Below are 72,089 nucleotides of genomic sequence, written 5' to 3'. Positions count from 1 at the left end.
TGATAGTTTAAACTGATATTTGCAGTTTTGGTGCGGTTTTAGGTACGATATGAGTCGAAGAAACCGATTTTGACTGGAATCTGTTTAAAGTGACAAAGAAAAACCTATTATCAATTCAAGGAAGTGAATTTTTAAGTAGTTATCTGCAGTTTTAATGTAGATTTCAGTTCGCTAAGTTATGAAAATGCATGTTTTGGCTATAATCTTCCGTAAATCAAGGGCGAAAACCAATTATTTGTCCCAAAAGAAGGTGTTTTAGGAATATATCTGCATTTCTAAGGTAGATTTGGGTACAATAAGAGGCGAAAAAGCAGATTCTGACTAAGATTTTATCGAAATCGGCAACTATTTGACTCAGAAAGGTTGCCTTAAGTCGAAATCTAATTGTTTATTAAGGTTTTCGTTACTAAAATGCCCAAAGACGCCGATTTTGACTAGAATTTGAAAGATATTGACATGAATATATAACTGTTTGTATCAAAAAATGATAGTTTAAACTGATATTTGCAGTTTTGATGCGGTTTTAGATACGATATGAATCGAAGAAGCCGATTTTGACTGGAATCTGTTTAAAATGACAAAGAAAAACCTATTATCAATTCAAGGAAGTGAATTTTTAAGTAGTTATCTGCAGTTTTAATGTAGATTTCAGTTCGCTAAATTATGAAAATCCATGTTTTGGCTATAATCTTCCGTAAATCAAGGGCGAAAACCAATTATTTGTCCCAAAAGAAGGTCTTTTAAGTATATATCTGCATTTCTAAGGTAGATTTGGGTACAATAAGAGGCGAAAAAGCAGATTCTGACTAAGATTTTATCGAAATCGGCAACTATTTGACTCAGAAAGGTTGCCTTACGTCGAAATCTAATAGTTTATTAAGGTTTTCGTTACTAAAATGCCTAAAGATGCCGATTTTGACTAGAATTTGAAAGATATTGACATGAATATATAACTGTTTGTATCAAAAAATGATAGTTTAAACTGATATTTGCAGTTTTGATGCGGTTTTAGATACGATAAGAATCGAAGAAGCCGATTTTGACTGGAATCTGTTTAAAATGACAAAGAAAAACCTATTATCAATTCAAGGAAGTGAATTTTTAAGTAGTTATCTGCAGTTTTAATGTAGATTTCAGTTCGCTAAGTTATGAAAGTGCATGTTTTGGCTATAATCTTCCGTAAATCAAGGGCGAAAACCAATTATTTGTCCCAAAAGAAGGTGTTTTAAATATATATCTGTATTTCTAAGGTAGATTTGGGTACAATAAGAGGCAAAAAAGCAGATTCTGACTAAAATTTTATCGAAATCGGCAACTATTTGACTCAGAATGGTTGCCTTACGTCGAAATCTTAATAGTTTATTAAGGCTTTCGTTACTGAAATGCCCAAAGACGCCGATTTTGACTAGAATTTGAAAGATATTGACATGAATATATAACTGTTTGTATCAAAAAATGATAGTTTAAACTGATATTTGCAGTTTTGATGCGGTTTTAGGTACGATATGAGTCGAAGAAGCCGATTTTGACTGGAACCTGTTTAAAATGACAAAGAAAAACCTATTATCAATTCAAGGAAGTGAATTTTTAAGTAGTTATCTGCAGTTTTAAAGTAGATTTCAGTTCGCTAAGTTATGAAAATGCATGTTTTGGCTATAATCTTCCGTAAATCAAGCGCGAAAACCAATTATTTGTCCCAAAAGAAGGTGTTTTAAGTATATATCTGCATTTCTAAGGTAGATTTGGGTACAATAAGAGGCGAAAAAGCAGATTCTGACTAAGATTTTGTCGAAATCGGCAACTATTTGACTCACAATGGTTGCCTTACGTCGAAATCTAATAGTTTATTAAGGTTTTCGTTACTAAAATGCCCAAAGACGCCGATTTTGACTAGAATTTGAAAGATATTGACATGAATATATAACTGTTTGTATCAAAAAATGATAGTTTAAACTGATATTTGCAGTTTTGATGCGGTTTTAGATACGATATGAATCGAAGAAGCCGATTTTGACTGGAATCTGTTTAAAATGTCAAAGAAAAACCTATTATCAATTCAAGGAAGTGAATTTTTATGTAGTTATCTGCAGTTTTAATGTAGATTTCAGTTCGCTAAGTTATGAAAATGCATGTTTTGGCTATAATCTTCCGTAAATCAAGGGCGAAAACCAATTATTTGTCCCAAAAGAAGGTGTTTTAAGTATATATCTGCATTTCTAAGGTAGATTTGGGTACAATAAGAGGCGAAAAAGCAGATTCTGACTAAGATTTTATCGAAATCGGCAACTATTTGACTCAGAATGGTTGCCTTACGTCGAAATCTAATAGTTTATTAAGATTTTCGTTACTAAAATGACCAAAGACGCCGATTTTGACTAGAATTTAAAAGATATTGACATGAATATATAACTGTTTGTATCAAAAAATGATAGTTTAAACTGATATTTGCAGTTTTGATGCGGTTTTAGATACGATATGAATCGAAGAAGCCGATTTTGACTGGAATCTGTTTAAAATGAGAAAGAAAAACCTATTATCAATTCAAGGAAGTGAATTTTTAAGTAGTTATCTGCAGTTTTAATGTAGATTTCAGTTCGCTAAATTATGAAAATCCATGTTTTGGCTATAATCTTCCGTAAATCAAGGGCGAAAACCAATTATTTGTCCCAACAGAAGGTGTTTTAGGAATATATCTGCATTTCTAAGGTAGATTTGGGTACAATAAGAGGCGAAAAAGCAGATTCTGACTAAGATTTTGTCGAAATCGGCAACTATTTGACTCACAATGGTTGCCTTACGTCGAAATCTAATAGTTTATTAAGGTTTTCGTTACTAAAATGCCCAAAGACGCCGATTTTGACTAGAATTTGAAAGATATTGACATGAATATATAACTGTTTGTATCAAAAAATGATAGTTTAAACTGATATTTGCAGTTTTGATGCGGTTTTAGATACGATATGAATCGAAGAAGCCGATTTTGACTGGAATCTGTTTAAAATGTCAAAGAAAAACCTATTATCAATTCAAGGAAGTGAATTTTTATGTAGTTATCTGCAGTTTTAATGTAGATTTCAGTTCGCTAAGTTATGAAAATGCATGTTTTGGCTATAATCTTCCGTAAATCAAGGGCGAAAACCAATTATTTATCCCAAAAGAAGGTGTTTTAAGTATATATCTGTATTTCTAAGGTAGATTTGGGTACAATAAGAGGCGAAAAAGCAGATTCTGACTAAGATTTTGTCGAAATCGGCAACTATTTGACTCAGAATGGTTGCCTTAAGTCGAAATCTAATTGTTTATTAAGGTTTTCGTTACTAAAATGCCCAAAGACGCCGATTTTGACTAGAATTTGAAAGATATTGACATGAATATATAACTGTTTGTATCAAAAAATGATAGTTTAAACTGATATTTGCAGTTTTGATGCGGTTTTAGATACGATATGAATCGAAGAAGCCGATTTTGACTGGAATCTGTTTAAAATGACAAAGAAAAACCTATTATCAATTCAAGGAAGTGAATTTTTAAGTAGTTATCTGCAGTTTTAATGTAGATTTCAGTTCGCTAAATTATGAAAATCCATGTTTTGGCTATAATCTTCCGTAAATCAAGGGCGAAAACCAATTATTTGTCCCAAAAGAAGGTGTTTTAAGTATATATCTGCATTTCTAAGGTAGATTTGGGTACAATAAGAGGCGAAAAAGCAGATTCTGACTAAGATTTTGTCGAAATCGGCAACTATTTGACTCACAATGGTTGCCTTACGTCGAAATCTAATAGTTTATTAAGGTTTTCGTTACTAAAATGCCCAAAGACGCCGATTTTGACTAGAATTTGAAAGATATTGACATGAATATATAACTGTTTGTATCAAAAAATGATAGTTTAAACTGATATTTGCAGTTTTGGTGCGGTTTTAGGTACGATATGAGTCGAAGAAACCGATTTTGACTGGAATCTGTTTAAAGTGACAAAGAAAAACCTATTATCAATTCAAGGAAGTGAATTTTTAAGTAGTTATCTGCAGTTTTAATGTAGATTTCAGTTCGCTAAGTTATGAAAATGCATGTTTTGGCTATAATCTTCCGTAAATCAAGGGCGAAAACCAATTATTTGTCCCAAAAGAAGGTGTTTTAGGAATATATCTGCATTTCTAAGGTAGATTTGGGTACAATAAGAGGCGAAAAAGCAGATTCTGACTAAGATTTTATCGAAATCGGCAACTATTTGACTCAGAAAGGTTGCCTTAAGTCGAAATCTAATTGTTTATTAAGGTTTTCGTTACTAAAATGCCCAAAGACGCCGATTTTGACTAGAATTTGAAAGATATTGACATGAATATATAACTGTTTGTATCAAAAAATGATAGTTTAAACTGATATTTGCAGTTTTGATGCGGTTTTAGATACGATATGAATCGAAGAAGCCGATTTTGACTGGAATCTGTTTAAAATGACAAAGAAAAACCTATTATCAATTCAAGGAAGTGAATTTTTAAGTAGTTATCTGCAGTTTTAATGTAGATTTCAGTTCGCTAAATTATGAAAATCCATGTTTTGGCTATAATCTTCCGTAAATCAAGGGCGAAAACCAATTATTTGTCCCAAAAGAAGGTGTTTTAAGTATATATCTGCATTTCTAAGGTAGATTTGGGTACAATAAGAGGCGAAAAAGCAGATTCTGACTAAGATTTTATCGAAATCGGCAACTATTTGACTCAGAAAGGTTGCCTTACGTCGAAATCTAATAGTTTATTAAGGTTTTCGTTACTAAAATGCCTAAAGATGCCGATTTTGACTAGAATTTGAAAGATATTGACATGAATATATAACTGTTTGTATCAAAAAATGATAGTTTAAACTGATATTTGCAGTTTTGATGCGGTTTTAGATACGATAAGAATCGAAGAAGCCGATTTTGACTGGAATCTGTTTAAAATGACAAAGAAAAACCTATTATCAATTCAAGGAAGTGAATTTTTAAGTAGTTATCTGCAGTTTTAATGTAGATTTCAGTTCGCTAAGTTATGAAAGTGCATGTTTTGGCTATAATCTTCCGTAAATCAAGGGCGAAAACCAATTATTTGTCCCAAAAGAAGGTGTTTTAAATATATATCTGTATTTCTAAGGTAGATTTGGGTACAATAAGAGGCAAAAAAGCAGATTCTGACTAAGATTTTATCGAAATCGGCAACTATTTGACTCAGAATGGTTGCCTTACGTCGAAATCTTAATAGTTTATTAAGGTTTTCGTTACTGAAATGCCCAAAGACGCCGATTTTGACTAGAATTTGAAAGATATTGACATGAATATATAACTGTTTGTATCAAAAAATGATAGTTTAAACTGATATTTGCAGTTTTGATGCGGTTTTAGGTACGATATGAGTCGAAGAAGCCGATTTTGACTGGAACCTGTTTAAAATGACAAAGAAAAACCTATTATCAATTCAAGGAAGTGAATTTTTAAGTAGTTATCTGCAGTTTTAAAGTAGATTTCAGTTCGCTAAGTTATGAAAATGCATGTTTTGGCTATAATCTTCCGTAAATCAAGCGCGAAAACCAATTATTTGTCCCAAAAGAAGGTGTTTTAAATATATATCTGCATTTCTAAGGTAGATTTGGGTACAATAAGAGGCGAAAAAGCAGATTCTGACTAAGATTTTGTCGAAATCGGCAACTATTTGACTCACAATGGTTGCCTTACGTCGAAATCTAATAGTTTATTAAGGTTTTCGTTACTAAAATGCCCAAAGACGCCGATTTTGACTAGAATTTGAAAGATATTGACATGAATATATAACTGTTTGTATCAAAAAATGATAGTTTAAACTGATATTTGCAGTTTTGATGCGGTTTTAGATACGATATGAATCGAAGAAGCCGATTTTGACTGGAATCTGTTTAAAATGTCAAAGAAAAACCTATTATCAATTCAAGGAAGTGAATTTTTATGTAGTTATCTGCAGTTTTAATGTAGATTTCAGTTCGCTAAGTTATGAAAATGCATGTTTTGGCTATAATCTTCCGTAAATCAAGGGCGAAAACCAATTATTTGTCCCAAAAGAAGGTGTTTTAAGTATATATCTGTATTTCTAAGGTAGGTTTGGGTACAATAAGAGGCGATAAAGCAGATTCTGACTAAGATTTTGTCGAAATCGGCAACTATTTGACTCAGAATGGTTGCCTTACGTCGAAATCTTAATAGTTTATTAAGGTTTTCGTTACTAAAATGCCCAAAGACGCCGATTTTGACTAGAATTTGAAAGATATTGACATGAATATATAACTGTTTGTATCAAAAAATGATAGTTTAAAGTGATATTTGCAGTTTTGATGCGGTTTTAGGTACGATATGAGTCGAAGAAGCCGATTTTGACTGGAACCTGTTTAAAATGACAAAGAAAAACCTATTATCAATTCAAGGAAGTGAATTTTTAAGTAGTTATCTGCAGTTTTAAAGTAGATTTCAGTTCGCTAAGTTATGAAAATGCATGTTTTGGCTATAATCTTCCGTAAATCAAGGGCGAAAACCAATTATTTGTCCCAAAAGAAGGTGTTTTAGGAATATATCTGCATTTCTAAGGTAGATTTGGGTACAATAAGAGGCGAAAAAGCAGATTCTGACTAAGATTTTGTCGAAATCGGCAACTATTTGACTCACAATGGTTGCCTTACGTCGAAATCTAATAGTTTATTAAGGTTTTCGTTACTAAAATGCCCAAAGACGCCGATTTTGACTAGAATTTGAAAGATATTGACATGAATATATAACTGTTTGTATCAAAAAATGATAGTTTAAACTGATATTTCAAGGTGTTTTAGGAATATATCTGCATTTCTAAGGTAGATTTGGGTACAATAAGAGGCGAAAAAGCAGATTCTGACTAAGATTTTGTCGAAATCGGCAACTATTTGACTCACAATGGTTGCCTTACGTCGAAATCTAATAGTTTATTAAGGTTTTCGTTACTAAAATGCCCAAAGACGCCGATTTTGACTAGAATTTGAAAGATATTGACATGAATATATAACTGTTTGTATCAAAAAATGATAGTTTAAACTGATATTTGCAGTTTTGATGCGGTTTTAGATACGATATGAATCGAAGAAGCCGATTTTGACTGGAATCTGTTTAAAATGTCAAAGAAAAACCTATTATCAATTCAAGGAAGTGAATTTTTATGTAGTTATCTGCAGTTTTAATGTAGATTTCAGTTCGCTAAGTTATGAAAATGCATGTTTTGGCTATAATCTTCCGTAAATCAAGGGCGAAAACCAATTATTTGTCCCAAAAGAAGGTGTTTTAAGTATATATCTGTATTTCTAAGGTAGATTTGGGTACAATAAGAGGCGAAAAAGCAGATTCTGACTAAGATTTTGTCGAAATCGGCAACTATTTGACTCAGAATGGTTGCCTTACGTCGAAATCTAATAGTTTATTAAGGTTTTCGTTACTAAAATGCCCAAAGACGCCGATTTTGACTAGAATTTGAAAGATATTGACATGAATATATAACTGTTTGTATCAAAAAATGATAGTTTAAACTGATATTTGCAGTTTTGGTGCGGTTTTAGGTACGATATGAGTCGAAGAAACCGATTTTGACTGGAATCTGTTTAAAGTGACAAAGAAAAACCTATTATCAATTCAAGGAAGTGGATTTTTAAGTAGTTATCTGCAGTTTTAATGTAGATTTCAGTTCGCTAAGTTATGAAAATGCATGTTTTGGCTATAATCTTCCGTAAATCAAGGGCGAAAACCAATTATTTGTCCCAAAAGAAGGTGTTTTAGGAATATATCTGCATTTCTAAGGTAGATTTGGGTACAATAAGAGGCGAAAAAGCAGATTCTGACTAAGATTTTATCGAAATCGGCAACTATTTGACTCAGAAAGGTTGCCTTAAGTCGAAATCTAATAGTTTATTAAGGTTTTCGTTACTAAAATGCCCAAAGACGCCGATTTTGACTAGAATTTGAAAGATATTGACATGAATATATAACTGTTTGTATCAAAAAATGATAGTTTAAACTGATATTTGCAGTTTTGATGCGGTTTTAGATACGATATGAATCGAAGAAGCCGATTTTGACTGGAATCTGTTTAAAATGACAAAGAAAAACCTATTATCAATTCAAGGAAGTGAATTTTTATGTAGTTATCTGCAGTTTTAATGTAGATTTCAGTTCGCTAAGTTATGAAAATGCATGTTTTGGCTATTATCTTCCGTAAATCAAGGGCGAAAACCAATTATTTGTCCCAAAGGAAGGTGTTTTAAGTATATATCTGCATTTCTAAGGTAGATTTGGGTACAATAAGAGGCGAAAAAGCAGATTCTGACTAAGATTTTATCGAAATCGGCAACTATTTGACTCAGAATGGTTGCCTTACGTCGAAATCTAATAGTTTATTAAGATTTTCGTTACTAAAATGACCAAAGACGCCGATTTTGACTAGAATTTAAAAGATATTGACATGAATATATAACTGTTTGTATCAAAAAATGATAGTTTAAACTGATATTTGCAGTTTTGATGCGGTTTTAGATACGATATGAATCGAAGAAGCCGATTTTGACTGGAATCTGTTTAAAATGACAAAGAAAAACCTATTATCAATTCAAGGAAGTGAATTTTTAAGTAGTTATCTGCAGTTTTAATGTAGATTTCAGTTCGCTAAATTATGAAAATCCATGTTTTGGCTATAATCTTCCGTAAATCAAGGGCGAAAACCAATTATTTGTCCCAAAAGAAGGTGTTTTAAGTATATATCTGCATTTCTAAGGTAGATTTGGGTACAATAAGAGGCGAAAAAGCAGATTCTGACTAAGATTTTATCGAAATCGGCAACTATTTGACTCAGAAAGGTTGCCTTACGTCGAAATCTAATAGTTTATTAAGGTTTTCGTTACTAAAATGCCCAAAGACGCCGATTTTGACTAGAATTTGAAAGATATTGACATGAATATATAACTGTTTGTATCAAAAAATGATAGTTTAAACTGATATTTGCAGTTTTGATGCGGTTTTAGATACGATAAGAATCGAAGAAGCCGATTTTGACTGGAATCTGTTTAAAATGACAAAGAAAAACCTATTATCAATTCAAGGAAGTGAATTTTTAAGTAGTTATCTGCAGTTTTAATGTACATTTCAGTTCGCTAAGTTATGAAAGTGCATGTTTTGGCTATAATCTTCCGTAAATCAAGGGCGAAAACCAATTATTTGTCCCAAAAGAAGGTGTTTTAAATATATATCTGTATTTCTAAGGTAGATTTGGGTACAATAAGAGGCAAAAAAGCAGATTCTGACTAAGATTTTATCGAAATCGGCAACTATTTGACTCAGAATGGTTGCCTTACGTCGAAATCTTAATAGTTTATTAAGGTTTTCGTTACTGAAATGCCCAAAGACGCCGATTTTGACTAGAATTTGAAAGATATTGACATGAATATATAACTGTTTGTATCAAAAAATGATAGTTTAAACTGATATTTGCAGTTTTGATGCGGTTTTAGGTACGATATGAGTCGAAGAAGCCGATTTTGACTGGAACCTGTTTAAAATGACAAAGAAAAACCTATTATCAATTCAAGGAAGTGAATTTTTAAGTAGTTATCTGCAGTTTTAAAGTAGATTTCAGTTCGCTAAGTTATGAAAATGCATGTTTTGGCTATAATCTTCCGTAAATCAAGCGCGAAAACCAATTATTTGTCCCAAAAGAAGGTGTTTTAAGTATATATCTGCATTTCTAAGGTAGATTTGGGTACAATAAGAGGCGAAAAAGCAGATTCTGACTAAGATTTTGTCGAAATCGGCAACTATTTGACTCACAATGGTTGCCTTACGTCGAAATCTAATAGTTTATTAAGGTTTTCGTTACTAAAATGCCCAAAGACGCCGATTTTGACTAGAATTTGAAAGATATTGACATGAATATATAACTGTTTGTATCAAAAAATGATAGTTTAAACTGATATTTGCAGTTTTGATGCGGTTTTAGATACGATATGAATCGAAGAAGCCGATTTTGACTGGAATCTGTTTAAAATGTCAAAGAAAAACCTATTATCAATTCAAGGAAGTGAATTTTTATGTAGTTATCTGCAGTTTTAATGTAGATTTCAGTTCGCTAAGTTATGAAAATGCATGTTTTGGCTATAATCTTCCGTAAATCAAGGGCGAAAACCAATTATTTGTCCCAAAAGAAGGTGTTTTAAGTATATATCTGTATTTCTAAGGTAGGTTTGGGTACAATAAGAGGCGAAAAAGCAGATTCTGACTAAGATTTTGTCGAAATCGGCAACTATTTGACTCAGAATGGTTGCCTTACGTCGAAATCTAATAGTTTATTAAGGTTTTCGTTACTAAAATGCCCAAAGACGCCGATTTTGACTAGAATTTGAAAGATATTGACATGAATATATAACTGTTTGTATCAAAAAATGATAGTTTAAACTGATATTTGCAGTTTTGATGCGGTTTTAGATACGATATGAATCGAAGAAGCCGATTTTGACTGGAATCTGTTTAAAATGACAAAGAAAAACCTATTATCAATTCAAGGAAGTGAATTTTTAAGTAGTTATCTGCAGTTTTAATGTAGATTTCAGTTCGCTAAGTTATGAAAGTGCATGTTTTGGCTATAATCTTCCGTAAATCAAGGGCGAAAACCAATTATTTGTCCCAAAAGAAGGTGTTTTAAATATATATCTGTATTTCTAAGGTAGATTTGGGTACAATAAGAGGCAAAAAAGCAGATTCTGACTAAGATTTTATCGAAATCGGCAACTATTTGACTCAGAATGGTTGCCTTACGTCGAAATCTTAATAGTTTATTAAGGTTTTCGTTACTAAAATGCCCAAAGACGCCGATTTTGACTAGAATTTGAAAGATATTGACATGAATATATAACTGTTTGTATCAAAAAATGATAGTTTAAAGTGATATTTGCAGTTTTGATGCGGTTTTAGGTACGATATGAGTCGAAGAAGCCGATTTTGACTGGAACCTGTTTAAAATGACAAAGAAAAACCTATTATCAATTCAAGGAAGTGAATTTTTAAGTAGTTATCTGCAGTTTTAAAGTAGATTTCAGTTCGCTAAGTTATGAAAATGCATGTTTTGGCTATAATCTTCCGTAAATCAAGGGCGAAAACCAATTATTTGTCCCAAAAGAAGGTGTTTTAGGAATATATCTGCATTTCTAAGGTAGATTTGGGTACAATAAGAGGCGAAAAAGCAGATTCTGACTAAGATTTTGTCGAAATCGGCAACTATTTGACTCACAATGGTTGCCTTACGTCGAAATCTAATAGTTTATTAAGGTTTTCGTTACTAAAATGCCCAAAGACGCCGATTTTGACTAGAATTTGAAAGATATTGACATATATATATAACTGTTTGTATCAAAAAATGATAGTTTAAACTGATATTTGCAGTTTTGATGCGGTTTTAGATACGATATGAATCGAAGAAGCCGATTTTGACTGGAATCTGTTTAAAATGTCAAAGAAAAACCTATTATCAATTCAAGGAAGTGAATTTTTATGTAGTTATCTGCAGTTTTAATTTAAAATGCATGTTTTGGCTATAATCTTCCGTAAATCAAGAGCGAAAACCAATTATTTGTCCCAAAAGAAGGTGTTTTAAGTATATATCTGTATTTCTAAGGTAGATTTGGGTACAATAAGAGGCGAAAAAGCAGATTCTGACTAAGATTTTGTCGAAATCGGCAACTATTTGACTCAGAATGGTTGCCTTACGTCGAAATCTAATAGTTTATTAAGGTTTTCGTTACTAAAATGCCCAAAGACGCCGATTTTGACTAGAATTTGAAAGATATTGACATGAATATATAACTGTTTGTATCAAAAAATGATAGTTTAAACTGATATTTGCAGTTTTGGTGCGGTTTTAGGTACGATATGAGTCGAAGAAACCGATTTTGACTGGAATCTGTTTAAAGTGACAAAGAAAAACCTATTATCAATTCAAGGAAGTGAATTTTTAAGTAGTTATCTGCAGTTTTAATGTAGATTTCAGTTCGCTAAGTTATGAAAATGCATGTTTTGGCTATAATCTTCCGTAAATCAAGGGCGAAAACCAATTATTTGTCCCAAAAGAAGGTGTTTTAGGAATATATCTGCATTTCTAAGGTAGATTTGGGTACAATAAGAGGCGAAAAAGCAGATTCTGACTAAGATTTTATCGAAATCGGCAACTATTTGACTCAGAAAGGTTGCCTTAAGTCGAAATCTAATAGTTTATTAAGGTTTTCGTTACTAAAATGCCCAAAGATGCCGATTTTGACTAGAATTTGAAAGATATTGACATGAATATATAACTGTTTGTATCAAAAAATGATAGTTTAAACTGATGTTTTCAGTTTTGATGCGGTTTTAGATACGATATGAATCGAAGAAGCCGATTTTGACTGGAATCTGTTTAAAATGACAAAGAAAAACCTATTATCAATTCAAGGAAGTGAATTTTTAAGTAGTTATCTGCAGTTTTAATGTAGATTTCAGTTCGCTAAGTTATGAAAATGCATGTTTTGGTTATAATCTTCCGTAAATCAAGGGCGAAAACCAATTATTTGTGCCAAAAGAAGGTGTTTTAAGTATATATCTGCATTTCTAAGGTAGATTTGGGTACAATAAGAGGCGAAAAAGCAGATTCTGAATAAGATTTTATCGAAATCGGCAACTATTTGATTCAGAATGGTTGCCTTACGTCGAAATCTAATAGTTTATTAAGGTTTTCGTTACTAAAATGCCCAAAGACGCCGATTTTGACTAGAATTTGAAAGATATTGACATGAATATATAACTGTTTGTATCAAAAAATGATAGTTTAAACTGATATTTGCAGTTTTGATGCGGTTTTAGATACGATATGAATCGAAGAAGCCGATTTTGACTGGAATCTGTTTAAAATGACAAAGAAAAACCTATTATCAATTCAAGGAAGTGAATATTTAAGTAGTTATCTGCAGTTTTAATGTAGATTTCAGTTCGCTAAGTTATGAAAATGCATGTTTTGGCTATAATCTTCCGTAAATCAAGGGCGAAAACCAATTATTTGTCCCAAAAGGAGGTGTTTTAATATATATCTGCATTTCTAAGGTAGATTTGTGTACAATAAGAGGCGAAAAAGCAGATTCTGACTAAGATTTTATCGAAATCGGCAACTATTTGACTCAGAATGGTTGCCTTACTTTGAAATCTAATAGTTTATTAAGGTTTTCGTTACTAAAATGCCCAAAGACGCCGATATTGACTAGAATTTGAAAGATATTGACATGAATATATAGCTGTTTGTATCAAAAAATGATAGTTTAAACTGATATTTGCAGTTTTAATGCGGTTTTAGATACGATATGAATCGAAGAAGCCGATTTTGACTGGAATCTGTTTAAAATGACAAAGAAAAACCTATTATCAATTCATGGAAGTGAATTTTTAAGTAGTTATCTGCAGTTTTAATGTAGATTTCAGTTCGCTAAGTTATGAAAATGCATGTTTTGGCTATAATCTTCCGTAAATCAAGGGCGAAAACCAATTATTTGTCCCAAAAGAAGGTGTTTTAAGTATATATCTGCATTTCTAAGGTAGATTTGGGTACAATAAGAGGCGAAAAAGCAGATTCTGACTAAGATTTTATCGAAATCGGCAACTATTTGACTCAGAAAGGTTGCCTTACGTCGAAATCTAATAGTTTATTAAGGTTTTCGTTACTAAAATGCCCAAAGACGCCGATTTTGACTAGAATTTGAAAGATATTGACATGAATATATAACTGTTTGTATCAAAAAATGATAGTTTAAACTGATATTTGCAGTTTTGATGCGGTTTTAGATACGATATGAATCGAAGAAGCCGATTTTGACTGGAATCTGTTTAAAATGACAAAGGAAAACCTATTATCAATTCAAGGAAGTGAATTTTTAAGTAGTTATCTGCAGCTTTAATGTAGATTTCAGTTCGCTAAGTTATGAAAATGCATGTTTTGGCTATAATCTTCCGTAAATCAAGGGCGAAAACCAGTTATTTGTCCCAAAAGAAGGTGTTTTAAGTATATATCTGCATTTCTAAGGTAGATTTGGGTACAATAAGAGGCGAAAAAGCAGATTCTGACTAAGATTTTATCGAAATCGGCAACTATTTGACTCAAAATGGTTGCCTTACGTCGAAATCTAATAGTTTATTAAGGTTTTCGTTACTAAAATGCCCAAAGACGCCGATTTTGACTAGAATTTGAAAGATATTGACATGAATATATAACTGTTTGTATCAAAAAATGATAGTTTAAACTGATATTTGCGGTTTTGATGCGGTTTTAGATACGATATGAATCGAGGAAGCCGATTTTGACTGGAATCTGTTTAAAATGACAAAGAAAAACCTAATATCAATTCAAGGAAGTGAATTTTTATGTAGTTATCTGCAGTTTTAATGTAGATTTCAGTTCGCTAAGTTATGAAAATGCATGTTTTGGCTATAATCTTCCGTAAATCAAGGGCGAAAACCAATTATTTGTCCCAAAAGAAGGTGTTTCAAGTATATATCTGCATTTCTAAGGTAGATTTGGGTACAATAAGAGGCGAAAAAGCAGATTCTGACTAAGATTTTATCGAAATCGGCAACTATTTGACTCAGAATGGTTGCCTTACTTTGAAATCTAATAGTTTATTAAGGTTTTCGTTACTAAAATGCCCAAAGACGCCGATTTTGACTAGAATTTGAAAGATATTGACATGAATATATAGCTGTTTGTATCAAAAAATGATAGTTTAAACTGATATTTGCAGTTTTGATGCGGTTTTAGATACGATATGAATCGAAGAAGCCGATTTTGACTGGAATCTGTTTAAAATGACAAAGAAAAACCTATTATCAATTCATGGAAGTGAATTTTTAAGTAGTTATCTGCAGTTTTAATGTAGATTTCAGTTCGCTAAGTTATGAAAATGCATGTTTTGGCTATAATCTTCCGTAAATCAAGGGCGAAAACCAATTATTTGTCCCAAAAGAAGGTGTTTTAAGTATATATCTGCATTTCTAAGGTAGATTTGGGTACAATAAGAGGCGAAAAAGCAGATTCTGACTAAGATTTTATCGAAATCGGCAACTATTTGACTCAGAAAGGTTGCCTTACGTCGAAATCTAATAGTTTATTAAGGTTTTCGTTACTAAAATGCCCAAAGACGCCGATTTTGACTAGAATTTGAAAGATATTGACATGAATATATAACTGTTTGTATCAAAAAATGATAGTTTAAACTGATATTTGCAGTTTTGATGCGGTTTTAGATACGATATGAATCGAAGAAGCCGATTTTGACTGGAATCTGTTTAAAATGACAAAGAAAAACCTATTATCAATTCAAGGAAGTGAATTTTTAAGTAGTTATCTGCAGCTTTAATGTAGATTTCAGTTCGCTAAGTTATGAAAATGCATGTTTTGGCTATAATCTTCCGTAAATCAAGGGCGAAAACCAGTTATTTGTCCCAAGAGAAGGTGTTTTAAGTATATATCTGCATTTCTAAGGTAGATTTGGGTACAATAAGAGGCGAAAAAGCAGATTCTGACTAAGATTTTATCGAAATCGGCAACTATTTGATTCAGAATGGTTGCCTTACGTCGAAATCTAATAGTTTATTAAGGTTTTCGTCACCAAAATGCCCAAAGACGCCGATGTTGACTAGAATTTGAAAGATATTGACATGAATATATAGCTGTTTGTATCAAAAAATGATAGTTTAAACTGATATTTGCAGTTTTGATGCGGTTTTAGATACGATATGAATCGAAGAAGCCGATTTTGACTGGAATCTGTTTAAAATGACAAAGAAAAACCTATTATCAATTAATGGAAGTGAATTTTTAAGTAGTTATCTGCAGTTTTAATGTAGATTTCAGTTCGCTAAGTTATGAAAATGCATGTTTTGGCTATAATCTTCCGTAAATCAAGGGCGAAAACCAATTATTTGTCCCAAAAGAAGGTGTTTTAAGTATATATCTGCATTTCTAAGGTAGATTTGGGTACAATAAGAGGCGAAAAAGCAGATTCTGACTAAGATTTTATCGAAATCGGCAACTATTTGACTCAGAATGGTTGCCTTACGTCGAAATCTAATAGTTTATTAAGGTTTTCGTTACCAAAATGCCCAAAGACGCCGATTTTGACTAGAATTTGAATGATATTGACATGAATATATAACTGTTTGTATCAAAAAATGATAGTTTAAACTGATATTTGCAGTTTTGATGCGGTTTTAGGTACGATATGAGTCGAAGAAGCCGATTTTGACTGGAATCTGTTTAAAATGACAAAGAAAAACCTATTATCGATTCAAGGAAGTGAATTTTTAAGTAGTTATCTGCAGTTTCAATGTAGATTTCAGTTCGCTAAGTTATGAAAATGCATGTTTTGGCTATAATCTTCCGTAAATCAAGGGCGAAAACCAATTATTTGTCCCAAAAGAAGGTGTTTTAAGTATATATCTGCATTTCTAAGGTGGATTTGGGTACAATAAGAGGCGAAAAAGCAGATTCTGACTAAGATTTTATCGAAATCGGCAACTATTTGACTCAGAAAGGTTACCTTACGTCGAAATCTAATAGTTTATTAAGGTTTTCGTTACTAAAATGCCCAAAGACGCCGATTTTGACTAGAATTTGAAATATATTGACATGAATATATAACTGTTTGTATCATGAAATGATAGTTTAAACTGATATTTGCAGTTTTGATGCGGTTTTAGATACGATATGAATCGAAGAAGCCGATTTTGACTGGAATCTGTTTAAAATGACAAAGAAAAACCTATTATCAATTCAAGGAAGTGAATTTTTAAGTAGTTATCTGCAGTTTTAATGTAGATTTCAGTTCGCTAAGTTATGAAAATGCATGTTTTGGCTATAATCTTCCGTAAATCAAGGGCGAAAACCAATTATTTGTCCCAAAAGAAGATGTTTTAAGTATATATCTGCATTTCTAAGGTAGATTTGGGTACAATAAGAGGCGAAAAAGCAGATTCTGACTAAGATTTTATCGAAATCGGCAATTATTTGACTCAGAATGGTTGCCTTACGTCGAAATCTAATAGTTTATTAAGGTTTTCGTTACTAAAATGCCCAAAGACGCCGATTTTGACTAGAATTTGAAAGATATTGACATGAATATATAACTGTTTGTATCAAAAAATGATAGTTTAAACTGATATTTGCAGTTTTGATGCGGTTTTAGGTACGATATGAGTCGAAGAAGCCGATTTTGACTGAAATCTGTTTAAAATGACAAAGAAAAACCCATTATCAATTCAAGGAAGTGAATTTTTAAGTAGTTATCTGCAGTTTTAATGTAGATTTCAGTTCGCTAAGTTATGAAAATGCATGTTTTGGCTATAATCTTCCGTAAATCAAGGGCGGAAACCAATTATTTGTCCCAAAAGAAGGTGTTTTAAGTATATATCTACATTTCTAAGGTAGATTTGGGTACAATAAGAGGCGAAAAAGCAGATTCTGACTAAGATTTTATCGAAATCGGCAACTATTTGACTCAGAATGGTTGCCTTACGTCGAAATCTAATAGTTTATTAAGGTTTTCGTTACTAAAATGCCCAAAGACGCCGATTTTGACTAGAATTTGAAAGATATTGACATGAATATATAACTGTTTGTATCAAAAAATGATAGTTTAAACTGATATTTGCAGTTTTGATGCGGTTTTAGGTACGATATGAGTCGAAGAAGCCGATTTTGACTGGAATCCGTTTAAAATGACAAAGAACAACCTATTATCAATTCAAGGAAGTGAATTTTTAAGTAGTTATCTGCAGTTTTAATGTAGATTTCAGTTCGCTAAGTTATGAAAATGCATGTTTTGGCTATAATCTTCCGTAAATCAAGGGCGAAAACCAATTATTTGTCCCAAAAGAAGATGTTTTAGTATATATCTGCATTTCTAAGGTAGATTTGGGTACAATAAGAGGCGAAAAAGCAGATTCTGACTAAGATTTTATCGAAATCGGCAACTATTTGACTCAGAAAGGTTGCCTTACGTCGAAATCTAATAGTTTATTAAGGTTTTCGTTACTAAAATGCCCAAAGACGCCGATTTTGACTAGAATTTGAAAGATATTGACAATAATATATAACTGTTTGTATCAAAAAATGATAGTTTAAACTGATATTTGCAGTTTTGATGCGGTTTTAGATACGATATGAATCGAAGAAGCCGATTTTGACTGGAATCTGTTTAAAATGACAAAGAAAAACCTATTATCAATTCAAGGAAGTGAATTTTTAAGTAGTTATCTGCAGTTTTAATGTAGATTTCAGTTCGCTAAGTTATGAAAATCCTTTTTTTGGCTATAATCTTCCGTAAATCAAGGGCGAAAACCAATTATTTGTCCCAAAAGAAGGTGTTTTAAATATATATCTACATTTCTAAGGTAGATTTTGGTACAATAAGAGGCGAAAAAGCAGATTCTGACTAAGATTTTATCGAAATCGGCAACTATTTGACTCAGAATGGTTGCCTTACGTCGAAATCTAATAGTTTATTAAGGTTTTCGTTACTAAAATGCCCAAAGACGCCGATTTTGACTAGAATTTGAAAGATATTGACATGAGTATATAACTGTTTGTATCAAAAAATGATAGTTTAAACTGATATTTGCAGTTTTGATGCGGTTTTAGGTACGATATGAGTCGAAGAAGCCGATTTTGACTGGAATCTGTTTAAAATGACAAAGAACAACCTATTATCAATTCAAGGAAGTGAATTTTTAAGTAGTTATCTGCAGTTTTAATGTAGATTTCAGTTCGCTAAGTTATGAAAATGAATGTTTTGGCTATAATCTTCCATAAATCAAGGGCGAAAACCAATTATTTGTCCCAAAAGAAGGTGTTTTAAGTATATATCTGCATTTCTAAGGTAGATTTGGGTACAATAAGAGGCGAAAAAGCAGATTCTGACTAGGATTTTATCGAAATCGGCAACTATTTGACTCAGAAAGGTTGCCTTACGTCGAAATCTAATAGTTTATTAAGGTTTTCGTTACTAAAATGCTCAAAGACGCCGATTTTGACTAGAATTTGAAAGATATTGACATGAATATATAACTGTTTGTATCAAAAAATGATAGTTTAAACTGGTATTTGCAGTTTTGATGCGGTTTTAGGTACGATATGAGTCGAAGAAGCCGATTTTGACTGGAATCTGTTTAAAATGACAAAGAATAACCTATTATCAATTCAAGGAAGTGAATTTTTAAGTAGTTATCTGCAGTTTTAATGTAGATTTCAGTTCGCTAAGTTATGAAAATGCATGTTTTGGCTATAATCTTCCGCAAATCAAGGGCGAAAACCAATTATTTGTCCCAAAAGAAGGTGTTTTAAGTATATATCTGCATTTCTAAGGTAGATTTGGGTACAGTAAGAGGCGAGAAAGCAGATTCTGACTAAGATTTTATCGAAATCGGCAACTATTTGACTCAGAATGGTTGCTTTACGTCGAAATCTAATAGTTTATTAAGGTTTTCGTTACTAAAATGAACAAAGACGCCGATTTTGACTAGAATTTGAAAGATATTGACATGAATATATAACTGTTTGTATCAAAAAATGATAGTTTAAACTGATATTTGCAGTTTTGATGCGGTTTTAGGTACGATATGAGTCGAAGAAGCCGATTTTGACTGAAATCTGTTTAAAATGACAAAGAAAAACCTATTATCAATTCAAGGAAGTGAATTTTTAAGTAGTTATCTGCAGTTTTAATGTAGATTTCAGTTCGCTAAGTTATGAAAATGCATGTTTTGGCTATAATCTTCCGTAAATCAAAGGCGAAAACCAATTATTTGTCCCAAAAGAAGGTGTTTTAAGTATATATCTGCATTTCTAAGGTAGATTTGGGTACAATAAGAGGCGAAAAAGCAGATTCTGACTAAGATTTTATCGAAATCGGCAACTATTTGACTAAGAAAGGTTGCCTTACGTCGAAATCTAATAGTTTATTAAGGTTTTCGTTACTAAAATGCCCAAAGACGCCGATTTTGACTAGAATTTGGGAGATATTGACATGAATATATAACTGTTTGTATCAAAAAATGTTAGTTTAAACTGATATTTGCAGTTTTGATGCGGTTTTAGATACGATATGAATCGAAGAAGCCGATTTTGACTGGAATCTGTTTAAAATGACAAAGAAAAACCTATTGTCAATTCAAGGAAGTGAATTTTTAAGTAGTTATCTGCAGTTTTAATGTAGACTTCAGTTCGCTAAGTTATGAAAATGCATGTTTTGGCTATAATCTTCCGTAAATCAAGGGCGAAAACCAATTATTTGTCCCAAAAGAAGGTGTTTTAAGTATATATCTGCATTTCTAAGGTAGATTTGGGTACAATAAGAGGCGAAAAAGCAGATTCTGACTAAGATTTTATCGAAATCGGCAACTATTTGACTCAGAAAGGTTGCCTTACGTCGAAATCTAATAGTTTATTAAGGTTTTCGTTACTAAAATGCCCAAAGACGCCGATTTTGACTAGAATTTGAAAGATATTGACATGAATATATAACTGTTTGTATCAAAAAATGATAGTTTAAACTGATATTTGCAGTTTTGATGCGGTTTTAGATACGATATGAATCGAAGAAGCCGATTTTGACTGGAATCTGTTTAAAATGACAAAGAAAAACCTATTATCAATTCAAGGAAGTGAATTTTTAAGTAGTTATCTGCAGTTTTAATGTAGATTTCAGTTCGCTAAGTTATGAAAATGCATGTTTTGGCTATAATCTTCCGTAAATCAAGGGCGAAAACTAGTTATTTGTCCCAAAAGAAGGTGTTTTAAGTATATATCTGCATTTCCAAGGTAGATTTGGGTACAATAAGAGGCGAAAAAGCAGATTCTGACTAAGATTTTATCGAAATCGGCAACTATTTGACTCAAAATGGTTGCCTTACGTCGAAATCTAATAGTTTATTAAGGTTTTCGTTACTAAAATGCCTAAAGACGCCGATTTTGACTAGAATTTGAAAGATATTGGCATGAATATATAACTGTTTGTATCAAAAAATGATAGTTTAAACTGATGTTTTCAATTTTGATGCGGTTTTAGATACGATATGAATCGAAGAAGCCGATTTTGACTGGAATCTGTTTAAAATGACAAAGAAAAACCTATTATCAATTCAAGGAAGTGAATTTTTAAGTAGTTATCTGCAGTTTTAATGTAGATTTCAGTTCGCTAAGTTATGAAAATGCATGTTTTGGCTATAATCTTCCATAAATCAATGGCGAAAACCAATTATTTGTCCCAAAAGAAGGTGTTTTAGGAATATATCTGCATTTCTAAGGTAGATTTGGGTACAATAAGAGGCGAAAAAGCAGATTCTGACTAAGATTTTATCGAAATCGGCAACTATTTGACTCAGAAAGGTTGCCTTACGTCGAAATCTAATAGTTTATTAAGGTTTTCGTTACTAAAATGCCTAAAGACGCCGATTTTGACTAGAATTTGAAAGATATTGGCATGAATATATAACTGTTTGTATCAAAAAATGATAGTTTAAACTGATATTTGCAGTTTTGATGCGGTTTTAGGCACGATATGAGTCGAAGAAGCCGATTTTGACTGGAATCTGTTTAAAATGACAAAGAAAAACCTATTATCAATTCAAGGAAGTGAATTTTTAAGTAGTTATCTGCAGTTTTAATGTAGATTTCAGTTCGCTAAGTTATGAAAATGCGTTTTGGCTATAATCTTCCGTAAATCAATGGCGAAAACCAATTATTTGTCCCAAAAGAAGGTGTTTTAGGAATATATCTGCATTTCTAAGGTATATTTGGGTACAATAAGAGGCGAAAAAGCAGATTCTGACTAAGATTTTATCGAAATCGGCAACTATTTGACTCAGAAAGGTTTGCCTTAAGTCGAAATCTAATAGTTTATTAAGGTTTTCGTTACTAAAATTGCCCAAAGACGCCGATTTTGACTAGAATTTGAAAGATATTGACATCAATATATAACTGTTTGTATCAAAAAATGATAGTTTAAACTGATGTTTTCAGTTTTGATGCGGTTTTAGATACGATATGAATCGAAGAAGCCGATTTTGACTGGAATCTGTTTAAAATGACAAAGAAAAACCTATTATCAATTCAAGGAAGTGAATTTTTAAGTAGTTATCTGCAGTTTTAATGTAGATTTCAGTTCGCTAAGTTATGAAAATGCATGTTTTGGCTATAATCTTCCGTAAATCAAGGGCGAAAACCAATTATTTGTGCCAAAAGAAGGTGTTTTAAGTATATATCTGCATTTCTAAGGTAGATTTGGGTACAATAAGAGGCGAAAAAGCAGATTCTGACTAAGATTTTATCGAAATCGGCAACTATTTGACTCAGAATGGTTGCCTTACGTCGAAATCTAATAGTTCATTAAGGTTTTCGTTACTAAAATGCCCAAAGACGCCGATTTTGACTAGAATTTGAAGATATTGACATGAATATATAACTGTTTGTATCAAAAAATGATAGTTTAAACTGATATTTGCAGTTTTGATGCGGTTTTAGATACGATATGAATCGAAGAAGCCGATTTTGACTGGAATCTGTTTAAAATGACGAAGAAAAACCTATTATCAATTCAAGGAAGTGAATATTTAAGTAGTTATCTGCAGTTTTAATGTAGATTTCAGTTCGCTAAGTTATGAAAATGCATGTTTTGGCTATAATCTTCCGTAAATCAAGGGCGAAAACCAATTATTTGTCCCAAAAGGAGGTGTTTTAATATATATCTGCATTTCTAAGGTAGATTTGGGTACAATAAGAGGCGAAAAAGCAGATTCTGACTAAGATTTTATCGAAATCGGCAACTATTTGACTCAGAATGGTTGCCTTACTTTGAAATCTAATAGTTTATTAAGGTTTTCGTTACTAAAATGCCCAAAGACGCCGATTTTGACTAGAATTTGAAAGATATTGACATGAATATATAGCTGTTTGTATCAAAAAATGATAGTTTAAACTGATATTTGCAGTTTTGATGCGGTTTTAGATACGATATGAATCGAGGAAGCCGATTTTGACTGGAATCTGTTTAAAATGACAAAGAAAAACCTATTATCAATTCAAGGAAGTGAATTTTTAAGTAGTTATCTGCAGTTTTAATGTAGATTTCAGTTCGCTAAGTTATGAAAATGCATGTTTTGGCTATAATCTTCCATAAATCAATGGCGAAAACCAATTATTTGTCCCAAAAGAAGGTGTTTTAGGAATATATCTGCATTTCTAAGGTAGATTTGGGTACAATAAGAGGCGAAAAAGCAGATTCTGACTAAGATTTTATCGAAATCGGCAACTATTTGACTCAGAAAGGTTGCCTTACGTCGAAATCTAATAGTTTATTAAGGTTTTCGTTACTAAAATGCCTAAAGACGCCGATTTTGACTAGAATTTGAAAGATATTGGCATGAATATATAACTGTTTGTATCAAAAAATGATAGTTTAAACTGATATTTGCAGTTTTGATGCGGTTTTAGGTACGATATGAGTCGAAGAAGCCGATTTTGACTGGAATCTGTTTAAAATGACAAAGAAAAACCTATTATCAATTCAAGGAAGTGAATTTTTAAGTAGTTATCTGCAGTTTTAATGTAGATTTCAGTTCGCTAAGTTATGAAAATGCGTTTTGGCTATAATCTTCCGTAAATCAATGGCGAAAACCAATTATTTGTCCCAAAAGAAGGTGTTTTAGGAATATATCTGCATTTCTAAGGTATATTTGGGTACAATAAGAGGCGAAAAAGCAGATTCTGACTAAGATTTTATCGAAATCGGCAACTATTTGACTCAGAAAGGTTTGCCTTAAGTCGAAATCTAATAGTTTATTAAGGTTTTCGTTACTAAAATTGCCCAAAGACGCCGATTTTGACTAGAATTTGAAAGATATTGACATCAATATATAACTGTTTGTATCAAAAAATGATAGTTTAAACTGATGTTTTCAGTTTTGATGCGGTTTTAGATACGATATGAATCGAAGAAGCCGATTTTGACTGGAATCTGTTTAAAATGACAAAGAAAAACTTATTATCAATTCAAGGAAGTGAATTTTTAAGTAGTTATCTGCAGTTTTAATGTAGATTTCAGTTCGCTAAGTTATGAAAATGCATGTTTTGGCTATAATCTTCCGTAAATCAAGGGCGAAAACCAATTATTTGTGCCAAAAGAAGGTGTTTTAAGTATATATCTGCATTTCTAAGGTAGATTTGGGTACAATAAGAGGCGAAAAAGCAGATTCTGACTAAGATTTTATCGAAATCGGCAACTATTTGACTCAGAATGGTTGCCTTACGTCGAAATCTAATAGTTCATTAAGGTTTTCGTTACTAAAATGCCCAAAGACGCCGATTTTGACTAGAATTTGAAGATATTGACATGAATATATAACTGTTTGTATCAAAAAATGATAGTTTAAACTGATATTTGCAGTTTTGATGCGGTTTTAGATACGATATGAATCGAAGAAGCCGATTTTGACTGGAATCTGTTTAAAATGACGAAGAAAAACCTATTATCAATTCAAGGAAGTGAATATTTAAGTAGTTATCTGCAGTTTTAATGTAGATTTCAGTTCGCTAAGTTATGAAAATGCATGTTTTGGCTATAATCTTCCGTAAATCAAGGGCGAAAACCAATTATTTGTCCCAAAAGGAGGTGTTTTAATATATATCTGCATTTCTAAGGTAGATTTGGGTACAATAAGAGGCGAAAAAGCAGATTCTGACTAAGATTTTATCGAAATCGGCAACTATTTGACTCAGAATGGTTGCCTTACTTTGAAATCTAATAGTTTATTAAGGTTTTCGTTACTAAAATGCCCAAAGACGCCGATTTTGACTAGAATTTGAAAGATATTGACATGAATATATAGCTGTTTGTATCAAAAAATGATAGTTTAAACTGATATTTGCAGTTTTGATGCGGTTTTAGATACGATATGAATCGAGGAAGCCGATTTTGACTGGAATCTGTTTAAAATGACAAAGAAAAACCTATTATCAATTCAAGGAAGTGAATTTTTATGTAGTTATCTGCAGTTTTAATGTAGATTTCAGTTCGCTAAGTTATGAAAATGCATGTTTTGGCTATAATCTTCCGTAAATCAAGGGCGAAAACCAATTATTTGTCCCAAAAGAAGGTGTTTTAAGTATATATCTGCATTTCTAAGGTAGATTTGGGTACAATAAGAGGCGAAAAAGCAGATTCTGACTAACATTTTATCGAAATCGGCAACTATTTGACTCAGAATGGTTGCCTTACGTCGAAATCTAATAGTTTATTAAGGTTTTCGTTACTAAAATGCCCAAAGACGCCGATTTTGACTAGAATTTGAAAGATATTGACATGAATATATAACTGTTTGTATCAAAAAATGATAGTTTAAACTGATGTTTTCAGTTTTGATGCGGTTTTAGATACGATATGAATCGAAGAAGCCGATTTTGACTGGAATCTGTTTAAAATGACAAAGAAAAACCTATTATCAATTCAAGGAAGTGAATTTTTATGTAGTTATCTGCAGTTTTAATGTAGATTTCAGTTCGCTAAGTTATGAAAATGCATGTTTTGGCTATAATCTTCCGTAAATCAAGGGCGAAAACCAATTATTTATCCCAAAAGAAGGTGTTTTAAGTATATATCTGCATTTCTAAGGTAGATTTGGGTACAATAAGAGGCGAAAAAGCAGATTCTGACTAAGATTTTATCGAAATCGGCAACTATTTGACTCAGGAAGGTTGCCTTACGTCGAAATCTAATAGTTTATTAAGGTTTTCGTTACTAAAATGCCTAAAGACGCCGATTTTGACTAGAATTTGAAAGATATTGGCATGAATATATAACTGTTTGTATCAAAAAATGATAGTTTAAACTGATATTTGCAGTTTTGATGCGGTTTTAGGTACGATATGAGTCGAAGAAGCCGATTTTGACTGGAATCTGTTTAAAATGACAAAGAAAAACCTATTATCAATTCAAGGAAGTGAATTTTTAAGTAGTTATCTGCAGTTTTAATGTAGATTTCAGTTCGCTAAGTTATGAAAATGCATGTTTTGGCTATAATCTTCCGTAAATCAATGGCGAAAACCAATTATTTGTCCCAAAAGAAGGTGTTTTAGGAATATATCTGCATTTCTAAGGTAGATTTGGGTACAATAAGAGGCGAAAAAGCAGATTCTGACTAAGATTTTATCGAAATCGGCAACTATTTGACTCAGAAAGGTTTGCCTTAAGTCGAAATCTAATAGTTTATTAAGGTTTTCGTTACTAAAATGCCCAAAGACGCCGATTTTGACTAGAATTTGAAAGATATTGACATGAATATATAACTGTTTGTATCAAAAAATGATAGTTTAAACTGATGTTTTCAGTTTTGATGCGGTTTTAGATACGATATGAATCGAAGAAGCCGATTTTGACTGAAATCTGTTTAAAATGACAAAGAAAAACCTATTATCAATTCAAGGAAGTGAATTTTTAAGTAGTTATCTGCAGTTTTAATGTAGATTTCAGTTCGCTAAGTTATGAAAATGCATGTTTTGGCTATAATCTTCGGTAAATCAAGGGCGAAAACCAATTATTTGTGCCAAAAGAAGGTGTTTTAAGTATATATCTGCATTTCTAAGGTAGATTTGGGTACAATAAGAGGCGAAAAAGCAGATTCTGACTAAGATTTTATCGAAATCGGCAACTATTTGACTCAGAATGGTTGCCTTACGTCGAAATCTAATAGTTTATTAAGGTTTTCGTTACTAAAATGCCCAAAGACGCCGATTTTGACTAGAATTTGAAAGATATTGACATGAATATATAACTGTTTGTATCAAAAAATGATAGTTTAAACTGATATTTGCAGTTTTGATGCGGTTTTAGATACGATATGAATCGAAGAAGCCGATTTTGACCGGAATCTGTTTAAAATGACAAAGAAAAACCTATTATCAATTCAAGGAAGTGAATTTTTAAGTAGTTATCTGCAGTTTTAATGTAGATTTCAGTTCGCTAAGTTATGAAAATGCATGTTTTGGCTATAATCTTCCGTAAATCAAGGGCGAAAACCAGTTATTTGTCCCAAGAGAAGGTGTTTTAAGTATATATCTGCATTTCTAAGGTAGATTTGGGTACAATAAGAGGCGAAAAAGCAGATTCTGACTAAGATTTTATCGAAATCGGCAACTATTTGACTCAAAATGGTTGCCTTACGTCGAAATCTAATAGTTTATTAAGGTTTTCGTTACTAAAATGCCCAAAGACGCCGATTTTGACTAGAATTTGAAAGATATTGACATGAATATATAACTGTTTGTATCAAAAAATGATAGTTTAAACTGATATTTGCAGTTTTGATGCGGTTTTTGATACGATATGAATCGAGGAAGCCGATTTTGACTGGAATCAGTTTAAAATGACAAAGAAAAACCTATTAATTATCAATTCAAGGAAGTGAATTTTTATGTAGTTATCTGCAGTTTTAATGTAGATTTCAGTTCGCTAAGTTATGAAAATGCATGTTTTGGCTATAATCTTCCGTAAATCAAGGGCGAAAACCAGTTATTTGTCCCAAGAGAAGGTGTTTTAAGTATATATCTGCATTTCTAAGGTGGATTTTGGTACAATAAGAGGCGAAAAAGCAGATTCTGACTAAGATTTTATCGAAATCGGCAACTATTTGACTCAGAAAGGTTACCTTACGTCGAAATCTAATAGTTTATTAAGGTTTTCGTTACTAAAATGCCCAAAGACGCCGATTTTGACTAGAATTTGAAAGATATTGACATGAATATATAACTGTTTGTATCAAAAAATGATAATTTAAACTGATATTAGCAGTTTTGATGCGGTTTTAGATACGATATGAATCGAAGAAGCCGATTTTGACTGGAATCTGTTTAAAATGACAAAGAAAAACCTATTATCAATTCAAGGAAGTGAATTTTTAAGTAGTTATCTGCAGTTTTAATGTAGATTTCAGTTCGCTAAGTTATGAAAATGCATGTTTTGGCTATAATCTTCCGTAAATCAAGGGCGAAAACCAATTATTTGTCCCAAAAGAAGGTGTTTTAAGTATATATCTGCATTTCTAAGGTGGATTTTGGTACAATAAGAGGCGAAAAAGCAGATTCTGACTAAGATTTTATCGAAATCGGCAACTATTTGACTAAGAAAGGTTACCTTACGTCGAAATCTAATAGTTTATTAAGGTTTTCGTTACTAAAATGCCCAAAGACGCCGATTTTGACTAGAATTTGAAATATATTGACATGAATATATAACTGTTTGTATCATAAAATGATAGTTTAAACTGATATTTGCAGTTTTGATGCGGTTTTAGATACGATATGAATCGAAGAAGCCGATTTTGACTGGAATCTGTTTAAAATGACAAAGAAAAACCTATTATCAATTCAAGGAAGTGAATTTTTAAGTAGTTATCTGCAGTTTTAATGTAGATTTCAGTTCGCTAATTTATGAAAATGCATGTTTTGGCTATAATCTTCCGTAAATCAAGGGCGAAAACCAATTATTTGTCCCAAAAGAAGATGTTTTAAGTATATATCTGCATTTCTAAGGTAGATTTGGGTACAATAAGAGGCGACAAAGCAGATTCTGACTAAGATTTTATCGAAATCGGCAACTATTTGACTCAGAAAGGTTGCCTTACGTCGAAATCTAATAGTTTATTAAGGTTTTCGTTACTAAAATGCCCAAAGACGCCGATTTTGACTAGAATTTGAAAGTTATTGACATGAATATATAACTGTTTGTATCAAAAAATGATAGTTTAAACTGATATTTGCAGTTTTGATGCGGTTTTAGATACGATATGAATCGAAGAAGCCGATTTTGACTGGAATCTGTCTAAAATGACGAAGAAAAACCTATTATTAATTCAAGGAAGTGAATTTTTAAATAGTTATCTGCAGTTTTAATGTAGATTTCAGTTCGCTAAGTTATGAAAATGCATGTTTTGGCTATAATCTTCCGTAAATCAATGGCGAAAACCAATTATTTGTCCCAAAAGAAGGTGTTTTAAGTATATATCTGCATTTCTAAGGTAGATTTGGGTACAATAAGAGGCGAAAAAGCAGATTCTGACTAAGATTTTATAGAAATCGGCAACTATTTCACTCAGAATGGTTGCCTTACGTCGAAATCTAATAGTTTATTAAGGTTTTCGTTACTAAAATGCCCAAAGACGCCGATTTTGACTAGAATTTGAAAGATATTGACATGAATATATAACTGTTTCTATCAAAAAATGATAGTTTAAACTGATATTTGCAGTTTTGATGCGGTTTTAGGTACGATATGAGTCGAAGAAGCCGATTTTGACTGGAATCTGTTTAAAATGACAAAGAAAAACCTATTATCAATTCAAGGAAGTGAATTTTTAAGTAGTTATCTGCAGTTTTAATGTAGATTTCAGTTCGCTAAGTTATGAAAATGCATGTTTTGGCTATAATCTTCCGTAAATCAAGGGCGAAAACCAATTATTTGTCCCAAAAGAAGGTGTTTTAAGTATATATCTGCATTTCTAAGGTAGATTTGGGTACAATAAGAGGCGAAAAAGCAGATTCTGACTAAGATTTTATCGAAATCGGCAACTATTTGACTCAGAAAGGTTGCCTTACGTCGAAATCTAATAGTTTATTAAGGTTTTCGTTACTAAAATGCCCAAAGACGCCGATTTTGACTAGAATTTGAAAGATATTGACATGAATATATAACTGTTTGTATCAAAAAATGATAATTTAAACTGATATTTGCAGTTTTGATTCGGTTTTAGATACGATATGAATCGAAGAAGCCGATTTTGACTGCAATCTGTTTAAAATGACAAAGAAAAACCTATTATCAATTCATGGAAGTGAATTTTTAAGTAATTATCTGCAGTTTTAATGTAGATTTCAGTTCGCTAAGTTATGAAAATGCATGTTTTGGCCATAATCTACCGTAAATCAAGGGCGAAAACCAATTATTTGTCCCAAAAGAAGGTGTTTTAAGTATATATCTGCATTTCTAAGGTAGATTTGGGTACAATAAGAGGCGAAAAAGCAGATTCTGACTAAGATTTTATCGAAATCGGCAACTATTTGACTCAGAATGGTTGCCTTACGTCGAAATCTAATAGTTTATTAAGGTTTTCGTTACCAAAATGACCAAAGACGCCGATTTTGACTAGAATTTGAATGATATTGACATGAATATATAACTGTTTGTATCAAAAAATGATAGTTTAAACTGATATTTGCAGTTTTGATGCGGTTTTAGGTACGATATGAGTCGAAGAAGCTGATTTTGACTGGAATCTGTTTAAAATGACAAAGAAAAACCTATTATCAATTCAAGGAAGTGAATTTTTAAGTAGTTATCTGCAGTTTTAATGTAGATTTCAGTTCGCTAAGTTATGAAAATGCATGTTTTGGTTATAATCTTCCGTAAATCAATGGCGAAAACCAATTATTTGTCCCAAAAGAAGGTGTTTTAAGTATATATCTGCATTTCTAAGGTAGATTTGGGTACAATAAGAGGCGAAAAAGCAGATTCTGACTAAGATTTTATAGAAATCGGCAACTATTTCACTCAGAATGGTTGCCTTACGTCGAAATCTAATAGTTTATTAAGGTTTTCGTTACTAAAATGCCCAAAGACGCCGATTTTGACTAGAATTTGAAAGATATTGACATGAATATATAACTGTTTCTATCAAAAAATGATAGTTTAAACTGATATTTGCAGTTTTGATGCGGTTTTAGGTACGATATGAGTCGAAGAAGCCGATTTTGACTGGAATCTGTTTAAAATGACAAAGAAAAACCTATTATCAATTCAAGGAAGTGAATTTTTAAGTAGTTATCTGCAGTTTTAATGTAGATTTCAGTTCGCTAAGTTATGAAAATGCATGTTTTGGCTATAATCTTCCGTAAATCAAGGGCGAAAACCAATTATTTGTCCCAAAAGAAGGTGTTTTAAGTATATATCTGCATTTCTAAGGTAGATTTGGGTACAATAAGAGGCGAAAAAGCAGATTCTGACTAAGATTTTATCGAAATCGGCAACTATTTGACTCAGAAAGGTTGCCTTACGTCGAAATCTAATAGTTTATTAAGGTTTTCGTTACTAAAATGCCCAAAGACGCCGATTTTGACTAGAATTTGAAAGATATTGACATGAATATATAACTGTTTGTATCAAAAAATGATAATTTAAACTGATATTTGCAGTTTTGATTCGGTTTTAGATACGATATGAATCGAAGAAGCCGATTTTGACTGCAATCTGTTTAAAATGACAAAGAAAAACCTATTATCAATTCATGGAAGTGAATTTTTAAGTAATTATCTGCAGTTTTAATGTAGATTTCAGTTCGCTAAGTTATGAAAATGCATGTTTTGGCCATAATCTTCCGTAAATCAAGGGCGAAAACCAATTATTTGTCCCAAAAGAAGGTGTTTTAAGTATATATCTGCATTTCTAAGGTAGATTTGGGTACAATAAGAGGCGAAAAAGCAGATTCTGACTAAGATTTTATCGAAATCGGCAACTATTTGACTCAGAATGGTTGCCTTACGTCGAAATCTAATAGTTTATTAAGGTTTTCGTTACCAAAATGACCAAAGACGCCGATTTTGACTAGAATTTGAATGATATTGACATGAATATATAACTGTTTGTATCAAAAAATGATAGTTTAAACTGATATTTGCAGTTTTGATGCGGTTTTAGGTACGATATGAGTCGAAGAAGCTGATTTTGACTGGAATCTGTTTAAAATGACAAAGAAAAACCTATTATCAATTCAAGGAAGTGAATTTTTAAGTAGTTATCTGCAGTTTTAATGTAGATTTCAGTTCGCTAAGTTATGAAAATGCATGTTTTGGCTATAATCTTCCGTAAATCAAGCGCGAAAACCAATTATTTGTCCCAAAAGAAGGTGTTTTAAGTATATATCTTGCATTTCTAAGGTGGATTTTGGTACAATAAGAGGCGAAAAAGCAGATTCTGACTAAGATTTTATCGAAATCGGCAACTATTTGACTCAGAAAGGTTACCTTACGTCGAAATCTAATAGTTTATTAAGGTTTTCGTTACTAAAATGCCCAAAGACGCCGATTTTGACTAGAATTTGAAATATATTGACATGAATATATAACTGTTTGTATCATAAAATGATAGTTTAAACTGATATTTGCAGTTTTGATGCGGTTTTAGATACGATATGAATCGAAGAAGCCGATTTTGACTGCAATCTGTTTAAAATGACAAAGAAAAACCTATTATCAATTCATGGAAGTGAATTTTTAAGTAGTTATCTGCAGTTTTAATGTAGATTTCAGTTCGCTAAGTTATGAAAATGCATGTTTTGGCCATAATCTTCCGTAAATCAAGGGCGAAAACCAATTATTTGTCCCAAAAGAAGGTGTTTTAAGTATATATCTGCATTTCTAAGGTAGATTTGGGTACAATAAGAGGCGAAAAAGCAGATTCTGACTAAGATTTTATCGAAATCGGCAACTATTTGACTCAGAATGGTTGCCTTACGTCGAAATCTAATAGTTTATTAAGGTTTTCGTTACCAAAATGACCAAAGACGCCGATTTTGACTAGAATTTAAATGATATTGACATGAATATATAACTGTTTGTATCAAAAAATGATAGTTTAAACTGATATTTGCAGTTTTGATGCGGTTTTAGGTACGATATGAGTCGAAGAAGCCGATTTTGACTGGAATCTGTTTAAAATGACAAAGAAATACCTATTATCAATTCAAGGAAGTGAATTTTTAAGTAGTTATCTGCAGTTTTAATGTAGATTTCAGTTCGCTAAGTTATGAAAATGCATGTTTTGGCTATAATCTTCCGTAAATCAAGGGCGAAAACCAATTATTTGTCCCAAAAGAAGGTGTTTTAAGTATATATCTGCATTTCTAAGGTGGATTTTGGTACAATAAGAGGCGAAAAAGCAGATTCTGACTAAGATTTTATCGAAATCGGCAACTATTTGACTCAGAAAGGTTACCTTACGTCGAAATCTAATAGTTTATTAAGGTTTTCGTTACTAAAATGCCCAAAGACGCCGATTTTGACTAGAATTTGAAATATATTGACATGAATATATAACTGTTTGTATCATAAAATGATAGTTTAAACTGATATTTGCAGTTTTGATGCGGTTTTAGATACGATATGAATCGAAGAAGCCGATTTTGACTGGAATCTGTTTAAAATGACAAAGAAAAACCTATTATCAATTCAAGGAAGTGAATTTTTAAGTAGTTATCTGCAGTTTTAATGTAGATTTCAGTTCGCTAAGTTATGAAATGCATGTTTTGGCTTTAATCTTCCGTAAATCAAGGGCGAAAACCAATTATTTGTCCCAAAAGAAGATGTTTTAAGTATATATCTGCATTTCTAAGGTAGATTTGGGTACAATAAGAGGCGAAAAAGCAGATTCTGACTAAGATTTTATCGAAATCGGCAACTATTTGACTCAGAAAGGTTGCCTTACGTCGAAATCTAATAGTTTATTAAGGTTTTCGTTACTAAAATGCCCAAAGACGCCGATTTTGACTAGAATTTGAAAGTTATTGACATGAATATATAACTGTTTGTATCAAAAAATGATAGTTTAAACTGATATTTGCAGTTTTGATGCGGTTTTAGATACGATATGAATCGAAGAAGCCGATTTTGACTGGAATCTGTCTAAAATGACGAAGAAAAACCTATTATTAATTCAAGGAAGTGAATTTTTAAATAGTTATCTGCAGTTTTAATGTAGATTTCAGTTCGCTAAGTTATGAAAATGCATGTTTTGGCTATAATCTTCCGTAAATCAAGGGCGAAAACCAATTATTTGTCCCAAAAGAAGGTGTTTTAAGTATATATCTGCATTTCTAAGGTAGATTTGGGTACAATAAGAGGCGAAAAAGCAGATTCTGACTAAGATTTTATCGAAATCGGCAACTATTTGACTCAGAATGGTTGCCTTACGTCGAAATCTAATAGTTTATTAAGGTTTTCGTTACCAAAATGACCAAAGACGCCGATTTTGACTAGAATTTGAATGATATTGACATGAATATATAACTGCTTGTATCAAAAAATGATAGTTTAAACTGATATTTGCAGTTTTGATGCGGTTTTAGGTACGATATGAGTCGAAGAAGCCGATTTTGACTGGAATCTGTTTAAAATGACAAAGAAAAACCTATTATCAATTCAAGGAAGTGAATTTTTAAGTAGTTATCTGCAGTTTTAATGTAGATTTCAGTTCGCTAAGTTATGAAAATGCATGTTTTGGCTATAATCTTCCGTAAATCAAGGGCGAAAACCAATTATTTGTCCCAAAAGAAGGTGTTTTAAGTATATATCTGCATTTCTAAGGTGGATTTTGGTACAATAAGAGGCGAAAAAGCAGATTCTGACTAAGATTTTATCGAAATCGGCAACTATTTGACTCAGAAAGGTTACCTTACGTCGAAATCTAATAGTTTATTAAGGTTTTCGTTACTAAAATGCCCAAAGACGCCGATTTTGACTAGAATTTGAAAGTTATTGACATGAATATATAACTGTTTGTATCAAAAAATGATAGTTTAAACTGATATTTGCAGTTTTGATGCGGTTTTAGATACGATATGAATCGAAGAAGCCGATTTTGACTGGAATCTTTCTAAAATGACGAAGAAAAACCTATTATTAATTCAAGGGAGTGAATTTTTAAATAGTTATCTGCAGTTTTAATGTAGATTTCAGTTCGCTAAGTTATGAAAATGCATGTTTTGGCTATAATCTTCCGTAAATCAAGGGCGAAAACCAATTATTTGTCCCAAAAGAAGGTGTTTTAAGTATATATCTGCATTTCTAAGGTAGATTTGGGTACAATAAGAGGCGAAAAAGCAGATTCTGACTAAGATTTTATAGAAATCGGCAACTATTTCACTCAGAATGGTTGCCTTACGTCGAAATCTAATAGTTTATTAAGGTTTTCGTTACTAAAATGCCCAAAGACGCCGATTTTGACTAGAATTTGAAAGATATTGACATGAATATATAACTGTTTCTATCAAAAAATGATAGTTTAAACTGATATTTGCAGTTTTGATGCGGTTTTAGGTACGATATGAGTCGAAGAAGCCGATTTTGACTGGAATCTGTTTAAAATGACAAAGAAAAACCTATTATCAATTCAAGGAAGTGAATTTTTAAGTAGTTATCTGCAGTTTTAATGTAGATTTCAGTTCGCTAAGTTATGAAAATGCATGTTTTGGCTATAATCTTCCGTAAATCAAGGGCGAAAACCAATTATTTGTCCCAAAAGAAGGTGTTTTAAGTATATATCTGCATTTCTAAGGTAGATTTGGGTACAATAAGAGGCGAAAAAGCAGATTCTGACTAAGATTTTATCGAAATCGGCAACTATTTGACTCAGAAAGGTTGCCTTACGTCGAAATCTAATAGTTTATTAAGGTTTTCGTTACTAAAATGCCCAAAGACGCCGATTTTGACTAGAATTTGAAAGATATTGACATGAATATATAACTGTTTGTATCAAAAAATGATAATTTAAACTGATATTTGCAGTTTTCATGCGGTTTTAGATACGATATGAATCGAAGAAGCCGATTTTGACTGGAATCTGTTTGAAATGACAAAGAAAAACCTATTATCAATTCAAGGAAGTGAATTTTTAAGTAGTTATCTGCAGTTTTAATGTAGATTTCAGTTCGCTAAGTTATGAAAATGTATGTTTTGGCTATAATCTTCCGTAAATCAAGGGCGAAAACCTATTATTTGTCCCAAAAGAAGGTGTTTTAAGTATATATCTACATTTCTAAGGTAGATTTGGGTACAATAAGAGGCGAAAAAGCAGATTCTGAATAAGATTTTATCGAAATCGGCAACTATTTGACTCAGAATGGTTGCCTTACGTCGAAATCTAATAGTTTATTAAGGTTTTCGTTACTAAAATGCCCAAAGACGCCGATTTTGACTAGAATTTGAAAGATATTGACATGAATATATAACTGTTTGTATCAAAAAATGATAGTTTAAACTGATATTTGCAGTTTTGGTGCGGTTTTAGGTACGATATGAGTCGAAGTAGCCGATTTTGACTGGATCTGTTTAAAATGACAAAGAAAAACCTATTATCAATTCAAGGAAGTGAATTTTTAAGTAGTTATCTGCAGTTTTAATGTAGATTTCAGTTCGCTAAGTTATGAAAATGCATGTTTTGGCTATAATCTTCCGTAAATCAAGGGCGAAAACAAATTATTTGTCCCAAAAGTAGGTGTTTTAAGTATATATCTGCATTTCTAAGGTAGATTTGGGTACAATAAGAGGCGAAAAAGCAGATTCTGACTAAGATTTTATCGAAATCGGCAACTATTTGACTCAGAATGGTTGCCTTACGTCGAAATCTAATAGTTTATTAAGGTTTTCGTTACTAAAATGCCCAAAGACGCCGATTTTGACTAGAATTTGAATGATATTGACATGAATATATAACTGTTTGTATCAAAAAATGATAGTTTAAACTGATATTTGCAGTTTTGATGCGGTTTTAGATACGATATGAATCGAAGAAGCCGATTTTGACTGGAATCTGTTTAAAATGACAAAGAAAAACCTATTATCAATTCAAGGAAGTGAATTTTTAAGTAGTTATCTGCAGTTTTAATGTAGATTTCAGTTCGCTAAGTTATGAAAATGCATGTTTTGGCTATAATCTTCCGTAAATCAAGGGTGAAAACCAATTATTTGTCCCAAAAGAAGGTGTTTTAAGTATATATCTGCATTTCTAAGGTGGATTTGGGTACAATAAGAGGCGAAAAAGCAGATTCTGACTAAGATTTTATCGAAATCGGCAACTATTTGACTCAGAATGGTTGCCTTACGTCGAAATCTAATAGTTTATTAAGGTTTTCGTTACTAAAATGCCCAAAGACGCCGATTTTGACTAGAATTTGAAAGATATTGACATGAATATATAACTGTTTGTATCAAAAAATGATAGTTTAAACTGATATTTGCAGTTTTGATGCGGTTTTAGGTACGATATGAGTCGAAGAAGCCGATTTTGACTGGAATCTGTTTAAAATGACAAAGAAAAACCTATTATCAATTCAAGGAAGTGAATTTTTAAGTAGTTATCTGCAGTTTTAATGTAGGTTTCAGTTCGCTAGGTTATGAAAATGCATGTTTTGGCTATAATCTTCCGTAAATCAAGGGCGGAAACCAATTATTTGTCCCAAAAGAAGGTGTTTTAAGTATATATCTACATTTCTAAGGTAGATTTGGGTACAATAAGAGGCGAAAAAGCAGATTCTGACTAAGATTTTATCGAAATCGGCAACTATTTGACTCAGAATGGTTGCCTTACGTCGAAATCTAATAGTTTATTAAGGTTTTCGTTACTAAAATGCCCAAAGACGCCGATTTTGACTAGAATTTGAAAGATATTGACATGAATATATAACTGTTTGTATCAAAAAATGATAGTTTAAACTGATATTTGCAGTTTTGATGCGGTTTTAGGTACGATATGAGTCGAAGAAGCCGATTTTGACTGGAATCTGTTTAAAATGACAAAGAAAAACCTATTATCAATTCAAGGAAGTGAATTTTTAAGTAGTTATCTGCAGTTTTAATGTAGATTTCAGTTCGCTAAGTTATGAAAATGCATGTTTTGGCTATAATCTTCCGTAAATCAAGGGCGGAAACCAATTATTTGTCCCAAAAGAAGGTGTTTTAAGTATATATCTACATTTCTAAGGTAGATTTGAGTACAATAAGAGGCGAAAAAGCAGATTCTGACTAAGATTTTATCGAAATCGGCAACTATTTGACTCAGAATGGTTGCCTTACGTCGAAATCTAATAGTTTATTAAGGTTTTCGTTCTAAAATGCCCAAAGACGCCGATTTTGACTAGAATTTGAAAGATATTGACATGAATATATAACTGTTTGTATCAAAAAATGATAGTTTAAACTGATATTTGCAGTTTTGATGCGGTTTTAGGTACGATATGAGTCGAAGAAGCCGATTTTGACTGGAATCTGTTTAAAATGACAAAGAAAAACCTATTATCAATTCAAGGAAGTGAATTTTTAAGTAGTTATCTGCAGTTTTAATGTAGATTTCAGTTCGCTAAGTTATGAAAATGCATGTTTCGGCTATAATCTTCCGTAAATCAAGGGCGGAAACCAATTATTTGTCCCAAAAGAAGGTGTTTTAAGTATATATCTACATTTCTAAGGTAGATTTGGGTACAATAAGAGGCGAAAAAGCAGATTCTGACTAAGATTTTATCGAAATCGGCAACTATTTGACTCAGAATGGTTGCCTTACGTCGAAATCTAATAGTTTATTAAGGTTTTCGTTACTAAAATGCCCAAAGACGCCGATTTTGACTAGAATTTGAAAGATATTGACATGAATATATAACTGTTTGTATCAAAAAATGATAGTTTAAACTGATATTTGCAGTTTTGATGCGGTTTTAGATACGATATGAGTCGAAGAAGCCGATTGTGACGGGAATCTGTTTAAAATGACAAAGAAAAACCTATTATCAATTCAAGGAAGTAAATTTTTAAGTAGTTATCTGCAGTTTTAATGTAGATTTCAGTTCGCTAAGTTATGAAAATGCATGTTTTGGCTATAATCTTCCGTAATTCAAGGGCGAAAACCAATTATTTGTCCCAAAAGAAGGTGTTTTAAGTATATATCTGCATTTCTAAGGTAGATTTGGGTACAATAAGAGGCGAAAAAGCAGATTCTGACTAAGATTTTATCGAAATCGGCAACTATTTGACTCAGAAAGGTTGCCTTACGTCGAAATCTAATAGTTTATTAAGGTTTTCGTTACTAAAATGCCCAAAGACGCCGATTTTGACTAGAATTTGAAAGATATTGACATGAATATATAACTGTTTGTATCAAAAAATGATAGTTTAATCTGATATTTGCAGTTTTGATGCGGTTTTAGATACGATATGAATCGAAGAAGCCGATTTTGACTGGAATCTGTTTAAAATGACGAAGAAAAACCTATTATCAATTCAAGGAAGTGAATTTTTAAGTAGTTATCTGCAGTTTTAATGTAGATTTCAGTTCGCTAAGTTATGAAAATGCATGTTTTGGCTATAATCTTCCGTAAATCAAGGGCGAAAACCAATTATTTGTCCCAAAAGAAGGTGTTTTAAGTATATATCTGCATTTCTAAGGTAGATTTGGGTACAATAAGAGGCGAAAAAGCAGATTCTGACTAAGATTTTATCGAAATCGGCAACTATTTGACTCAGAATGGTTGCCTTACGTCGAAATCTAATAGTTTATTAAGGTTTTCGTTACTAAAATGCCCAAAGACGCCGATTTTGACTAGAATTTGAAAGATATTGACATGAATATATAACTGTTTGTATCAAAAAATGATAGTTTAAACTGATATTTGCAGTTTTGATGCGGTTTTAGGTACGATATGAGTCGAAGAAGCCGATTTTGACTGGAATCTGTTTAAAATGACAAAGAGAAACCTATTATCATTTCAAGGAAGTGAATTTTTAAGTAGTTATCTGCAGTTTTAATGTAGATTTCAGTTCGCTAAGTTATGAAAATGCATGTTTTGGCTATAATCTTCCGTAAATCAAGGGCGAAAACCAATTATTTGTCCCAAAAGAAGGTGTTTTAAGTATATATCTGCATTTCTAAGGTAGATTTGGGTACAATAAGAGGCGAAAAAGCAGATTCTGACTAAGATTTTATCGAAATCGGCAACTATTTGACTCAGAAAAGTTGCCTTACGTCGAAATCTAATAGTTTATTAAGGTTTTCGTTACTAAAATGCCCAAAGACGCCGATTTTGACTAGAATTTGAAAGATATTGACATGAATATATAACTGTTTGTATCAAAAAATGATAATTTAAACTGATATTTGCAGTTTTGATGCGGTTTTAGATACGATATGAATCGAAGAAGCCGATTTTGACTGGAATCTGTTTAAAATGACAAAGAAAAACCTATTATCAATTCAAGGAAGTGAATTTTTAAGTAGTTATCTGCAGTTTTAATGTAGATTTCAGTTCGCTAAGTTATGAAAATGCAAGTTTTGGCTATAATCTTCCGTAAATAAAGGGCGAAAATCAATTATTTGTCCCAAAAGAAGGTGTTTTAAGTATATATATACATTTCTAAGGTAGATTTGGGTACAATAAGAGGCGAAAAAGCAGATTCTGACTAAGATTTTATCGAAATCGGCAACTATTTGACTCAGAATGGTTGCCTTACGTCGAAATCTAATAGTTTATTAAGGTTTTCGTTACTAAAATGCCCAAAGACCCCGATTTTGACTAGAATTTGAAAGATATTGACATGAATATATAACTGTTTGTATCAAAAAATGATAGTTTAAACTGATATTTGCAGTTTTGATGCGGTTTTAGGTACGATATGAGTCGAAGAAGCCGATTTTGACTGGAATCCGTTTAAAATGACAAAGAACAACCTATTATCAATTCAAGGAAGTAAATTTTTAAGTAGTTATCTGCAGTTTTAATGTAGATTTCAGTTCGCTAAGTTATGAAAATGCATGTTTTGGCTATAATCTTCCGTAATTCAAGGGCGAAAACCAATTATTTGTCCCAAAAGAAGGTGTTTTAAGTATATATCTGCATTTCTAAGGTAGATTTGGGTACAATAAGAGGCGAAAAAGCAGATTCTGACTAAGATTTTATCGAAATCGGCAACCATTTGACTCAGAAAGGTTGCCTTACGTCGAAATCTAATATCTAATAGTTTATTAAGGTTTTCGTTACTAAAATGCCCAAAGACGCCGATTTTGACTAGAATTTGAAAGATATTGACATGAATATATAACTGTTTGTATCAAAAAATGATAGTTTAAACTGATATTTGCAGTTTTGATGCTGTTTTAGATACGATATGAGTCGAAGAAGCCGATTGTGACTGGAATCTGTTTAAAATGACAAAGAAAAACCTATTATCAATTCAAGGAAGTAAATTTTTAAGTAGTTATCTGCAGTTTTAATGTGGATTTCAGTTCGCTAAGTTATGAAAATGCATGTTTTGGCTATAATCTTCCGTAATTCAAGGGCGAAAACCAATTATTTGTCCCAAAAGAAGGTGTTTTAAGTATATATCTGCATTTCTAAGGTAGATTTGGGTACAATAAGAGGCGAAAAAGCAGATTCTGACTAAGATTTTATCGAAATCGGCAACTATTTGACTCAGAAAGGTTGCCTTACGTCGAAATCTAATAGTTTATTAAGGTTTTCGTTACTAAAATGCCCAAAGACGCCGATTTTGACTAGAATTTGAAAGATATTGACATGAATATATAACTGTTTGTATCAAAAAATGATAGTTTAAACTGATATTTGCAGTTTTGATGCGGTTTTAGATACGATATGAATCGAAGAAGCCGATTTTGACTGGAATCTGTTTAAAATGACGAAGAAAAACCTATTTTCAATTCAAGGAAGTGAATTTTTAAGTAGTTATCTGCAGTTTTAATGTAGATTTCAGTTCGCTAAATTATGAAAATGCATGTTTTGGCTATAATCTTCTGTAAATCAAGGGCGAAAACCAATTATTTGTCCCAAAAGAAGGTGTTTTAAGTATATATCTGCATTTCTAAGGTAGATTTGGGTACAATAAGAGGCGAAAAAGCAGATTCTGACTAAGATTTTATCGAAATCGGCAACTATTTGACTCAGAATGGTTGCCTTACGTCGAAATCTAATAGTTTATTAAGGTTTTCGTTACTAAAATGCCCAAAGACGCCGATTTTGACTAGAATTTGAAAGATATTGACATGAATATATAACTGTTTGTATCAAAAAATGATAGTTTAAACTGATATTTGCAGTTTTGATGCGGTTTTAGGTACGATATGAGTCGAAGAAGCCGATTTTGACTGGAATCTGTTTAAAATGACAAAGGGAAACCTATTATCAATTCAAGGAAGTGAATTTTTAAGTAGTTATCTGCAGTTTTAATGTAGATTTCAGTTCGCTAAGTTATGAAAATGCATGTTTTGGCTATAATCTTCCGTAAATCAAGGGCGAAAACCAATTATTTGTCCCAAAAGAAGGTGTTTTAAGTATATATCTGCATTTCTAATGTAGATTTGGGTACAATAAGAGGCGAAAAAGCAGATTCTGACTAAGATTTTATCGAAATCGGCAACTATTTGACTCAGAAAGGTTGCCTTACGTCGAAATCTAATAGTTTATTAAGGTTTTCGTTACTAAAATGCCCAAAGACGCCGATTTTGACTAGAATTTGAAAGATATTGACATGAATATATAACTGTTTGTATCAAAAAATGATAGTTTAAACTGATATTTGCAGTTTTGATGCGGTTTTAGATACGATATGAGTCGAAGAAGCCGATTGTGACGGGAATCTGTTTAAAATGACAAAGAAAAACCTATTATCAATTCAAGGAAGTAAATTTTTAAGTAGTTATCTGCAGTTTTAATGTAGATTTCAGTTCGCTAAGTTATGAAAATGCATGTTTTGGCTATAATCTTCCGTAATTCAAGGGCGAAAACCAATTATTTGTCCCAAAAGAAGGTGTTTTAAGTATATATCTGCATTTCTAAGGTAGATTTGGGTACAGTAAGAGGCGAAAAAGCAGATTCTGACTAAGATTTTATCGAAATCGGCAACTATTTGACTCAGAAAGGTTGCCTTACGTCGAAATCTAATAGTTTATTAAGGTTTTCGTTACTAAAATGCCCAAAGACGCCGATTTTGACTAGAATTTGAAAGATATTGACATGAATATATAACTGTTTGTATCAAAAAATGATAGTTTAATCTGATATTTGCAGTTTTGATGCGGTTTTAGATACGATATAAATCGAAGAAGCCGATTTTGACTGGAATCTGTTTAAAATGACGAAGAAAAACCTATTATCAATTCAAGGAAGTGAATTTTTAAGTAGTTATCTGCAGTTTTAATGTAGATTTCAGTTCGCTAAGTTATGAAAATGCATGTTTTGGCTATAATCTTCCGTAAATCAAGGGCGAAAACCAATTATTTGTCCCAAAAGAAGGTGTTTTAAGTATATATCTGCATTTCTAAGGTAGATTTGGGTACAATCAGAGGCGAAAAAGCAGATTCTGACTAAGATTTTATCGAAATCGGCAACTATTTGACTCAGAATGGTTGCCTTACGTCGAAATCTAATAGTTTATTAAGGTTTTCGTTACTAAAATGCCCAAAGACGCCGATTTTGACTAGAATTTGAAAGATATCGACATGAATATATAACTGTTTGTATCAAAAAATGATAGTTTAAACTGATATTTGCAGTTTTGATGCGGTTTTAGGTACGATATGAGTCGAAGAAGCCGATTTTGACTGGAATCTGTTTAAAATGACAAAGAGAAACCTATTATCAATTCAAGGAAGTGAATTTTTAAGTAGTTATCTGCAGTTTTAATGTAGATTTCAGTTCGCTAAGTTATGAAAATGCATGTTTTGGCTATAATCTTCCGTAAATCAAGGGCGAAAACCAATTATTTGTCCCAAAAGAAGGTGTTTTAAGTATATATCTGCATTTCTAAGGTAGATTTGGGTACAATAAGAGGCGAAAAAGCAGATTCTGACTAAGATTTTATCGAAATCGGCAACTATTTGACTCAGAAAGGTTGCCTTACGTCGAAATCTAATAGTTTATTAAGGTTTTCGTTACTAAAATGCCCAAAGACGCCGATTTTGACTAGAATTTGAAAGATATTGACATGAATATATAACTGTTTGTATCAAAAAATGATAATTTAAACTGATATTTGCAGTTTTGATGCGGTTTTAGATACGATATGAATCGAAGAAGCCGATTTTGACTGGAATCTGTTTAAAATGACAAAGAAAAACCTATTATCAATTCAAGGAAGTGAATTTTTAAGTAGTTATCTGCAGTTTTAATGTAGATTTCAGTTCGCTAAGTTATGAAAATGCAAGTTTTGGCTATAATCTTCCGTAAATAAAGGGCGAAAATCAATTATTTGTCCCAAAAGAAGGTGTTTTAAGTATATATCTACAATTCTAAGGTAGATTTGGGTACAATAAGAGGCGAAAAAGCAGATTCTGACTAAGATTTTATCGAAATCGGCAACTATTTGACTCAGAATGGTTGCCTTACGTCGAAATCTAATAGTTTATTAAGGTTTTCGTTACTAAAATGCCCAAAGACCCCGATTTTGACTAGAATTTGAAAGATATTGACATGAATATATAACTGTTTGTATCAAAAAATGATAGTTTAAACTGATATTTGCAGTTTTGATGCGGTTTTAGGTACGATATGAGTCGAAGAAGCCGATTTTGACTGGAATCCGTTTAAAATGACAAAGACAAACCTATTATCAATTCAAGGAAGTAAATTTTTAAGTAGTTATCTGCAGTTTTAATGTAGATTTCAGTTCGCTAAGTTATGAAAATGCATGTTTTGACTATAATCTTCCGTAATTCAAGGGCGAAAACCAATTATTTGTCCCAAAAGAAGGTGTTTTAAGTATATATCTGCATTTCTAAGGTAGATTTGGGTACAATAAGAGGCGAAAAAGCAGATTCTGACTAAGATTTTATCGAAATCGGCAACCATTTGACTCAGAAAGGTTGCCTTACGTCGAAATCTAATATCTAATAGTTTATTAAGGTTTTCGTTACTAAAATGCCCAAAGGCGCCGATTTTGACTAGAATTTGAAAGATATTGACATGAATATATAACTGTTTGTATCAAAAAATGATAGTTTAAACTGATATTTGCAGTTTTGATGCTGTTTTAGATACGATATGAGTCGAAGAAGCCGATTGTGACTGGAATCTATTTAAAATGACAAAGAAAAACCTATTATCAATTCAAGGAAGTAAATTTTTAAGTAGTTATCTGCAGTTTTAATGTAGATTTCAGTTCGCTAAGTTATGAAAATGCATGTTTTGGCTATAATCTTCCGTAATTCAAGGGCGAAAACCAATTATTTGTCCCAAAAGAAGGTGTTTTAAGTATATATCTGCATTTCTAAGGTAGATTTGGGTACAATAAGAGGCGAAAAAGCAGATTCTGACTAAGATTTTATCGAAATCGGCAACTATTTGACTCAGAAAGGTTGCCTTACGTCGAAATCTAATAGTTTATTAAGGTTTTCGTTACTAAAATGCCCAAAGACGCCGATTTTGACTAGAATTTGAAAGATATTGACATGAATATATAACTGTTTGTATCAAAAAATGATAGTTTAAACTGATATTTGCAGTTTTGATGCGGTTTTAGGTACGATATGAGTCGAAGAAGCCGATTTTGACTGGAATCTGTTTAAAATGACAAAGGGAAACCTATTATCAATTCAAGGAAGTGAATTTTTAAGTAGTTATCTGCAGTTTTAATGTAGATTTCAGTTCGCTAAGTTATGAAAATGCATGTTTTGGCTATAATCTTCCGTAAATCAAGGGCGAAAACCAATTATTTGTCCCAAAAGAAGGTGTTTTAAGTATATATCTGCATTTCTAATGTAGATTTGGGTACAATAAGAGGCGAAAAAGCAGATTCTGACTAAGATTTTATCGAAATCGGCAACTATTTGACTCAGAAAGGTTGCCTTACGTCGAAATCTAATAGTTTATTAAGGTTTTCGTTACTAAAATGCCCAAAGACGCCGATTTTGACTAGAATTTGAAAGATATTGACATGAATATATAACTGTTTGTATCAAAAAATGATAGTTTAAACTGATATTTGCAGTTTTGATGCTGTTTTAGATACGATATGAGTCGAAGAAGCCGATTGTGACTGGAATCTATTTAAAATGACAAAGAAAAACCTATTATCAATTCAAGGAAGTAAATTTTTAAGTAGTTATCTGCAGTTTTAATGTAGATTTCAGTTCGCTAAGTTATGAAAATGCATGTTTTGGCTATAATCTTCCGTAATTCAAGGGCGAAAACCAATTATTTGTCCCAAAAGAAGGTGTTTTAAGTATATATCTGCATTTCTAAGGTAGATTTGGGTACAATAAGAGGCGAAAAAGCAGATTCTGACTAAGATTTTATCGAAATCGGCAACTATTTGACTCAGAAAGGTTGCCTTACGTCGAAATCTAATAGTTTATTAAGGTTTTCGTTACTAAAATGCCCAAAGACGCCGATTTTGACTAGAATTTGAAAGATATTGACATGAATATATAACTGTTTGTATCAAAAAATGATAGTTTAAACTGATATTTGCAGTTTTGATGCGGTTTTAGGTACGATATGAGTCGAAGAAGCCGATTTTGACTGGAATCTGTTTAAAATGACAAAGGGAAACCTATTATCAATTCAAGGAAGTGAATTTTTAAGTAGTTATCTGCAGTTTTAATGTAGATTTCAGTTCGCTAAGTTATGAAAATGCATGTTTTGGCTATAATCTTCCGTAAATCAAGGGCGAAAACCAATTATTTGTCCCAAAAGAAGGTGTTTTAAGTATATATCTGCATTTCTAATGTAGATTTGGGTACAATAAGAGGCGAAAAAGCAGATTCTGACTAAGATTTTATCGAAATCGGCAACTATTTGACTCAGAAAGGTTGCCTTACGTCGAAATCTAATAGTTTATTAAGGTTTTCGTTACTAAAATGCCCAAAGACGCCGATTTTGACTAGAATTTGAAAGATATTGACATGAATATATAACTGTTTGTATCAAAAAATGATAGTTTAAACTGATATTTGCAGTTTTGATGCGGTTTTAGATACGATATGAGTCGAAGAAGCCGATTGTGACGGGAATCTGTTTAAAATGACAAAGAAAAACCTATTATCAATTCAAGGAAGTAAATTTTTAAGTAGTTATCTGCAGTTTTAATGTAGATTTCAGTTCGCTAAGTTATGAAAATGCATGTTTTGGCTATAATCTTCCGTAATTCAAGGGCGAAAACCAATTATTTGTCCCAAAAGAAGGTGTTTTAAGTATATATCTGCATTTCTAAGGTAGATTTGGGTACAATAAGAGGCGAAAAAGCAGATTCTGACTAAGATTTTATCGAAATCGGCAACTATTTGACTCAGAAAGGTTGCCTTACGTCGAAATCTAATAGTTTATTAAGGTTTTCGTTACTAAAATGCCCAAAGACGCCGATTTTGACTAGAATTTGAAAGATATTGACATGAATATATAACTGTTTGTATCAAAAAATGATAGTTTAATCTGATATTTGCAGTTTTGATGCGGTTTTAGATACGATATGAATCGAAGAAGCCGATTTTGACTGGAATCTGTTTAAAATGACGAAGAAAAACCTATTATCAATTCAAGGAAGTGAATTTTTAAGTAGTTATCTGCAGTTTTAATGTAGATTTCAGTTCGCTAAGTTATGAAAATGCATGTTTTGGCTATAATCTTCCGTAAATCAAGGGCGAAAACCAATTATTTGTCCCAAAAGAAGGTGTTTTAAGTATATATCTGCATTTCTAAGGTAGATTTGGGTACAATAAGAGGCGAAAAAGCAGATTCTGACTAAGATTTTATCGAAATCGGCAACTATTTGACTCAGAATGGTTGCCTTACGTCGAAATCTAATAGTTTATTAAGGTTTTCGTTACTAAAATGCCCAAAGACGCCGATTTTGACTAGAATTTGAAAGATATTGACATGAATATATAACTGTTTGTATCAAAAAATGATAGTTTAAACTGATATTTGCAGTTTTGATGCGGTTTTAGGTACGATATGAGTCGAAGAAGCCGATTTTGACTGGAATCTGTTTAAAATGACAAAGAGAAACCTATTATCAATTCAAGGAAGTGAATTTTTAAGTAGTTATCTGCAGTTTTAATGTAGATTTCAGTTCGCTAAGTTATGAAAATGCATGTTTTGGCTATAATCTTCCGTAAATCAAGGGCGAAAACCAATTATTTGTCCCAAAAGAAGGTGTTTTAAGTATATATCTGCATTTCTAAGGTAGATTTGGGTACAATAAGAGGCGAAAAAGCAGATTCTGACTAAGATTTTATCGAAATCGGCAACTATTTGACTCAGAAAGGTTGCCTTACGTCGAAATCTAATAGTTTATTAAGGTTTTCGTTACTAAAATGCCCAAAGACGCCGATTTTGACTAGAATTTGAATGAATGTATGAATGAATATGAATGAATATGAATATATAACTGTTTGTATCAAAAAATGATAATTTAAACTGATATTTGCAGTTTTGATGCGGTTTTAGATACGATATGAATCGAAGAAGCCGATTTTGACTGGAATCTGTTTAAAATGACAAAGAAAAACCTATTATCAATTCAAGGAAGTGAATTTTTAAGTAGTTATCTGCAGTTTTAATGTAGATTTCAGTTCGCTAAGTTATGAAAATGCAAGTTTTGGCTATAATCTTCCGTAAATAAAGGGCGAAAATCAATTATTTGTCCCAAAAGAAGGTGTTTTAAGTATATATCTACAATTCTAAGGTAGATTTGGGTACAATAAGAGGCGAAAAAGCAGATTCTGACTAAGATTTTATCGAAATCGGCAACTATTTGACTCAGAATGGTTGCCTTACGTCGAAATCTAATAGTTTATTAAGGTTTTCGTTACTAAAATGCCCAAAGACCCCGATTTTGACTAGAATTTGAAAGATATTGACATGAATATATAACTGTTTGTATCAAAAAATGATAGTTTAAACTGATATTTGCAGTTTTGATGCGGTTTTAGGTACGATATGAGTCGAAGAAGCCGATTTTGACTGGAATCCGTTTAAAATGACAAAGAACAACCTATTATCAATTCAAGGAAGTAAATTTTTAAGTAGTTATCTGCAGTTTTAATGTAGATTTCAGTTCGCTAAGTTATGAAAATGCATGTTTTGGCTATAATCTTCCGTAATTCAAGGGCGAAAACCAATTATTTGTCCCAAAAGAAGGTGTTTTAAGTATATATCTGCATTTCTAAGGTAGATTTGGGTACAATAAGAGGCGAAAAAGCAGATTCTGACTAAGATTTTATCGAAATCGGCAACCATTTGACTCAGAAAGGTTGCCTTACGTCGAAATCTAATATCTAATAGTTTATTAAGGTTTTCGTTACTAAAATGCCCAAAGACGCCGATTTTGACTAGAATTTGAAAGATATTGACATGAATATATAACTGTTTGTATCAAAAAATGATAGTTTAAACTGATATTTGCAGTTTTGATGCTGTTTTAGATACGATATGAGTCGAAGAAGCCGATTGTGACTGGAATCTATTTAAAATGACAAAGAAAAACCTATTATCAATTCAAGGAAGTAAATTTTTAAGTAGTTATCTGCAGTTTTAATGTAGATTTCAGTTCGCTAAGTTATGAAAATGCATGTTTTGGCTATAATCTTCCGTAATTCAAGGGCGAAAACCAATTATTTGTCCCAAAAGAAGGTGTTTTAAGTATATATCTGCATTTCTAAGGTAGATTTGGGTACAATAAGAGGCGAAAAAGCAGATTCTGACTAAGATTTTATCGAAATCGGCAACTATTTGACTCAGAAAGGTTGCCTTACGTCGAAATCTAATAGTTTATTAAGGTTTTCGTTACTAAAATGCCCAAAGACGCCGATTTTGACTAGAATTTGAAAGATATTGACATGAATATATAACTGTTTGTATCAAAAAATGATAGTTTAAACTGATATTTGCAGTTTTGATGCGGTTTTAGATACGATATGAATCGAAGAAGCCGATTTTGACTGGAATCTGTTTAAAATGACGAAGAAAAACCTATTTTCAATTCAAGGAAGTGAATTTTTAAGTAGTTATCTGCAGTTTTAATGTAGATTTCAGTTCGCTAAGTTATGAAAATGCATGTTTTGGCTATAATCTTCCGTAAATCAAGGGCGAAAACCAATTATTTGTCCCAAAAGAAGGTGTTTTAAGTATATATCTGCATTTCTAAGGTAGATTTGGGTACAATAAGAGGCGAAAAAGCAGATTCTGACTAAGATTTTATCGAAATCGGCAACTATTTGACTCAGAATGGTTGCCTTACCTCGAAATCTAATAGTTTATTAAGGTTTTCGTTACTAAAATGCCCAAAGACGCCGATTTTGACTAGAATTTGAAAGATATTGACATGAATATATAACTGTTTGTATCAAAAAATGATAGTTTAAACTGATATTTGCAGTTTTGATGCGGTTTTAGGTACGATATGAGTCGAAGAAGCCGATTTTGACTGGAATCTGTTTAAAATGACAAAGGGAAACCTATTATCAATTCAAGGAAGTGAATTTTTAAGTAGTTATCTGCAGTTTTAATGTAGATTTCAGTTCGCTAAGTTATGAAAATGCATGTTTTGGCTATAATCTTCCGTAAATCAAGGGCGAAAACCAATTATTTGTCCCAAAAGAAGGTGTTTTAAGTATACATCTGCATTTCTAAGGTAGATTTGGGTACAATAAGAGGCGAAAAAGCAGATTCTGACTAAGATTTTATCGAAATCGGCAACTATTTGACTCAGAAAGGTTGCCTTACGTCGAAATCTAATAGTTTATTAAGGTTTTCGTTACTAAAATGCCCAAAGACGCCGATTTTGACTAGAATTTGAAAGATATTGACATGAATATATAACTGTTTGTATCAAAAAATGATAGTTTAAACTGATATTTGCAGTTTTGATGCGGTTTTAGGTACGATATGAGTCGAAGAAGCCGATTTTGACTGGAATCTGTTTAAAATGACAAAGGGAAACCTATTATCAATTCAAGGAAGTGAATTTTTAAGTAGTTATCTGCAGTTTTAATGTAGATTTCAGTTCGCTAAGTTATGAAAATGCATGTTTTGGCTATAATCTTCCGTAAATCAAGGGCGAAAACCAATTATTTGTCCCAAAAGAAGGTGTTTTAAGTATATATCTGCATTTCTAAGGTAGATTTGGGTACAATAAGAGGCGAAAAAGCAGATTCTGACTAAGATTTTATCGAAATCGGCAACTATTTGACTCAGAAAGGTTGCCTTACGTCGAAATCTAATAGTTTATTAAGGTTTTCGTTACTAAAATGCCCAAAGACGCCGATTTTGACTAGAATTTGAAAGATATTGACATGAATATATAACTGTTTGTATCAAAAAATGATAATTTAAACTGATATTTGCAGTTTTGATGCGGTTTTAGATACGATATGAATCGAAGAAGCCGATTTTGACTGGAATCTGTTTAAAATGACGAAGAAAAACCTATTATCAATTCAAGGAAGTGAATTTTTAAGTAGTTATCTGCAGTTTTAATGTAGATTTCAGTTCGCTAAGTTATGAAAATGCAAGTTTTGGCTATAATCTTCCGTAAATCAAGGGCGAAAATCAATTATTTGTCCCAAAAGAAGGTGTTTTAAGTATATATCTACATTTCTAAGGTAGATCTGGGTACAATAAGAGGCGAAAAAGCAGATTCTGACTAAGATTTTATCGAAATCGGCAACTATTTGACTCAGAATGGTTGCCTTACGTCGAAATCTAATAGTTTATTAAGGTTTTCGTTACTAAAATGCCCAAAGACGCCGATTTTGAGTAGAATTTGAAAGATATTGACATGAATATATAACTGTTTGTATCAAAAAATGATAGTTTAAACTGATATTTGCAGTTTTGGTGCGGTTTTAGGTACGATATGAGTTGAAGAAGCCGATTTTGACTGGAATCTGTTTAAAATGACAAAGAAAAACCTATTATCAATTCAAGGAAGTGAATTTTTAAGTAGTTATCTGCAGTTTTAATGTAGATTTCAGTTCGCTAAGTTATGAAAATGCATGTTTTGGCTATAATCTTCCGAAAATCAAGGGCGAAAACCAATTATTTGTCCCAAAAGAAGGTGTTTTAAGTATATATCTACATTTCTAAGGTAGATTTGGGTACAATAAGAGGCGAAAAAGCAGATTCTGACTAAGATTTTATCGAAATCGGCAACTATTTGACTCAGAATGGTTGCCTTACGTCGAAATCTAATAGTTTATTAAGGTTTTCGTTACTAAAATGCCCAAAGACGCCGATTTTGACTAGAATTTGAAAGATATTGACATGAATATATAACTGTTTGTATCAAAAAATGCTAGTTTAAACTGATATTTGCAGTTTTGGTGCGGTTTTAGGTACGATATGAGTCGAAGAAGCCGATTTTGACTGGAATCTGTTTAAAATGACAAAGAAAAACCTATTATCAATTCAAGGAAGTGAATTTTTAAGTAGTTATCTGCAGTTTTAATGTAGATTTCAGTTCGCTAAGTTATGAAAATGCATGTTTTGGCTATAATCTTCCGTAAATCAAGGGCGAAAACAAATTATTTGTCCCAAAAGAAGGTGTTTTAAGTATATATCTGCATTTCTAAGGTAGATTTGGGTACAATAAGAGGCGAAAAAGCAGATTCTGACTAAGATTTTATCCAAATCGGCAACTATTTGACTCAGAATGGTTGCCTTACGTCGAAATCTAATAGTTTATTAAGGTTTTCGTTACTAAAATGCCCAAAGACGCCGATTTTGACTAGAATTTGAAAGATATTGACATGAATATATAACTGTTTGTATCAAAAAATGATAGTTTAAACTGATATTTGCAGTTTTGATGCGGTTTTAGGTACGCTATGAGTCGAAGAAGCCGATTTTGACTGGAATCTGTTTAAAATGACAAAGAAAAACCTATTATCAATTCAAGGAAGTGAATTTGTAAGTAGTTATCTGCAGTTTTAATGTAGATTTCAGTTCGCTAAGTTATGAAAATGCATCTTTCGGCTATAATCTTCCGTAAATCAAGGGCGGAAACCAATTATTTGTCCCAAAAGAAGGTGTTTTAAGTATATATCTACATTTCTAAGGTAGATTTGGGTACAATAAGAGGCGAAAAAGCAGATTCTGACTAAGATTTTATCGAAATCGGCAACTATTTGACTCAGAATGGTTGCCTTACGTCGAAATCTAATAGTTTATTAAGGTTTTCGTTACTAAAATGCCCAAAGACGCCGATTTTGACTAGAATTTGAAAGATATTGACATGAATATATAACTGTTTGTATCAAAAAATGATAGTTTAAACTGATATTTGCAGTTTTGATGCGGTTTTAGGTACGATATGAGTCGAAGAAGCCGATTTTGACTGGAATCCGTTTAAAATGACAAAGAACAACCTATTATCAATTCAAGGAAGTAAATTTTTAAGTAGTTATCTGCAGTTTTAATGTAGATTTCAGTTCGCTAAGTTATGAAAATGCATGTTTTGGCTATAATCTTGAGTAAATCAAGGGCGAAAACCAATTATTTGTCCCAAAAGAAGGTGTTTTAAGTATATATCTGCATTTCTAAGGTAGATTTGGGTACAATAAGAGGCGAAAAAGCAGATTCTGACTAAGATTTTATCGAAATCGGCAACCATTTGACTCAGAAAGGTTGCCTTACGTCGAAATCTAATATCTAATAGTTTATTAAGGTTTTCGTTACTAAAATGCCCAAAGACGCCGATTTTGACTAGAATTTGAAAGATATTGACATGAATATATAACTGTTTGTATCAAAAAATGATAGTTTAAACTGATATTTGCAGTTTTGATGCGGTTTTAGATACGATATGAGTCGAAGAAGCCGATTGTGACTGGAATCTGTTTAAAATGACAAAGAAAAACCTATTATCAATTCAAGGAAGTAAATTTTTAAGTAGTTATCTGCAGTTTTAATGTAGATTTCAGTTCGCTAAGTTATGAAAATGCATGTTTTGGCTATAATCTTCCGTAATTCAAGGGCGAAAACCAATTATTTGTCCCAAAAGAAGGTGTTTTAAGTATATATCTGCATTTCTAAGGTAGATTTGGGTACAATAAGAGGCGAAAAAGCAGATTCTGACTAAGATTTTATCGAAATCGGCAACTATTTGACTCAGAAAGGTTGCCTTACCTCGAAATCTAATAGTTTATTAAGGTTTTCGTTACTAAAATGCCCAAAGACGCCGATTTTGACTAGAATTTGAAAGATATTGACATGAATATATAACTGTTTGTATCAAAAAATGATAGTTTAAACTGATATTTGCAGTTTTGATGCGGTTTTAGATACGATATGAATCGAAGAAGCCGATTTTGACTGGAATCTGTTTAAAATGACGAAGAAAAACCTATTATCAATTCAAGGAAGTGAATTTTTAAGTAGTTATCTGCAGTTTTAATGTAGATTTCAGTTCGCTAAGTTATGAAAATGCATGTTTTGGCTATAATCTTCCGTAAATCAAGGGCGAAAACCAATTATTTGTCCCAAAAGAAGGTGTTTTAAGTATATATCTGCATTTCTAAGGTAGATTTGGGTACAATAAGAGGCGAAAAAGCAGATTCTGACTAAGATTTTATCGAAATCGGCAACTATTTGACTCAGAAAGGTTGCCTTACGTCGAAATCTAATAGTTTATTAAGGTTTTCGTTACTAAAATGCCCAAAGACGCCGATTTTGACTAGAATTTGAAAGATATTGACATGAATATATAACTGTTTGTATCAAAAAATGATAATTTAAACTGATATTTGCAGTTTTGATGCGGTTTTAGATACGATATGAATCGAAGAAGCCGATTTTGACTGGAATCTGTTTAAAATGACGAAGAAAAACCTATTTTCAATTCAAGGAAGTGAATTTTTAAGTAGTTATCTGCAGTTTTAATGTAGATTTCAGTTCGCTAAGTTATGAAAATGCATGTTTTGGCTATAATCTTCCGTAAATCAAGGGCGAAAACCAATTATTTGTCCCAAAAGAAGGTGTTTTAAGTATATATCTGCATTTCTAAGGTAGATTTGGGTACAATAAGAGGCGAAAAAGCAGATTCTGACTAAGATTTTATCGAAATCGGCAACTATTTGACTCAGAATGGTTGCCTTACGTCGAAATCTAATAGTTTATTAAGGTTTTCGTTACTAAAATGCCCAAAGACGCCGATTTTGACTAGAATTTGAAAGATATTGACATGAATATATAACTGTTTGTATCAAAAAATGATAGTTTAAACTGATATTTGCAGTTTTGATGCGGTTTTAGGTACGATATGAGTCGAAGAAGCCGATTTTGACTGGAATCTGTTTAAAATGACAAAGGGAAACCTATTATCAATTCAAGGAAGTGAATTTTTAAGTAGTTATCTGCAGTTTTAATGTAGATTTCAGTTCGCTAAGTTATGAAAATGCATGTTTTGGCTATAATCTTCCGTAAATCAAGGGCGAAAACCAATTATTTGTCCCAAAAGAAGGTGTTTTAAGTATATATCTGCATTTCTAAGGTAGATTTGGGTACAATAAGAGGCGAAAAAGCAGATTCTGACTAAGATTTTATCGAAATCGGCAACTATTTGACTCAGAAAGGTTGCCTTACGTCGAAATCTAATAGTTTATTAAGGTTTTCGTTACTAAAATGCCCAAAGACGCCGATTTTGACTAGAATTTGGAAGATATTGACATGAATATATAACTGTTTGTATCAAAAAATGATAATTTAAACTGATATTTGCAGTTTTGATGCGGTTTTAGATACGATATGAATCGAAGAAGCCGATTTTGACTGGAATCTGTTTAAAATGACGAAGAAAAACCTATTATCAATTCAAGGAAGTGAATTTTTAAGTAGTTATCTGCAGTTTTAATGTAGATTTCAGTTCGCTAAGTTATGAAAATGCAAGTTTTGGCTATAATCTTCCGTAAATCAAGGGCGAAAATCAATTATTTGTCCCAAAAGAAGGTGTTTTAAGTATATATCTACATTTCTAAGGTAGATCTGGGTACAATAAGAGGCGAAAAAGCAGATTCTGACTAAGATTTTATCGAAATCGGCAACTATTTGACTCAGAATGGTTGCCTTACGTCGAAATCTAATAGTTTATTAAGGTTTTCGTTACTAAAATGCCCAAAGACGCCGATTTTGAGTAGAATTTGAAAGATATTGACATGAATATATAACTGTTTGTATCAAAAAATGATAGTTTAAACTGATATTTGCAGTTTTGGTGCGGTTTTAGGTACGATATGAGTTGAAGAAGCCGATTTTGACTGGAATCTGTTTAAAATGACAAAGAAAAACCTATTATCAATTCAAGGAAGTGAATTTTTAAGTAGTTATCTGCAGTTTTAATGTAGATTTCAGTTCGCTAAGTTATGAAAATGCATGTTTTGGCTATAATCTTCCGAAAATCAAGGGCGAAAACCAATTATTTGTCCCAAAAGAAGGTGTTTTAAGTATATATCTACATTTCTAAGGTAGATTTGGGTACAATAAGAGGCGAAAAAGCAGATTCTGACTAAGATTTTATCGAAATCGGCAACTATTTGACTCTGAATGGTTGCCTTACGTCGAAATCTAATAGTTTATTAAGGTTTTCGTTACTAAAATGCCCAAAGACGCCGATTTTGACTAGAATTTGAAAGATATTGACATGAATATATAACTGTTTGTATCAAAAAATGCTAGTTTAAACTGATATTTGCAGTTTTGGTGCGGTTTTAGGTACGATATGAGTCGAAGAAGCCGATTTTGACTGGAATCTGTTTAAAATGACAAAGAAAAACCTATTATCAATTCAAGGAAGTGAATTTTTAAGTAGTTATCTGCAGTTTTAATGTAGATTTCAGTTCGCTAAGTTATGAAAATGCATGTTTTGGCTATAATCTTCCGTAAATCAAGGGCGAAAACAAATTATTTGTCCCAAAAGAAGGTGTTTTAAGTATATATCTGCATTTCTAAGGTAGATTTGGGTACAATAAGAGGCGAAAAAGCAGATTCTGACTAAGATTTTATCCAAATCGGCAACTATTTGACTCAGAATGGTTGCCTTACGTCGAAATCTAATAGTTTATTAAGGTTTTCGTTACTAAAATGCCCAAAGACGCCGATTTTGACTAGAATTTGAAAGATATTGACATGAATATATAACTGTTTGTATCAAAAAATGATAGTTTAAACTGATATTTGCAGTTTTGATGCGGTTTTAGGTACGCTATGAGTCGAAGAAGCCGATTTTGACTGGAATCTGTTTAAAATGACAAAGAAAAACCTATTATCAATTCAAGGAAGTGAATTTCTAAGTAGTTATCTGCAGTTTTAATGTAGATTTCAGTTCGCTAAGTTATGAAAATGCATCTTTCGGCTATAATCTTCCGTAAATCAAGGGCGGAAACCAATTATTTGTCCCAAAAGAAGGTGTTTTAAGTATATATCTACATTTCTAAGGTAGATTTGGGTACAATAAGAGGCGAAAAAGCAGATTCTGACTAAGATTTTATCGAAATCGGCAACTATTTGACTCAGAATGGTTGCCTTACGTCGAAATCTAATAGTTTATTAAGGTTTTCGTTACTAAAATGCCCAAAGACGCCGATTTTGACTAGAATTTGAAAGATATTGACATGAATATATAACTGTTTGTATCAAAAAATGATAGTTTAAACTGATATTTGCAGTTTTGATGCGGTTTTAGGTACGATATGAGTCGAAGAAGCCGATTTTGACTGGAATCCGTTTAAAATGACAAAGAACAACCTATTATCAATTCAAGGAAGTAAATTTTTAAGTAGTTATCTGCAGTTTTAATGTAGATTTCAGTTCGCTAAGTTATGAAAATGCATGTTTTGGCTATAATCTTCCGTAATTCAAGGGCGAAAACCAATTATTTGTCCCAAAAGAAGGTGTTTTAAGTATATATCTGCATTTCTAAGGTAGATTTGGGTACAATAAGAGGCGAAAAAGCAGATTCTGACTAAGATTTTATCGAAATCGGCAACTATTTGACTCAGAAAGGTTGCCTTACCTCGAAATCTAATAGTTTATTAAGGTTTTCGTTACTAAAATGCCCAAAGACGCCGATTTTGACTAGAATTTGAAAGATATTGACATGAATATATAACTGTTTGTATCAAAAAATGATAGTTTAAACTGATATTTGCAGTTTTGATGCGGTTTTAGATACGATATGAATCGAAGAAGCCGATTTTGACTGGAATCTGTTTAAAATGACGAAGAAAAACCTATTATCAATTCAAGGAAGTGAATTTTTAAGTAGTTATCTGCAGTTTTAATGTAGATTTCAGTTCGCTAAGTTATGAAAATGCATGTTTTGGCTATAATCTTCCGTAAATCAAGGGCGAAAACCAATTATTTTTCCCAAAAGAAGGTGTTTTAAGTATATATCTGCATTTCTAAGGTAGATTTGGGTACAATAAGAGGCGAAAAAGCAGATTCTGACTAAGATTTTATCGAAATCGGCAACTATTTGACTCAGAATGGTTGCCTTACGTCGAAATCTAATAGTTTATTAAGGTTTTCGTTACTAAAATGCCCAAAGACGCCGATTTTGACTAGAATTTGAAAGATATTGACATGAATATATAACTGTTTGTATCAAAAAATGATAGTTTAAACTGATATTTGCAGTTTTGATGCGGTTTTAGGTACGATATGAGTCGAAGAAGCCGATTTTGACTGGAATCTGTTTAAAATGACAAAGGGAAACTTATTATCAATTCAAGGAAGTGAATTTTTAAGTAGTTATCTGCAGTTTTAATGTAGATTTCAGTTCGCTAAGTTATGAAAATGCATGTTTTGGCTATAATCTTCCGTAAATCAAGGGCGAAAACCAATTATTTGTCCCAAAAGAAGGTGTTTTAAGTATATATCTGCATTTCCAAGGTAGATTTGGGTACAATAAGAGGCGAAAAAGCAGATTCTGACTAAGATTTTAACGAAATCGGCAACTATTTGACTCAGAAAGGTTGCCTTACGTCGAAATCTAATAGTTTATTAAGGTTTTCGTTACTAAAATGCCCAAAGACGCCGATTTTGACTAGAATTTGAAAGATATTGACATGAATATATAACTGTTTGTATCAAAAAATGATAATTTAAACTGATATTTGCAGTTTTGATGCGGTTTTAGATACGATATGAATCGAAGAAGCCGATTTTGACTGGAATCTGTTTAAAATGACAAAGAAAAACCTATTATCAATTCAAGGAAGTGAATTTTTAAGTATTTATCTGCAGTTTTAATGTAGATTTCAGTTCGCTAAGTTATGAAAATGCAAGTTTTGGCTATAATCTTCCGTAAATCAAGGGCGAAAATCAATTATTTGTCCCAAAAGAAGGTGTTTTAAGTATATATCTACATTTCTAAGGTAGATTTGGGTACAATAAGAGGCGAAAAAGCAGATTCTGACTAAGATTTTATCGAAATCGGCAACTATTTGACTCAGAATGGTTGCCTTACGTCGAAATCTAATAGTTTATTAAGGTTTTCGTTACTAAAATGCCCAAAGACGCCGATTTTGAGTAGAATTTGAAAGATATTGACATGAATATATAACTGTTTGTATCAAAAAATGACAGTTTAAACTGATATTTGCAGTTTTGGTGCGGTTTTAGGTACGATATGAGTTGAAGAAGCCGATTTTGACTGGAATCTGTTTAAAATGACAAAGAAAAACCTATTATCAATTCAAGGAAGTGAATTTTTAAGTAGTTATCTGCAGTTTTAATGTAGATTTCAGTTCGTTAAGTTATGAAAATGCATGTTTTGGCTATAATCTTCCGAAAATCAAGGGCGAAAACCAATTATTTGTCCCAAAAGAAGGTGTTTTAAGTATATATCTACATTTCTAAGGTAGATTTGGGTACAATAAGAGGCGAAAAAGCAGATTCTGACTAAGATTTTATCGAAATCGGCAACTATTTGACTCAGAATGGTTGCCTTACGTCGAAATCTAATAGTTTATTAAGGTTTTCGTTACTAAAATGCCCAAAGACGCCGATTTTGACTAGAATTTGAAAGATATTGACATGAATATATAACTGTTTGTATCAAAAAATGATAGTTTAAACTGATATTTGCAGTTTTGGTGCGGTTTTAGGTACGATATGAGTCGAAGAAGCCGATTTTGACTGGAATCTGTTTAAAATGACAAAGAAAAACCTATTATCAATTCAAGGAAGTGAATTTTTAAGTAGTTATCTGCAGTTTTAATGTAGATTTCAGTTCGCTAAGTTATGAAAATGCATGTTTTGGCTATAATCTTCCGTAAATCAAGGGCGAAAACAAATTATTTGTCCCAAAAGAAGGTGTTTTAAGTATATATCTGCATTTCTAAGGTAGATTTGGGTACAATAAGAGGCGAAAAAGCAGATTCTGACTAAGATTTTATCGAAATCGGCAACTATTTGACTCAGAAAGGTTGCCTTACGTCGAAATCTAATAGTTTATTAAGGTTTTCGTTTCTAAAATGCCCAAAGACGCCGATTTTGACTAGAATTTGAAAGATATTGACATGAATATATAACTGTTTGTATCAAAAAATGATAATTTAAACTGATATTTGCAGTTTTGATGCGGTTTTAGATACGATATGAATCGAAGAAGCCGATTTTGACTGGAATCTGTTTAAAATGACAAAGAAAAACCTATTATCAATTCAAGGAAGTGAATTTTTAAGTAGTTATCTGCAGTTTTAATGTAGATTTCAGTTCGCTAAGTTATGAAAATGCATGTTTTGGCTATAATCTTCCGTAAATCAAGGGCGAAAACAAATTATTTGTCCCAAAAGAAGGTGTTTTAAGTATATATCTGCATTTCTAAGGTAGATTTGGGTACAATAAGAGGCGAAAAAGCAGATTCTGACTAAGATTTTATCGAAATCGGCAACTATTTGACTCAGAAAGGTTGCCTTACCTCGAAATCTAATAGTTTATTAAGGTTTTCGTTACTAAAATGCCCAAAGACGCCGATTTTGACTAGAATTTGAAAGATATTGACATGAATATATAACTGTTTGTATCAAAAAATGATAGTTTAAACTGATATTTGCAGTTTTGATGCGGTTTTAGATACGATATGAATCGAAGAAGCCGATTTTGACTGGAATCTGTTTAAAATGACGAAGAAAAACCTATTATCAATTCAAGGAAGTGAATTTTTAAGTAGTTATCTGCAGTTTTAATGTAGATTTCAGTTCGCTAAGTTATGAAAATGCATGTTTTGGCTATAATCTTCCGTAAATCAAGGGCGAAAACCAATTATTTGTCCCAAAAGAAGGTGTTTTAAGTATATATCTGCATTTCTAAGGTAGATTTGGGTACAATAAGAGGCGAAAAAGCAGATTCTGACTAAGATTTTATCGAAATCGGCAACTATTTGACTCAGAATGGTTGCCTTACGTCGAAATCTAATAGTTTATTAAGGTTTTCGTTACTAAAATGCCCAAAGACGCCGATTTTGACTAGAATTTGAAAGATATTGACATGAATATATAACTGTTTGTATCAAAAAATGATAATTTAAACTGATATTTGCAGTTTTGATGCGGTTTTAGATACGATATGAATCGAAGAAGCCGATTTTGACTGGAATCTGTTTAAAATGACAAAGAAAAACCTATTATCAATTCAAGGAAGTGAATTTTTAAGTAGTTATCTGCAGTTTTAATGTAGATTTCAGTTCGTTAAGTTATGAAAATGCATGTTTTGGCTATAATCTTCCGAAAATCAAGGGCGAAAACCAATTATTTGTCCCAAAAGAAGGTGTTTTAAGTATATATCTACATTTCTAAGGTAGATTTGGGTACAATAAGAGGCGAAAAAGCAGATTCTGACTAAGATTTTATCGAAATCGGCAACTATTTGACTCAGAATGGTTGCCTTACGTCGAAATCTAATAGTTTATTAAGGTTTTCGTTACTAAAATGCCCAAAGACGCCGATTTTGAGTAGAATTTGAAAGATATTGACATGAATATATAACTGTTTGTATCAAAAAATGACAGTTTAAACTGATATTTGCAGTTTTGGTGCGGTTTTAGGTACGATATGAGTTGAAGAAGCCGATTTTGACTGGAATCTGTTTAAAATGACAAAGAAAAACCTATTATCAATTCAAGGAAGTGAATTTTTAAGTAGTTATCTGCAGTTTTAATGTAGATTTCAGTTCGTTAAGTTATGAAAATGCATGTTTTGGCTATAATCTTCCGAAAATCAAGGGCGAAAACCAATTATTTGTCCCAAAAGAAGGTGTTTTAAGTATATATCTACATTTCTAAGGTAGATTTGGGTACAATAAGAGGCGAAAAAGCAGATTCTGACTAAGATTTTATCGAAATCGGCAACTATTTGACTCAGAATGGTTGCCTTACGTCGAAATCTAATAGTTTATTAAGGTTTTCGTTACTAAAATGCCCAAAGACGCCGATTTTGACTAGAATTTGAAAGATATTGACATGAATATATAACTGTTTGTATCAAAAAATGATAGTTTAAACTGATATTTGCAGTTTTGGTGCGGTTTTAGGTACGATATGAGTCGAAGAAGCCGATTTTGACTGGAATCTGTTTAAAATGACAAAGAAAAACCTATTATCAATTCAAGGAAGTGAATTTTTAAGTAGTTATCTGCAGTTTTAATGTAGATTTCAGTTCGCTAAGTTATGAAAATGCATGTTTTGGCTATAATCTTCCGTAAATCAAGGGCGAAAACAAATTATTTGTCCCAAAAGAAGGTGTTTTAAGTATATATCTGCATTTCTAAGGTAGATTTGGGTACAATAAGAGGCGAAAAAGCAGATTCTGACTAAGATTTTATCGAAATCGGCAACTATTTGACTCAGAAAGGTTGCCTTACGTCGAAATCTAATAGTTTATTAAGGTTTTCGTTTCTAAAATGCCCAAAGACGCCGATTTTGACTAGAATTTGAAAGATATTGACATGAATATATAACTGTTTGTATCAAAAAATGATAATTTAAACTGATATTTGCAGTTTTGATGCGGTTTTAGATACGATATGAATCGAAGAAGCCGATTTTGACTGGAATCTGTTTAAAATGACAAAGAAAAACCTATTATCAATTCAAGGAAGTGAATTTTTAAGTAGTTATCTGCAGTTTTAATGTAGATTTCAGTTCGCTAAGTTATGAAAATGCATGTTTTGGCTATAATCTTCCGTAAATCAAGGGCGAAAACAAATTATTTGTCCCAAAAGAAGGTGTTTTAAGTATATATCTGCATTTCTAAGGTAGATTTGGGTACAATAAGAGGCGAAAAAGCAGATTCTGACTAAGATTTTATCGAAATCGGCAACTATTTGACTCAGAAAGGTTGCCTTACCTCGAAATCTAATAGTTTATTAAGGTTTTCGTTACTAAAATGCCCAAAGACGCCGATTTTGACTAGAATTTGAAAGATATTGACATGAATATATAACTGTTTGTATCAAAAAATGATAGTTTAAACTGATATTTGCAGTTTTGATGCGGTTTTAGATACGATATGAATCGAAGAAGCCGATTTTGACTGGAATCTGTTTAAAATGACGAAGAAAAACCTATTATCAATTCAAGGAAGTGAATTTTTAAGTAGTTATCTGCAGTTTTAATGTAGATTTCAGTTCGCTAAGTTATGAAAATGCATGTTTTGGCTATAATCTTCCGTAAATCAAGGGCGAAAACCAATTATTTGTCCCAAAAGAAGGTGTTTTAAGTATATATCTGCATTTCTAAGGTAGATTTGGGTACAATAAGAGGCGAAAAAGCAGATTCTGACTAAGATTTTATCGAAATCGGCAACTATTTGACTCAGAATGGTTGCCTTACGTCGAAATCTAATAGTTTATTAAGGTTTTCGTTACTAAAATGCCCAAAGACGCCGATTTTGACTAGAATTTGAAAGATATTGACATGAATATATAACTGTTTGTATCAAAAAATGATAGTTTAAACTGATATTTGCAGTTTTGATGCGGTTTTAGGTACGATATGAGTCGAAGAAGCCGATTTTGACTGGAATCTGTTTAAAATGACAAAGGGAAACCTATTATCAATTCAAGGAAGTGAATTTTTAAGTAGTTATCTGCAGTTTTAATGTAGATTTCAGTTCGCTAAGTTATGAAAATGCATGTTTTGGCTATAATCTTCCGTAAATCAAGGGCGAAAACCAATTATTTGTCCCAAAAGAAGGTGTTTTAAGTATATATCTGCATTTCCAAGGTAGATTTGGGTACAATAAGAGGCGAAAAAGCAGATTCTGACTAAGATTTTATCGAAATCGGCAACTATTTGACTCAGAAAGGTTGCCTTACGTCGAAATCTAATAGTTTATTAAGGTTTTCGTTACTAAAATGCCCAAAGACGCCGATTTTGACTAGAATTTGAAAGATATTGACATGAATATATAACTGTTTGTATCAAAAAATGATAATTTAAACTGATATTTGCAGTTTTGATGCGGTTTTAGATACGATATGAATCGAAGAAGCCGATTTTGACTGGAATCTGTTTAAAATGACAAAGAAAAACCTATTATCAATTCAAGGAAGTGAATTTTTAAGTAGTTATCTGCAGTTTTAATGTAGATTTCAGTTCGCTAAGTTATGAAAATGCAAGTTTTGGCTATAATCTTCCGTAAATCAAGGGCGAAAATCAATTATTTGTCCCAAAAGAAGGTGTTTTAAGTATATATCTACATTTCTAAGGTAGATTTGGGTACAATAAGAGGCGAAAAAGCAGATTCTGACTAAGATTTTATCGAAATCGGCAACTATTTGACTCAGAATGGTTGCCTTACGTCGAAATCTAATAGTTTATTAAGGTTTTCGTTACTAAAATGCCCAAAGACGCCGATTTTGAGTAGAATTTGAAAGATATTGACATGAATATATAACTGTTTGTATCAAAAAATGACAGTTTAAACTGATATTTGCAGTTTTGGTGCGGTTTTAGGTACGATATGAGTTGAAGAAGCCGATTTTGACTGGAATCTGTTTAAAATGACAAAGAAAAACCTATTATCAATTCAAGGAAGTGAATTTTTAAGTAGTTATCTGCAGTTTTAATGTAGATTTCAGTTCGCTAAGTTATGAAAATGCATGTTTTGGCTATAATCTTCCGTAAATCAAGGGCGAAAACAAATTATTTGTCCCAAAAGAAGGTGTTTTAAGTATATATCTGCATTTCTAAGGTAGATTTGGGTACAATAAGAGGCGAAAAAGCAGATTCTGACTAAGATTTTATCCAAATCGGCAACTATTTGACTCAGAAAGGTTGCCTTACGTCGAAATCTAATAGTTTATTAAGGTTTTCGTTACTAAAATGCCCAAAGACGCCGATTTTGACTAGAATTTGAAAGATATTGACATGAATATATAACTGTTTGTATCAAAAAATGATAGTTTAAACTGATATTTGCAGTTTTGGTGCGGTTTTAGGTACGATATGAGTCGAAGAAGCCGATTTTGACTGGAATCTGTTTAAAATGACAAAGAAAAACCTATTATCAATTCAAGGAAGTGAATTTTTAAGTAGTTATCTGCAGTTTTAATGTAGATTTCAGTTCGCTAAGTTATGAAAATGCATGTTTTGGCTATAATCTTCCGTAAATCAAGGGCGAAAACAAATTATTTGTCCCAAAAGAAGGTGTTTTAAGTATATATCTGCTTTTCTAAGGTAGATTTGGGTACAATAAGAGGCGAAAAAGCAGATTCTGACTAAGATTTTATCGAAATCGGCAACTATTTGACTCAGAAAGGTTGCCTTACGTCGAAATCTAATAGTTTATTAAGGTTTTCGTTACTAAAATGCCCAAAGACGCCGATTTTGACTAGAATTTGAAAGATATTGACATGAATATATAACTGTTTGTATCAAAAAATGATAGTTTAAACTGATATTTGCAGTTTTGATGCGGTTTTAGATACGATATGAATCGAAGAAGCAGATTTTGACTGGAATCCGTTTAAAATGACAATGAAAAACCTATTATCAATTCAAAGAAGTGAATTTTTAAGTAGTTATCTGCAGTTTTAATGTAGATTTCAGTTCGCTAAGTTATGAAAATGCATGTTTTGGCTATATTCTTCCGTAAATCAAGGGCGAAAACCAATTATTTGTCCCAAAAGAAGGTGTTTTAAGTATATATCTGCATTTCTAAGGTAGATTTGGGTACAATAAGAAGCGAAAAAGCAGAGTCTGACTAAGATTTTATCGAAATCGGCAACTATTTGACTCAGAAAGGTTGCCTTACGTCGAAATCTAATGGTTTATTAATGTTTTCGTTACTAAAATGCCCAAAGACGCCGATTTTGATTAGAATTTGAAAGATATTGACCTGAATATATAACTGTTTGTATCAAAAAATGATAGTTTAAACTGATATTTGCAGTTTTGATGCGGTTTTAGATGCGATATGAATCGAAGAAGCCGATTTTGACTGGAATCTGTTTAAAATGACAAAGAAAAACCTATTATCAATTCAAGGAAGTGAATTTTTAAGCAGTTATCTGCAGTTTTAATGTAGATTTCAATTCGCTAAGTTATGAAAACGCATGTTTTGGCTATATTCTTCCGTAAATCAAGGGCGAAAACCAATTATTTGTCCCAAAAGAAGGTGTTTTAAGTATATATCTGCATTTCTAAGGTAGATTTGGGTACAATTAGAGGCGAAAAAGCAGATTCTGACTAAGATTTTATCGAAACCGGCAACTATTTGACTCAGAAAGGTTGCCTTACGTCGAAATCTAATAGTTTATTAAGGTTTTCGTTACTAAAATGCCCAAAGACGCCGATTTTGACTAGAATTTGAAAGATATTGACATGAATATATAACTGTTTGTATCAAAAAATGATAATTTAAACTGATATTTGCAGTTTTGATGCGGTTTTAGATACGATATGAATCGAAGAAGCCGATTTTGACTGGAATCTGTTTAAAATGACAAAGAAAAACCTATTATCAATTCAAGGAAGTGAATTTTTAAGTAGTTATCTGCAGTTTTAATGTAGATTTCAGTTCGCTAAGTTATGAAAATGCAAGTTTTGGCTATAATCTTCCGTAAATCAAGGGCGAAAATCAATTATTTGTCCCAAAAGAAGGTGTTTTAAGTATATATCTACATTTCTAAGGTAGATTTGGGTACAATAAGAGGTGAAAAAGCAGATTCTGACTAAGATTTTATCGAAATCGGCAACTATTTGACTCAGAAAGTTTGCCTTACGTCGAAATCTAATAGTTTATTAATGTTTTCGTAACTAAAATGCCCAAAGACGCCGATTTTGAATAGAATTTGAAAGATATTGACATGAATATATAACTGTTTGTATCAAAAAATGATAGTTTAAACTGATATTTGCAGTTTTGATGCGGTTTTAGATACGATATGAGTCGAAGAAGCCGATTGTGACTGGAATCTGTTTAAAATGACAAAGAAAAACCTATTATCAATTCAAGGAAGTAAATTTTTAAGTAGTTATCTGCAGTTTTAATGTAGATTTCAGTTCGCTAAGTTATGAAAATGCATGTTTTGGCTATAATCTTCCGTAATTCAAGGGCGAAAACCAATTATTTGTCCCAAAAGAAGGTGTTTTAAGTATATATCTGCATTTCTAAGGTAGATTTGGGTACAATAAGAGGCGAAAAAGCAGATTCTGACCAAGATTTTATCGAAATCGGCAACTATTTGACTCAGAAAGGTTGCCTTACGTCGAAATCTAATAGTTTATTAAGGTTTTCGTTACTAAAATGCCCAAAGACGCCGATTTTGACTAGAATTTGAAAGATATTGACATGAATATATAACTGTTTGTATCAAAAAATGATAGTTTAATCTGATATTTGCAGTTTTGATGCGGTTTTAGATACGATATGAATCGAAGAAGCCGATTTTGACTGGAATCTGTTTAAAATGACGAAGAAAAACCTATTATCAATTCAAGGAAGTGAATTTTTAAGTAGTTATCTGCAGTTTTAATGTAGATTTCAGTTCGCTAAGTTATGAAAATGCATGTTTTGGCTATAATCTTCCGTAAATCAATAAGAGGCGAAAAAGCAGATTCTGACTAAGATTTTATCGAAATCGGCAACTATTTGACTCAGAATGGTTGCCTTACGTCGAAATCTAATAGTTTATTAAGGTTTTCGTTACTAAAATGCCCAAAGACGCCGATTTTGACTAGAATTTGAAAGATATTGACATGAATATATAACTGTTTGTATCAAAAAATGATAGTTTAAACTGATATTTCCAGTTTTGGTGCGGTTTTAGGTACGATATGAGTTGAAGAAGCCGATTTTGACTGGAATCTGTTTAAAATGACAAAGAAAAACCTATTATCAATTCAAGGAAGTGAATTTTTAAGTAGTTATCTGCAGTTTTAATGTAGATTTCAGTTCGCTAAGTTATGAAAATGCATGTTTTGGCTATAATCTTCCGAAAATCAAGGGCAAAAACCATCTATTTGTCCCAAAAGAAGGTGTTTTAAGTATATATCTACATTTCTAAGGTAGATTTGGGTACAATAAGAGGCGAAAAAGCAGATTCTGACTAAGATTTTATCGAAATCGGCAACTATTTGACTCAGAATGGTTGCCTTACGTCGAAATCTAATAGTTTATTAAGGTTTTCGTTACTAAAATGCCCAAAGACGCCGATTTTGACTAGAATTTGAAAGATATTGACATGAATATATAACTGTTTGTATCAAAAAATGATAGTTTAAACTGATATTTGCAATTTTTGGTGCGGTTTTAGGTACGATATGAGTCGAAGAAGCCGATTTTGACTGGAATCTGTTTAAAATGACAAAGAGAAACCTATTATCAATTCAAGGAAGTGAATTTTTAAGTAGTTATCTGCAGTTTTAATGTAGATTTCAGTTCGCTAAGTTATGAAAATGCATGTTTTGGCTATAATCTTCCGTAAATCAAGGGCGAAAACAAATTATTTGTCCCAAAAGAAGGAGTTTTAAGTATATATCTGCATTTCTAAGGTAGATTTGGGTACAATAAGAGGCGAAAAAGCAGATTCTGACTAAGATTTTATCCAAATCGGCAACTATTTGACTCAGAAAGGTTGCCTTACGTCGAAATCTAATAGTTTATTAAGGTTTTCGTTACTAAAATGCCCAAAGACGCCGATTTTGAGTAGAATTTGAAAGATATTGACATGAATATATAACTGTTTGTATCAAAAAATGATAGTTTAAACTGATATTTGCAGTTTTGGTGCGGTTTTAGGTACGATATGAGTCGAAGAAGCCGATTTTGACTGGAATCTGTTTAAAATGACAAAGAAAAACCTATTATCAATTCAAGGAAGTGAATTTTTAATTAGTTATCTGCAGTTTTAATGTAGATTTCAGTTCGCTAAGTTATGAAAATGCATGTTTTGGCTAAAATCTTCCGTAAATCAAGGGCGAAAACAAATTATTTGTCCCAAAAGAAGGTGTTTTAAGTATATATCTGCATTTCTAAGGTAGATTTGGGTACAATAAGAGGCGAAAAAGCAGATTCTGACTAAGATTTTATCGAAATCGGCAACTATTTGACTCAGAAAGGTTGCCTTACGTCGAAATCTAATAGTTTATTAAGGTTTTCGTTACTAAAATGCCCAAAGACGCCGATTTTGACTAGAATTTGAAAGATATTGACATGAATATATAACTGTTTGTATCAAAAAATGATAGTTTAAACTGATATTTGCAGTTTTGATGCGGTTTTAGATACGATATGAATCGAAGAAGCCGATTTTCACTGGAATCCGTTTAAAATGACAAAGAAAAACCTATTATCAATTCAAGGAAGTGAATTTTTAAGTAGTTATCTGCAGTTTTAATGTAGATTTCAGTTCGCTAAGTTATGAAAATGCATGTTTTGGCTATAATCTTCCGTAAATCAAGGGCGAAAACCAATTATTTGTCCCAAAAGAAGGTGTTTTAAGTATATATCTGCATTTCTAAGGTAGATTTGGGTACAATAAGAAGCGAAAAAGCAGAGTCTGACTAAGATTTTATCGAAATCGGCAACTATTTGACTCAGAAAGGTTGCCTTACGTCGAAATCTAATAGTTTATTAATGTTTTCGTTACTAAAATGCCCAAAGACGCCGATTTTGATTAGAATTTGAAAGATATTGACATGAATATATAACTGTTTGTATCAAAAAATGATAGTTTAAACTGATATTTGCAGTTTTGATGCGGTTTTAGGTACGATATGAGTCGAAGAAGCCGATTTTGACTGGAATCTGTTTAAAATGACAAAGAAAAACCTATTATCAATTCAAGGAAGTGAATTTTTAAGTAGTTATCTGCAGTTTTAATGTAGATTTCAGTTGGCTAAGTTATGAAAACGCATGTTTTGGCTATATTCTTCCGTAAATCAAGGGCGAAAACCAATTATTTGTCCCAAAAGAAGTTGTTTTAAGTATATATCTGCATTTCTAAGGTAGATTTGGGTACAATAAGAGGCGAAAAAGCAGATTCTGACTAAGATTTTATCGAAATCGGCAACTTTTTGACTCAGAATGGTTGCCTTACGTCGAAATCTAATAATTTATTAAGGTTTTCGTTACTAAAATGCCCAAAGACGCCGATTTTGACTAGAATTTGAAAGATATTGACATGAATATATAACTGTTTGTATCAAAAAATGATAGTTTAAACTGATATTTGCAGTTTTGATGCGGTTTTAGATACGATATGAATCGAAGAAGCCGATTTTGACTGGAATCTGTTTAAAATGACGAAGAAAAACCTATTATCAATTCAAGGAAGTGAATTTTTAAGTAGTTATCTGCAGTTTTAATGTAGATTTCAGTTCGCTAAGTTATGAAAATGCATGTTTTGGCTATAATCTTCCGTAAATCAAGGGCGAAAACCAATTATTTGTCCCAAAAGAAGGTATTTTAAGTATATATCTGCATTTCTAAGGTAGATTTGGGTACAATAAGAGGCGAAAAAGCAGATTCTGACTAAGATTTTATCGAAATCGGCAACTATTTGACTCAGAATGGTTGCCTTACGTCGAAATCTAATAGTTTATTAAGGTTTTCGTTACTAAAATGCCCAAAGACGCCGATTTTGACTAGAATTTGAAAGATATTGACATGAATATATAACTGTTTGTATCAAAAAATGATAGTTTAAACTGATATTTGCAGTTTTGATGCGGTTTTAGGTACGATATGAGTCGAAGAAGCCGATTTTGACTGGAATCTGTTTAAAATGACAAAGGGAAACCTATTATCAATTCAAGGAAGTGAATTTTTAAGTAGTTATCTGCAGTTTTAATGTAGATTTCAGTTCGCTAAGTTATGAAAATGCATGTTTTGGCTATAATCTTCCGTAAATCAAGGGCGAAAACCAATTATTTGTCCCAAAAGAAGGTGTTTTAAGTATATATCTGCATTTCCAAGGTAGATTTGGGTACAATAAGAGGCGAAAAAGCAGATTCTGACTAAGATTTTATCGAAATCGGCAACTATTTGACTCAGAAAGGTTGCCTTACGTCGAAATCTAATAGTTTATTAAGGTTTTCGTTACTAAAATGCCCAAAGACGCCGATTTTGACTAGAATTTGAAAGATATTGACATGAATATATAACTGTTTGTATCAAAAAATGATAATTTAAACTGATATTTGCAGTTTTGATGCGGTTTTAGATACGATATGAATCGAAGAAGCCGATTTTGACTGGAATCTGTTTAAAATGACAAAGAAAAACCTATTATCAATTCAAGGAAGTGAATTTTTAAGTAGTTATCTGCAGTTTTAATGTAGATTTCAGTTCGCTAAGTTATGAAAATGCAAGTTTTGGCTATAATCTTCCGTAAATCAAGGGCGAAAATCAATTATTTGTCCCAAAAGAAGGTGTTTTAAGTATATATCTACATTTCTAAGGTAGATTTGGGTACAATAAGAGGCGAAAAAGCAGATTCTGACTAAGATTTTATCGAAATCGGCAACTATTTGACTCAGAATGGTTGCCTTACGTCGAAATCTAATAGTTTATTAAGGTTTTCGTTACTAAAATGCCCAAAGACGCCGATTTTGAGTAGAATTTGAAAGATATTGACATGAATATATAACTGTTTGTATCAAAAAATGACAGTTTAAACTGATATTTGCAGTTTTGGTGCGGTTTTAGGTACGATATGAGTTGAAGAAGCCGATTTTGACTGGAATCTGTTTAAAATGACAAAGAAAA

Source organism: Cylas formicarius, unplaced genomic scaffold (genome assembly GCF_029955315.1).
Source record: "Cylas formicarius isolate icCylForm1 unplaced genomic scaffold, icCylForm1.1 PGA_scaffold_7__23_contigs__length_41026272, whole genome shotgun sequence".
In the NCBI taxonomy this organism is placed as follows: domain Eukaryota; kingdom Metazoa; phylum Arthropoda; class Insecta; order Coleoptera; family Brentidae; genus Cylas; species Cylas formicarius.
The sequence above is the reverse complement of the archived record's forward strand: the minus strand, read 5'-3'. Positions refer to the sequence as shown.